We start from the raw sequence: 71655 nt of genomic DNA, 5'->3' as shown, positions 1-71655 counted from the left end.
TTTCTGGCAATGTTCTCCCAAAGTTCCAGTGTATGCCAAGCTTGATAACTTGTCAATGTACAGAAAACTCTTGTATCTCTTTCACAGTACAAATTTCTTTAAAAAAGAAATTTATTTTCTTTTAAAAGTCCCAAGATCATTAGATCTGGATCTCTCTCTTTTGATAAGTGAAGCATGTGTACTGTCATTTTAAATAGTAATAAAATGCTATAGTGTTGTGGATAGGTAAAACTTTATAAAAGGAAGGCCTTGTAAAATCATGGCTCACTCCTGTTACTTTAGCAGAGTAGAAAAGGATGCTGGGAGCGACTTAGCTGAATTAGAGGTAGAAAAACAAGTTATGTAACCATTGTGTGTTCACATTGTGGTGCATGACGGTTGGTTGCATGATATTTTAAAAACATATAACTGATAAAACGCTAACTGCTTTAAAAGGCCTGTTTTTTGCAGTAAAGGCAGTTCTCTTTTGCACCTGCCTGGGGACTCTGCATCGCTCTGCTTTGTAACACTATAGGGCTACATTCGAAGAAAATTTCTTTAGTTCTTTTTTTACTGAACATAAGTAAGCAGTCTGCATTATGATCTGATCTGAAAGAAAAAAAAAAAAAAAAAGACATGATTATAGTACATTATGCAGTATGCATTGCAATCTATAAGGATGTACACCAGGACAAACAATAGATAAAAATGCTGCATGAGCAGAGCTGAAGATTTCTATTCCATAGCAGATAGAAATACACTTTCATAGGGACAGATACTGTGCTATGATGGAAGGAGTCTCAGTTCACGTCTACATTTCACAGAAAAGTTCCTATCTTCCATATTTTCAAAGCTATACAATTCTGTCTTATGTGCTGCTATACTAGATGTGAAGCAACTGCTGCAATTCTTCAGCAATCTAAAATGACAGAAATATCAAACCCATCCTCAGATTTTCAACAGCTTTCCACATAAATGTGAGTGAAAAGCACAATCTTAATGTTAAGACATGCTCCAACATAGGTACAGTTATACAGAAATACACTTTGATACAGATCATGATCAGTATCGAGATTACATTTCGAGATTTTTCTACACAGAAAAATCCATAATGGATTACTAAATGCAGAGACAACGCCCCTTTTCCTGGAAGTCTCTGATTTGCATGTTAGTGAAGGTTTTTAGAATACTTTGCAATAGTGTCATTTATAGTTCTTTAATCTTATCTTCTTCCCTAGGTATTGGCTGCCACTGACAGGATACTAGGTTAGGTAGACTAACCCAGTACAGTCTTTTTTTGTTCTCCTCCTTTAATGTAGGCAGAGAGAAAGGGATATTATTTTGAAAACCATAAATACACAGTGAGTCCTGCATAATAAAACAAGAATTCCTTGCATATTTTCAGCGGTGTTCACAGAATATTGAAATAGTTTTCTGATAGTTGGTGATTTTTTAATAGCTCATAAAAGCAGTTCCTCTCATCATATACGAGTGTAAGGTTAAAGAACCATCACAAGAAACCTCACTGGAAGGGTGTGAAGAACAAGAGACATCCTAGCTATACTAGTTCACTGGTTATATTTTATGTCTTGCTTTTAAAGAATTTAAGAAGAAACACTCTGAAATGAGTTGCTTCCCCTTACAGGCTTAACCAACTCTTTTCCACCAACAAGGAATGAATACGACTAGACATAAGTGAAAAAATAAGAATTTATTAAGAATTGCAACAGCAACAGGCAAAGAATAACAGTAAGCAACTGCTAGATACAATATTGCTACATCTCACAGTGTGCCCCCCCGCCAAGCTTCCCCCAGCCGAGCGTGTCTCATGGGCAAGGGAAAAAAGACTGCCAGTCCTCCCTCTGCTCACTGCTCTGCTTATCCCCCTGACGGCTGGAGCTCCAGCTGGTGTTCTCCGGATCACAGGGCTAGAACTCGTGGCGGGACTTCGCTTTTCTCTCGCAGGACATGGCAGGGCAGGCAAGGCAGGGCGGCTGGGCTGGGGTGGTTCGTGGTCTTCTCTCCTCGGCCAGGCGCTGCTGGTGGAATTTGCCCTGAGGCAGACCAAGACCACTAATTGCAGCTTCTCTGAGATGAGAAAAAAACAACCCCAAAAGAGAACCCAAACCGAAAAGCCTCTATCCACACTGCCTCGGCTCTATAGCAAAAAGCCAAGAGCCAAATCAAGCAGCCAGAGTGAGAGCTCTGCCTCAGCAAAAATGAAGACCTCAGCAGTTTGTCATCTGAATCTCCACGTACCCATTCTCCCATATTTCCAGCTTTTGGTTGTATAAGTGTTAATATTAACAACTTTTCAACAGAAATGCAAATTGTATTTTGGTTTTACTTATAGCAATTAAGTTAATTTGTTTTATGTCTAAGCCATCTGAAAATTAGTTAGAAACTCTAGTGATAACCAGTAAAATCCTTAACATATGAATGTACAATTGAATGTATAATTTTAAGATTAAAGAAAGAATAATCCAAACAATTACCAAAAATAACACTGATTAATATATAACTTATTGTCATAATGAATTGCCATGAGCTGGTTGACAATTAAAGTTCCTTCTAAAAGAGTTAAGAAACAGATTCAGGTAAAATACATACACTAATGTTACTCTTTATCTTTAAAGAGGATCTGAAGAAGCAGATGGAGGTATTTTATATACCACATATGTATTTCATATACTACATTGAGAGTATGCCCTGAAAAATGCATTTTCTTTCTTTATTGTCTTTGCTAAAAGAACAACTTAAAAATCTATAGATGTATTTGGAAGACTGCAAGCAGCAGAACGGGATATAAAAAGTCAGAGTTGTTTACCACTGTGGTGGAAAACAAAAGATGATGTGAAGATAGAGTGAACTGTTAGCTAAGTCCGTTTCAACAATTGCTTCTGTTTGGTCAGTACTGTCTGGTTACCTTGTAGGATTTAAAACCCACCAGGACTATGTTCTAACCAAGCAATGGTATCTGCATACCTGCAGATATAATCAAGAAGCTTAATAATTCACTTGCTTACGACCTACACATTACCTTCATTACTTGACATTTACTGCAGCCTTTTTGTACAGAAAGTGTAACAAAATCCCATAAGCAGAAGGTTAGAGCTGGTAAACTCAGGAAAAAATCTGGAAAAAGAAATTATGAAGTTAACAGTAAATACAGCTAACTTGAAATAATTTATTCAAGGGGAATTCCCTCAGATAATCTTAAAACAGGCTAAGCCCTTTTCTGAAATACACTCATTATGTGAAAATGTAGTCTGATGAGAGCACACTGCTGAGATTACGGCCTACATCAAGCCTTGGGTAGGATAGGATGGGTGTTCCTGATGTTATTTCTAAGTGTAAGATAGCCTAAAATATTTGTCGACAAAGTCATAGCCATGATATCACAGCAAGAGATGAACTGAATTTCTTTAAACTTGGTGCAATACTTCATCAAAGTTATTTCAAGTTAGGAATAATAGATATGTTCTGTTGAAAATTTGCAGCAACTTTTAATGGCACTATTTTCTACATCCCTGGAATTATGGATTCCATTAGGCTGCATCATCTGACTCACTGTATATTTAACTGCATGCTTATATTGATCTAAATACCAAGCTTGACTGTATCCCATTCATTAATTCAATTACTTAAATGATGAAGCCAACAGCATTGTTTCACAGTGAGTCACTTGGTGTTAATGGTCCACATTTATAACCCTTCTGCCAAAAGCATGTCTCATCAAATCAACCATCAGTCAAATGGAAGGCTTAGCAAACATTAGCAACAACAAATCAGAATAGCTGAGTGGTTGTAGATTCAATTCTTACTTCTTATTCCATTTCAGTCCTGCATGAAAAGTTCTGGGAGATCTCTAATATATTCAGGAGGTGCATTACTACATAACACCATACTGAAGTTTTTAATCTATATTCTATGTAGGATGGGGAATGAAAAAGATAAATTATTATGCTGCTGTATCCTAAGAAGTACATTCAATGGTTAGTTGAGTTCATACTCTTGACACTTTAATATTTTTAATATTACATGCTTACTTACCTGCAATGTACCAATCAATGAACTTGAGCAGCAGCTTATTTGCAGCCAACTAGTAAAAATAACCTAAATGAAAAAAGACTGAAGTATTTAATACACTGAAATTCAATGAAAAGTGAAGAAACATGAAGTGTTTAGAAGACCAAGCTCTGACTATGTAACTACTTAGCACCAAAATGCTCCATGGTACACGATCTACTGTGGTGGTGCTCTTATCACAAAGATCTTTTTCACTCTGGTGGTAATTCTTTACAATTGGTGGAAGGGTGTGAAGCTAAGCAAATAATATTATGTGGTATCTCAAGAAAGTGTTCTTAGCACAGCATATATAAGAATACTTGTGCTCTTAATAAGCCAAAGACAGCTTTGAAGTATTACTATACCAACAGGAGAGCAACTGTTTGGGATAGAGTTCATGCAAGACAGTAAATGAAATAATGAAAGATATTGGTCTGGACAGGTATTTTAGCTTGCCCATGTAGGAAGTAAATGACATATTGTGAAAAAAAGTGAAATTACTTGGCTGTACAAATCCTTAATTAGGAACGAATATTAAAAATCAGAATGTAATTATGAACAGGATGGTCAGTGAATGGCTTGCATTTGGGTAAAAGTAAAGCTATGTGAAAATGTTTCTTACCTTTGTTTCTTAACATCCATGGATTGACATACTAATGTCTACTAATGGCAGCCACCAGCTTTAGCAAACACATGAACTTTATTGTTCTTGTCACTTCAATAAAAACTCTTAAAGCCCAATTCCTTCTGAAGAAGCACAGTAATGATTTGGAAGGCCTCTATCTGCTCACACAGAAGATATTTCAGGCTTATTTTTTCTTGTGTTGTTTTTCTATTTCGTTTCTTTCTGTGGGGTTTTTTGTATTTGTGTTTTAAAGGTACAAAAGTAGCCAAGATGCCTATGGGTCGTAATTAGAATTACTAAACTCTGAGTTATTACATCAGGCAATTGTCTGTGTTAAACACTGCCTTTTCATGGAATGAGAATCCACTCAGTGGATGAGAATGAGAATTCACTCGTTATCTCACTGAGTGAATGCTTGCAACACAATGAGAGCTATGGTCTAAGGCTCCAGCTGGTTTCCCTTTGGTTTTGGCCCAATGTTGACAACAGGTTTGGTATGAAAGGATAAGGAGGATGGAGATAAACAAAATTAAAATTGGCTACATATTCCTATGGCAGAGTACTACTAGAGAAAGTGATGCAACTGTTTTAGTGCCTTATGCTAAGATACGTAAAGAATTTTAAAAAACGAATTTTCAATTTGTCATGTGGTTAATCTGATCTCCCAAAGCTAGAAGGAAAAGGTGAAAATATTTACACACGATTCCAAAATGTTTATTTGAGCATGTACATTTCAGAATGAAAAACATTTATGCAAGACAATGACCATCAATACGTTAAAGAAAAAAAAGAATCTCCACCATGTAAAATGACTCAAAACCTCCATTTGAGACAATGATTTTTATTAAAAGAAGACACTGAAAGATGTGTTTCTAGGAAGAAAAAAACCCATTAAAATTTAGTTGTAAAACAATTTTTCACCTTTATGTGGTTTAGTTTGTAAGTAAAATCTTTTTTTTTTAATGGTATCCTTCCCTTTGGGTTTTCAAACTACAGAACCCTTTCGTTTCCACACCTGTAAGTCACAGAAACTTCTCGATAAGTCAACATAAATGTAAAGCTAAAAGATAGCTTGCGAAAACTGTAAATTAAATATACACTACCCTGTAAAGACACTACTTAAGAATAATAGGGTAAAAGGGCAGGTAAAGAAATCTCACTTCCCTTTGGGTACTTTATCACAGAAATAAAATTCTAGTTAGCATTTCTATTAAGTGCAGAGGGTGCCGAGAGAAATAATGGAAAATTTAAAAATATTGGCATAAGTTACACTAACCAGCAGATACGCATCCAAATTAACATGTACACTTTAAACAGAGGAAGACTTTGAGTTGCCCTGTATATTTAATACAGGAAATCTATGACCATTCACTTTGCTGAGGGGCACTAAAAAAAGTAAAAAAAGTAGGTAAAATTGTCAGTATAACAACACTTTATTTCAATTTTTAATATATTTTGAAGTATGGAAATATATATTTCCATATATTTCAACATTATAAATTAAGATTTGAAAAGGAATATTTATACCTGAAGACACCTATCTATACCTATTCTTAAAGATAAATAAATAAATAAATAAATAAATAAATATGTGTGTATATATATATATATATACCACCATTTTAATTTTCACAATTCACATTGAAGTCTGGTAGACAAAGAGTTGATGTCACCAAAAAAAATCCTGAAAAACAGTGACTCAAAAATAATTCCTTATACGCCTTTATTTATACATCTATGTATTAGTACATGCACGGCATAATTACATCTGGTTTTCGTAAACTGGATGGATTATAGGAAACTACTTAAGTCTGTCATTATTCAGATTAACATTTTGATACCTTTTGAGAGGTTTTAATAGTCTACACTGCTCATTTTATGCATAACAAGAGTAAATGTTTGTGAAAGATCAGCTCTTTATAATGCAGTATGTTTCATCGTGAATCATTCTGGGATAACAAAAGGTACCAACAACTACACTGTGGGCACTTAAAATACACAAATTATTTTTTATACTATTGAAATGATTCTTCACTCAAGTGCAACTTTAAATACATTTAAAAAAAATAAATACCATGATGTACCATTAAAGTTCAATCCTTTGCATCATTCCACAAGCTTTGCAACATTAATTTCCCTTATTCAAAATGTACTTCACTCTTTTAACATTTTTAAATACAGACAGTAATTAACCTGACCCAAAATTAGAGGCCACAGCTTAAATTGGGCTTTGAGCTGATAGTGGAAGACTTGAACAAACTACTGACAGCAGTATGCTGTCAGAACATAAGGTGAGTGGGAATGTCTCTTTGAAAGAAAGCTAAACTCCAATCCCCTCCCACACAGCCACTGATGTGTTCAGCCACTGGGAACCGGTATATCTGCTAAGCAGCTTGGTCTCTACACTGGGGTTCCATGGCCTTCTCTTGTTCCCGGAAATAGAAGTCCTTCATTAAGCAGAGTATCAGCCAAGTATGAAGCAATTAGTTTCTACTATAAATTTCATTATAGTATTTATATCTATGCATTTTATTGCTATATTAGTCAGTCAATAGCATATAGACAACTTAGACCTCGACGTATGTCTAGCAGAGATTGCTTATATAGTGTAAAGACTAAGTTCATAAAAATGTTCGATAAGCAATTTGTGCTATACATACATCATAGTCTAAGCTGTCTGCCAACTGTTAAATATCGGAAGTGAATACAAAATGTTCAACTCCACATGACTGAATTGAAAGAAACTGTTGTTTCATATTGTAGAGACTGCTAAATTATAGAACTTTCTGAAGTTCTGTAAGGACAGCTCTTTAAATAGTTTGTATAACCACAATTCCATGAAAGCTAGATAAAATTAGACTAAGACCACTGCAAATTTTGGTTCAAAGTCTTGAATAATTTTAATTTATTTCTAGTTTACTCGTTGTTTAATCGTTCACATTATTGATAGCCCAGGAAATAAGTACAAAATTTTTCTCCCTTTACCCATTTGGTCTGACTTAGCAAGTATCAACTGTTTCAAGAAACATAGTTAATGTAACATTTCTCAGTAGTAACTTAGTTACCAGTTATCACCCAACAGGTTATTTCAATCAATTCCATTGACCTGCCCTCAAGCAGCATGAAGTATCTAAACTAAACTAACAATAAACTAGCCAAACACCATTCTCTTTTAGACAAAATAAAAATCCTTATTTCAGAGATTCTAGTATCTACACGTGTGAATCAGAAGAGTGGACTACGGGGTAAGGCAAAACATAAATTGAACAATAATTTTTAATCATTCATCAAAAATTGGAATGCAACAGCTATATTTCAACAACTTTATTAACATAGTCAAGCAGTGATTAACATTCACATCTATTATGTCACATCATACAAATGTAAATACAAAATTACTACAGTACAATATATATATTCTCTGCATGATCCAAAATATTTGGTGGCCCCAAAAACTCTTTTAAAATTCAGCAGCTTATCAAAAATTAAAACCATATTCTATTTAAAATGAAGTTCTGTTAGCACATAGGCAGACTTCAAGAAATATCACTCAATTTAGTACAGTTTGAGAGGATGCAGGAGGATATGTTTTGAAGGAAACATTCCAACATTGTGGCAGATACAGAAACATAAGATTTAAAGCTTTCAAGCAAAACTTATACAACCTAAGTTGTCAGCAGAAAGATCTGGTCACCTGTCATTTAAAACTATTTTGTGTACTTCATCCAATTAAAAATTTTAGAAGTCTCTAGTATCACCAAGTCAGACAACGTACAACGTAACTATCTATCTCTTTCCACAAAAAAAAGATATTACACTGAAGATTTCAATAGCCAAATAAACCTCCTTATACCAATCTTTTTATTCTCATTGCCGTCCTCACAAAAAACACTCAAATCTTCTTAATTTTGTTGCTCACCTGAAATAAGGAAATAGAGACCTAAAGTAAAAGTAGCACAACAGAACAAGTTTATAGAAAAATGATACTATAATGTAAGTGCTGAATTCTTTGAGATGTGGATTTGGCTTACTTAAAGCATACTGTAACACCACACAGGGATTCATTCTATAGAGCCATTTCAAACTTCCCTCATTTACGTACATTCAAGTGAGTATCACTATTTTAGCAGAATATACAAGGCAAGCAAGAAGATTACTTGCCTCAGTTCCCCATTTAAAACGGGCTTGCTCCAACCGTTAAGTGCAAAGAGCAAGCACCAGTGGCAGACAAAATGCAGTTTCTACTGGAGAATACATAGAAGACTGATGGATATAAATCATCCTGGAGAATGCATAGGTGAGTGAAATACATAGCTACTGAACAAGCTTTATTTATTTAAGGTGAGATTATGTAATACTATAACAAATACATGTGCAAACTACATCAGCATCTATCTGAGATAAACTGCAGGATGTTTTGCCATTTCACTGTAGAGCTTAACTTTTATCTAAGATAAAAAGTCACACTTTAGACCCTTTATAAAAGCTTTATGCATCTATCATCCTCATGAGAGTATGGAAGCAGTTAGTGTTAAGTTACAACTTCTTTCCTTGAAAAAATCTGAAACAAAAGATTTCCAATTTAATGCTGCATTTAAAGCATTTAAAAAGAAATACCTCAGTTGTTTGAATATGGATGCATTCTCCTTAAGGGAAGAACGTTTTTGCACCTTATCTGTTAATACATTCAATATGAATAATATAGATGAAGCAAAAGTCATTATTGTCCCACAGTAGAAGGTTAATTTAGAGTAAGTTTAAGACAAGAGGAGCTGCCTAAATGAAATAGGTAAACTGACAAAATTACAACACATTTTTATTAGCATGTGTTCTGAACAAAAAGGGTACAAGAGTATTCACCTGAGATAAAGCTAGTATTTGAATATTTCTAAGTAGCAATGAGTTTTGCTTGAGGAAAGCCACTTGAAGTTTTAAAATATACATTTCACTATTATACAATATATGCAGTTTAAGTAATTAAGACTGATGCTAACATACAAGTCCTAAAAAAAAAAAAATCACAGTGTGTATCAATATTATTAGTTACAAAATTTATGCTACTTCATAACATTTAAAAAGTATAATGATTACAAATTTTAACCTATTCTTCTAAAAGTGATCTTCTGAGTACAAGTTTCAAGGAGCAATGAACTAGAGCATAAGAATTAGCTTCTTACAATTTAAATATATACATATTTATTGATTTAGAAAATAATCAAGCTTTGGAAAAAAAAAATACAAAACTGATTACTTTTGCTTGCACTGGTTAAAATAATGAACTAGTCTAATCTTTCCAAAATGAAATGAGCAGTTTCCTGACTGTGTTACGAAAAAAATTCAAGAATGAACTTCACTTAAGACTAATTTAACAGCAATTTTGAACTGCCAAAAAGATGCATTTATAAGGATTTTAAATACACTTTCTGTTACCAACTTAGGTTGATCAGCAGCTTTATTTCACTCTCAGAATCCTTCAAAAAGGGAAACTCAAAACAGGAAAAAGGCATATATAAAAACAGTAAACACTGACCTCCTGAGGTTCCTACAACAAAATTATTCAAGTAGAAAATCTACACCATTACATAGCAGCGGCTATCTCTGTAGTTTAGCACACTAACAGCACTTTTTCAGTGTGTAAGGAGCAAATGAAGTAAGCCGTGCTTTTAGCATGCCAAGAGGCAGAAACACTGGAATGTAACAAAGACAAACTCACAATTCTACCAGTATAAACATTCAGTCAACATTCAAGAACTGTCAAGACTACACAAGAATTAAGATGCTTTTTATATATCCCATGATGCATTAATTCAGTTTTAAATATGAATGCTGTTTCAGAACTTCTCTTACCTCACATTACACCCTAAAAGGCTTCTGCAAATCTCTGCGCTATATTATGCATTAGGAATATGGTTTATTTGCTTTAAAATATACCATGAGAGAACTTACTGATACAAAAGACTATTTTGTTTATTCCTGTACTGGTTATTCCTGCCCTTTAAAATTACTTTTCTTGCTGTCATACCAGATCAGTTCAAAATATGTATTAAAACAAATATGTACAAAAGTGGCATCCTAAGCTAATCCAAGGTGAGGTGGAGTGGCTTTATTTGGTTAAAGGGGCTTTCTGAAATTTAAGAGGTTTAGTTAAACCCAGATTTAACTGTTACACTACTATATCATTTGGGTAGGTTTTCTATTCTATAAACTTTCTAATGTCATTTCTCTGAAACTCCTCCTTAATGTTCAAACACACTTAAAATTAAAGCAAGTTTGGGTCTAAAATAATATCCCACATTGCTAAATGTTGGGCAGGGATGTTCCCTTTCAAAATAAAAGTTTTAAAATTGAATTTTACTAGTTTGTATCAGTTATTAGTTGAGAAGGTATTTTTGGTTTGCTATGGAAGTAAGTAACTTGAAAGCAGTTATCACATGCAATTTTGTTCAAATTGAATAAATACTATGTACTGGCATTATCAAACATATTTCACACAGTACATGTCCAAACTACGCTTCAGGCATAATCCACTAAAATTTGCAAAGCCAAAAAAAGGGGAAGGGGAACAGAAAACATGCATGTGATCATGCATTGAAAAAAAAAGGTCTAAACTCTTTAAACAGCATTTATAAGTTCACACTCACACAGCTCAAACTTCAGTGCAATGGCTAAATCATTCAACAGTCAAAAAACAGAACCATGCAAAGAAGAACAAGTTCTTAAAAAAGCCCCAACCAAAAAACCCAAAACAAACCAAAAGCAACAAAAAAATCCCCCCAAAACCCAAACCAACCAACCAACCAACCAAAAAAAAAAAAAAAAAAAAAAAACACAAAAAAAACCAAACCGAACCAACCAACCAAACAAAACAAACAAACAAAAGAAAAAAATATATCCCCACAGCCTCCTCCAAGACCCCCCAAAATACCCAAACCAAAAAGCTAAAAACCAACCAACCAACCAAAGGAAAGAAAGAAAACAAACAAAAAAACAAACCAGAAAACACCAACTAAACCAAAAACTGTTATCCAGTATCCATTCTGCAATGCAAAGGTGAGAAACTAAATCTACAAAAAGGCTGTTATGGCTTAATTATGTTTTGCAGATTAATAATGCAGCACTTGAAAAATGGAAAGGTGTGGCTTCACCTCTGACCAGCAGAGTTAAAAATCTCTCCATTTTCCTTTATCATCATGGGATACTCTTTAGGCAATCTAAATTAATAAAGACTTGCCACTTTCAGATGGACACAAGATCAAGTGTACCAGTTAGGATTTCACATTCACAGTACATAAGAAAATACACATGGAAGGAAAAGTAAAGCGTTAACTTAACAAGGATTTATTCACAGGAATACATGTAAGTAGAGAAAAAAAAAAACACAACAGAAAAGCTAAACAAATGAAATGAAGAGGATCCAACTTTCACTCTGTAGCTTTAAACTTGCACCCTTGTGCATTTAACTACATCACAAAGGGCCACCAACATGCGCCAATACAGTGTAGATACCCTGCATTACATCCATTAACTTAAACATCTCTTTAAGATCATGCTTTGAACAAAAAGAAAGCATAGAAGGTAATACGTTGAGTGGGAATAAACACAAATATAGCAATCTTGTCATTAACTTCTACAATTGTCTTTACGTGCCAACTAACATTTATGCAGCCTTTAACGGGTCTTACCATGTAACTCATTTTAGAGATTCTGATAAAATCACTAGTATATAACCATGCAGAAAGCACATCACACTGACAGCACAGAGGCAAATATTTTGCACAGCTATATCAGCTTTCCACATTGTGCAGGTTACACACAATACAATATCAATCTTATTCTTAACAGATCCTAAAAAGGTATTTCAAGGCCTAATTGTTAACTACAGTACTTTATACCTATATTCTTAAGAAAAATAAATTCCATTGAATCTTAAAAAGGAATTTTAAATGCAGGGCTATATTGAATTGGTAAACTGCAACACAAAACTGGCGCAACATAGGTAAATGTATACCAATTTCACTCTATGTGATGCAAGCATGCTACTTTCCCACTAATTAAAATTACTTCTGATCACTATGAGTCAGAACGCATGCCTGAACCTTAAACTGCAAGTTAAGAATAATGCCTTACTCTAGAAATCAAAACTAACAAAGTACAATAGTAAATCATATCCACTACCTTGGTTGTTTTTCTTAATGTAAAAATTAAGATGTCAATCTTTACTTTGCAGTGGCCCTCTCCTTACCCCAGAAATGAAAGGAGTGACTTATTTGGCAGCTTGAAGGTTGCTTCACTTTGTCCAAGTTAAAATTTATTATTTTATGATGGGGTTTCTGTACTGCACACTGCAAGTGCCTGCTCCTAATACAGACACAAACTGCATTTTAACTGTACTAACTTTGTTTGTGTAGTTCTTCATTAACATGCAAATACCTAGGAATCCCACCAAGCAGGATGAAATAATGTAGAAAACCCTTACTTAAAAAAACAGAAAACAAAAAAGAAAGCCTTTACTGTTTGTGACCCCCATTCTTAGGTTTCCTTTATTGTGCGCAAAATATTTTTCCTCTTTACGTATCCCTATGGTTCAATTATATGGTTTCTTATTTTGGTATAAATCCCCACAATATTCCAGAATGTGCTGTTTTGTGACTAGATTCTTTTTTTTTTCTTCTTCACATCCAGTGCAGAGGTGTAATAGGAGACAGATTTCCACCCACAAAGGCTCCAGATGTTAAAACATTTCCCAACATCGACTTAATACAGTGACGGCAACACCTCCCTCCCGCCCCTCCCAGTAGGGTTGGGATTGTACTGTATTCCCTACTGGTTTACCCTTCCCCCCAGTAAAGGGTAGCATTTTCCCTGGGTGCAGAGGCTCCCTCATAGTCTCCCAGACTGAAGGACCTGTAAAAGGAAAAGATAATGGTATAATTAAATCTTACCTTGAACCTCTAGCAGATAGGTACATAAACAGAGTCTTTTTCAAGCACTAAGTACCAACTTCTAACTTAAAAATGGATTTATGCCTAATGTTTCCTTTTAAGTCTGTTAAGAAACCAGACCATTTTTAAAAAACAATATATACTTTGAAGCTACACTAACAGTTCCTGTATTGTGCTAAACTTAGAATTAAGATATAAGCACCCTATATATTCTAATCAGTTTTTCAATTTTTAGCACAAAATTACGAGGCAGTCATGACATTGAGAAAGAATATTAAACATATCTAAAACTGACCTAGCAGCTTCCCTTTCGAGTGGATTAAACAATACTGCCATAGTTTCTCTGCAGTTCAGACTGAGAATAATGGATTTTATCACTTTGGTTTCCTTTTCATCAGGAGAAAACAGCCTTTTGTCAGAACTAAAATGCCCTCATTGATAAGCATGTAGTTGTTTTATTTTTAATCCATCGTTCTGATGCAAATAGGATTTTTTAAATGACATTGACTTTGAAAAAATCTTAGGCTGACTTTTAAATAGTTGTCCATTTCAACACTAAACAGAACTGCATGACTCACTCTCATAATTGCAGTACAAAAATCCCGCTAGAGTATCAAATTTGTAAAAAGACTAAAAGAATAAACTTAATTCACTCTCTTTTTTGGATACTACAATAATCTCTTCTTACAGTATCACACATGGGAAATTTGCCCTCTACAGCTTATACAGGCAGCATACAAAGCAAGATGGTATAATAATAGAGCTACTCCGGAATGCACTTTCAATGCTCTTTGTCAAAGCTGAATCATTCTCCACATGGAAGTATCTAATAATTCTGAGTTGACACTCAAAATGGAATATGGCGACAATAAACACATCAGCCTCCCCCAAACATAAAGCTTTACAGTTACTGCAGATAGTAGCATAGCATTCTTTATTCAGTGGAAAGATACCTTAGTGTGTAGTTAGGAGGCCATTAGACTTCTCATAGCTATTGTGTTAACAAACCTGCTTTCTTATCCTAGAAGAGTATTCCCACTTAGACCACATCTGCCATCTATTAATTCATAACATATAAGGTAGCCTGTGTCTTTCGTATGATGACCTGAGGATCATATTCATCCCTTTGCTTATTAAACTTGAACCAGCACTTCACTATACCTACACTTTCAACTTTCTTGATAAATTAATGTGTATCATAGACTCAGTTTTTCTTTCTTTCTCTCTCTGTAATAGTAAAAAAAATTAGACAAATGCTTTTGCTACCATCACCATCACTTAGGTATACTATCAGCCCTTATTTCTTTCCTTCTTATAGGAAGGAAAGATACCTCTTCCAGTGTAGCTCAGCAATTCTACACTGATGAATTAATTATGTTTCGTATGATGCAAACAGGGAGGAAGTCCCAGCTCTCTTTGGCAAGCAAGACTCATGCGCTTACCTCTAATTATGGGACTGCAGCTACAGTGCATGAGGTTAAACTCCATAGTAAGCTGCAAGGCGCTCTTTTAAGGGAAGAGGAAACTGGTCAGAGAAACGCCTCCAATTCTCATCCCCAACTTGATTTTTAAATCCATGAAGAATCTACAAATGAGAAAGGGGAAGTCAAAATAAGCAAAAAACAGAGGGTACATTATTTACTAGCCTCATATGCAGTAAGCCACAAACTGCTGTGTTGTACATCTGGCAATCTGAATTCTTCAATATCACACTGAAATGCTACAAGAAGCAAAGGAAGTAGAGCAAGGTCTTTCTTAATGTGTTTCTTTAAAAGTGACATAAAGAATACAGCTACCCAAAGAAACTAGTATATGTATTTATATATTTTTTCAACAGGCAACTTAAAACCTAGGGTTAAGCCATTTCAGTTTACTTATAATTTTTTTCAATTTATTTTTCATCCATCCATCCATCCATGCATCCATCCATCCATCCATCCATCCATCCATCCATCCATCCATCCATCCATTTTATCAATTGACAGAGTTAATGTATTTTAACACTACTGTCTTCACACTTACTTTTTAATAAATGTGAAGCATATTGTGGGAAGTTAAATGGCAGCCAGCTTTTGCATGAATGAATGCCTGTCAATTTTTAGCACAAATATAAAATCTTTGAGAACTCTGTTTTCTGCATGGAACCTGTAAGACAACTTCACTAAAAATAAAACTCTTAAAACCTTCTTTGTTTTGAAAGGGATCCACAGTCAATGGCAATTAAAAGCCAGTGAAAGAGGAAAACAAATAATCCACAGGTTTCAGTCTGGGCCTTCTGATGTAATAAACTAACTGAAAATGAAATGACAGTATCAGAAAAAATCTTAGTATGCTATCTCTTGAAACAACAAGTAAAAGCCAACCATTAGAAAGGACAAAAGCAGACAAAACTACCATTCCTCATAGGAAATTATACCAAGAAAATCTAAATTGTTTTCCCTTTTTACACTCTAGAGTAACTGAATTGTGGAACAGTCTGTCATGAACACGTCCCCAAATAAAAGGCAATGTCAAAATTCAAGATCATGGTAGCAAGTTCATGCTCAACACAAGACTGTCAAGCAGAACTGTTTTTAAACAGATGTAGTGTTAATGACATTACATGAAACCAGTTAACTTACTGCTTTTCTCCCTCCCACAAGCAGGCTCTTTCCTAAACTCTGAGCCACATCTCTTGAAGATATTTTCCCCTACAGTTCTAGTACTAAAAAATAAATAAATAAAAAGACCTCAAAATCTGGACAAGTCTTGTGTCTTCCCTTTTTCCTTTAAGTCATAATTACTGTTGGAAAAACATCTAGTTGGACTACAGCAATTGCACATTCATGTAAAGTAGTCTAAAAACACCGCATGCGATCACTGAAGAAAGCTTTGTCTCCTTCACTGCAAGGCAAAACCCACTAAATGACTTTAAAATAGCTTTGCTTTAAAAATCAAGAATGCCTTTATGCCAAGTGACCAAGAACCACTCTGTTTAGTTTGAATGCATTGAATCCTAAACGGATAACTTGGAAAGAATCTGAAAAAGAAGAGTTTACCCTGCTGAAGGACTAGTGCAAAAACATGCAGTGAGACTGCTTTGGGCAACCATCAAAGACTCCATCCAGGACCTCCTTTTAAGTTGTAATTGCTGTTTCATTCTGCTGATGTTAGATTACTCATGGAATACTCATAGATGTATGATCTTTTCTAGATCTAATGATCCTTGGAAGGAGGCCAGTTATCTGAGAGACTAACTAGGACACCTAGATTTCTGTCTTTATGCATAAAGATGAGATAGAAAAGTTCTAGCTTCTGACTTGATGCTCACATGTCACTAACTGAAGAAAAAGTGCCAATACCAACCCATGATCCTAGTAAGTACTTAAGAATATGCTGCATTTTTACTTTAAGGATATAATGAACCTTACTTTTGACATAGAACTTCTAAAAATGGGGACTTCAGTTTAGAACTTGTGAGGTAAATTACTTCTCTCTCTCTTTTTTAAAAATTTAAGACACTAGTGCTAAAATACAATATATCGAATCTGTGTGGGACTTTTTTTTTTTTTTTTTACTTACTTAAAACAAAGCAAACAGTCCTTTTGTTTAAATTCTACCGACCCTTTGCCTAGGGATGTATTCTTACATATAACTGTATGTTAGTCTCTTGAAACTTACTCAACCAAGAGAGATTCTGAGCAGGATTAAACAATCTATTATTTTCAGCAGGAGTTAGGAGAAACAAAAAAGATATCACTGGGATATTTTTAATTTGAAACTTTTGTATGTCCCCAAAATAAAGTAGCCACCTTTATGGCAAAAAATAGTCTTGAACCATATAAATCTCATTTTCTGAAAAAAAGTCTTACATGTAGTATAAACTCCCCTGTTCTTTCAAATGTAGGAAATACATAGTAGGCTGGACACGAAAAGCTATTTGAGGATCATTATCACTTCAAAAAACACTTCACGTAAACTTTACAACTATTTCAAAAAGTTTGGAATAATCCAAATGCATATAAGAAGATTTAGATTAAAAAAATAAGTCAGGATTTTCATGATGCTTTGTCTGACAATTTATGACCTTGCATGAACCACAGAGGGCAGAGAAACCTCCATAACCACAAACGTAGTAAGAGCTAGCAGTAAAATGGAAAGAAAGAAACCAGAGTATGTAAAACAACCACAAGTAGAATATACTGTTACCTTAGCAACCTTACCTTACAGAACATGTCTCGAAGATCATCTTTTGGGCTAATCCATGATGCAACAGCATCACAAAAAAATATAAAGTCCTACAAGATTAAACAATCGTATAGGTTAGAAACCTCGGTCTATACATCTGAAAACAATGCTTGATGTTCATTCTGTGAATCGCAGATGGTCTTTAATCCTAATTTACAACTGCTTTTGCTTTTATGTACTAATTTTCCACTTAATTCAGACAATGGTAAATTATTGTATGCCTAAATGTTCAGCAACAGAAATTGCTGAGTGTCTTAAATTAAAACCACAGTGAAAACAACCCCAGCTCTCCTCTCCGCATCACACTAGCATAATTTTAATTCTTTCAGTACACATACAAATGCAAGATCTACTTACTTTAGCCACAAGCAACAAATGCATCTCTCACACATTTCCAGCTAGGGAAAAAAACCTGTTTTATTTCTTTAAGTAGTTTTTTTTCTGGGACACAGAGAACATTCGTCATACAGGTTCAAAACTAAAGCCACCTCAGAATCCTTATACTCCATTCATCTGCTGTCATGCATTACCTCCTCCTATACCAACAGAACACCAGTCTTAAAAAATAATTTTGCTAAGGCACATAATAGGAACTGAAGATCATGATTAGAGAGGAGAGATGAATTAATGAAATAGGCCCTTATTTAACCCCTTTCTGTAAACTACATGAATGAACAGATAGTAGAAGACTGAAATGTAAAGTATAGAATAAGGCCTAAATGAAATCAACTGAAAATTTCAAAACAAGGTAAACTGAATTCTTGTGTTTCAGGAAGAATTCCAGGCAGAGAAAAGAAAAAAGTCAGTTTGTTTTCCTCTTAGAAAATATTACATGGGTACAGCTTTACTTCAGAGGTGTGAAGACTAAAGATAAAGTCATATTCTATTTTTGAATCGCACCATTTATTTTAAAGAGATGCATGTTCATTGTCACATTGACTATTTGAAAATTTATCCAAAGTTGAAATAGAATCTTCCCTACCCAAGTGTTAAGAACAAAGGGGTGGTTACTGTTTTTGTTCTGTTTCTTGTTTTAAAAACCTAGGTTACATCTGGAAAATGGGTTTAAGAATGTCAACTTTTACCTTGTATTTGCATACAGATACTGACCACAACCTGACAGTAGTATGAAAATATAGTTATTTTAATCTAAGTTCATTATTTATATATTCATTGCCAGTAAAAGACAAAAACTGACTTTAACAATACTTCTCCCCTTTCCTTTTTAGATCACAATTACTGAAGCATCATGACACAGATCATTCACAATATAAAAATTTTTGGATCCTTGACGTCATAATAAAGCTACATTATGTACTGCAAGGAATCTCTTCAAGGTAAACTTTTTCATAATCAACATACAGCTTTCCCTAAATTTCACATGAGTAAAGAAAAGCTAGCATCTATTAACGTATCTTACTTGGACTACTCCACTGGGGTTGACCGTAATCATGGTACATATCCCACGGAACGCTGAATCCTTTTCCTCATTGTCTCTTATGTTTCGCAGAGAGGTGCACCTAACGAATTAGAAAGCAAAACTTAGATAACTCTATTACTTTTATTCAATCAAGTGAAAACTAGATGACAGTATCTGATGGAATAAGTCACACTGATAAAATAAAATTATCTGGAACACAATTTTGAACACTTAGAAAAACACTTTTATTGCACACATTTTTTACTAGCATTATCCCATTAGGCATCACCTCCAGAATCTGGCTTTTTTGTTATATTGTAGTCAGAAAGTGTGACCTCTATTCCATTAAATACAAAAGAAACATGTATCTGAAGTTCTTATAGAAACTATCATTATTAGAAGCGGAACATAAAATACTGTCACAGTATGAATTATGTCAGATACCACTTACAGAACAGTTATTGAACTTTAACAGCAGCAAACAAGCTATTTTATATGTAACAAATCTATAAACATATATTCCTTACAGCATTTCAAGCCTCAGACTGAATTTTAGGTAATGCACAGTTTAAATTTTACAATATTTGCATGCATTGTATTATCATTCTGGTGGATTTTAAAATGCTCTTTCATAGTCAAGCTTTAACACAGCAAGCATGTGACAATCTTATCCCATGCATAAATTAGTCGTTAGCCACAACATAAAGAATACATGACGGTGCTACTAAAAACTCACAAACCTGATAGGACAAGATTAGTCACATGGTTGGCAATGATTAAGGATTGAGATTTTGTAACCAACTGAAAATATATCTAAAAGTGAGATAGAGAGAAGAAAGAAAGAAAGAAAGAAAGAGAGTGAAGAAAAATGAATTAAAAAAAAAAAGATTGAATAATACACACCAGGGTCTTATAAACTGCTGTAGCATGGGGGCCACCTCTTGAGGACAAACGTAACCAAGACGACCAATTGTTATTGCTAAGGTAACGCAATCACGGTTATACACCACCAAACGCCAACCAAGACATGAGCAAATGAGGGGGGAGGAGAAAAAATAAAGAAAAAACAACAAATAACTCAGAAACAGAAACCAACAGAATCTGTGTATGATAATAAACATAAGATTTCACCAGTGCTGTTTATTACCACCCCCTAAATAAGAGGCAGCAACATATATGGTATACTCTCCAAGGTAAAAGAAAAAATTGAGGAAGTATGAGAGAACACCAAAAACACAACTTTAAATCCAAAGGCTTTCTGATGTAAGCAGTCATTCTGTCCTTCTTTAGAGTAATCATTTATAGTAAATTTACCTCTACACATTCAAAGTTTTTATTGAAATGTACTATAATGGATATATTTTTAGAAAGGAAATTAATAATTTTCAGTTTTAGTATGAAGAATTTTAAACATTTTATTTTATCCATAGAAGTCAAGGTTTTCATAGACCTAATTTATCAGTAAAAATACATTTCCAAACACTTTTACATGCAATATATTGTGGCCTGTCTGAAAATCCTAAATAGCTGGAACACTTTGCAAAGATTAACAAATGTTTGCCTTCTTCATAATCTCACAGAGAATTTAATTTAAAATGCTTGCTAACTCAAAGCAATTGACTGAAGAACATTAATTCTTTAATCCTAGTATTTCTCTTGCTCACAAAAGTTTTCCTTATAAGATGTACAAGCGTCTCACTTCCGATACCAAAACATGAGGACATATGAAAAGCAAAATTGCTTCACCACGAATAGGTAGTTTGGTTCTTTGTTCCGAGAGACAGATCAAAGAAAGTACCGTTATGCAAATGTGTTTTAATGGTGTTTGCTCAACTCACGAAAGATTAATCTTTAGAAAAAGGAGAGGGTGGGGAATAATGTATCAGAATTACTCGAAGCAAAATACATGAATAATACTAAAATCCAGCAGATTTGTATGAAGCAGAAAAAGGAAACCTATGTTCAAGGGACATACTATGCAACACTCTAATTAACAGGCATTTGTGAACAGTCTCATGAAACATGCAATAAAGCAGATGATGCTTTCTCAAATAAAAGTTTGGTGTAGGATATACTAGCAGTCTGAAACATATTAATTCCATGTGATGCAGCTCACTGTTAATGTACTGGTGTTACTCAATTTCCACAACTAGTGTTTAAAATTTTTTAGTATCTGACAAAACTTTACTGAAGTTAGAATGAAAATACAATTTTAAGTTTCATCTGTAAATTCTTACAGCTACAGCCTGAACAAGGAACAGATATCTCTGTCAAAGTGTGTTTTCACAACTGTTTTCCTAATTAATTACACAGCAAGCTACAGCAAAACCATAATATTCGCGCACATACTAGTCGCACACAACAAAATATCCCACAACAAACTTATAATAAGTACACCACACTCAACATTTATTTGCAGTTATCCATCCACATTTAAAATAACTATTAAGAGAATTTAAAAAAAAATCCGTGTTCAGATGCTTCCAAAAATTCTCTTAACAACGATGGAAGCATACAATTAACTATTGGATGCCTCTCAGTTACAGGTATTACACATCTATCAGTGCACAGGAAGGGAGTCAGGGCAGGGGTAAGGAAAACTTTTATTGTTATACTATTATAGTATTATACTGTCACACTATTCCATGGTATATTTCACAATTAGGTATCTGATTCAAAATTTTCTTTTCAAAAAGTAGTACCTATAATATGACATAAAACTAGGTAAATTTTCCTTCAAGTTCACCTTCCATACTAAATGAGATAGATTTGCAGAGAAAGTGTAGCTTTTAAGTTTAGAGAATACTGAAGGAAAAATATGCTTTGAAAACCCCTCTAATTATCTCTTGCTTTGCTCAAGAAGTATAACTGTACCATTGTATTTGCATCATATTCAATCATGTCAGATATAGCAACTAAACTGTTGTAATTATAAATTGTTGTGATTGTACTTTTCTTACAAGACGGTTTTCAAACAGAAGAAAAAAAAATCCTCAATTAGTAAAACAATAAACAATAAACCCATCACATTATCTATAATTTTATGCTCAAGTATGGAAGGTGCTTTTCATACCAGAACATGCTTTCTACAAATGCAAAAGAAACAAGCCTCAGAAACTCCAAATCAGTAAGGCATTTGGGAATTACTCCCAATTTGGAATGCAAAGCCAGAACATAAATATGCATGCCATTATTAGAATTATTTTCAGGAATTTGTTATTAAGTGACCAGGTAACAGAAATTAAACATAATTTCAGTTGTGTCATGGTAAAACTGCCATCACAGATCTAGATTTTTGTGCATGATGATGTAAGTGTATCTTTAAAAAAAAAGTACGTTTTTGTAAATTCGAAGAGTTCGTTGTTTTCTATATGCCAATTACATCTTTTCCAACACTAGACATATATATACAGTACACATTTAAGGACATGCACACATCAAAATCAGTGAGAAATTAAGTCTTAAGTGTTACTGCATACATTTGTCATATTTATTACACAAATAAAACCAGAAGAATGATAAAATAGATAATTAATATATATAATAAATGTTTTAAAAGGAGAAAGCAATTAGAATCTAGATATATGATTTGCTGCAAGACTGAGACTTGTAAGAGCTTGTGCAAAGCAGAGCTGCTTTTGCTTATGAAGGCCAAGTATATAACAAAATCAGTTCTGGTGTAGTTCCCCTATGTAATTTCAAAAACCAATTTTTAAAAAAAATCTTCTAATTCTCTTCACCATGTACAGGTTATTTTTTGGGTACCTGTGTTCTCTAACAACGTCTTTGGTGTGTTGGGTCTGTTAATTATTTCTACAAGCTGGTGCAAGACCATTGGAATATAAGGCTGCATTTCTATACCTGAAACAACAATTGAAAAAAAAAATCAGAAGAAAATGACCATTAATTCTGTAAACAGAACATGTACACTTAACTTACTAACAAGGACAAGGATCACAAATGTAATTTAAATATTAACATAAAGGTATCACTTAAAAAAAATTCACCCAAAACACCCAGACAAATAATTCTAAATGTACAGAGATTTAAAGAAAAAATTCTATCTTACCCATCTGGATAGAGATTTCTCCAATTGCCCAGGTGGCATTGTTACACACAGAAATGAATTCAGGATTTAGGTTGGTTCCCAAAATTGGCATGAAATCGGCTAGAAAGAACAACATTTTAAAAACTCATCACACAATACAATCATCTTGTCCCATTACTTTAGGATTATGAGGAGAAGAAAAAAGGGATGTCTAAGAAAAAGATAATGTAAGCCTATTTAAATACTTGGAAAGTGCTACATTCAAATTAACAAGATCTATATTCCAACTTTATATCAGATTAACCTGGAATTTAGAACTGAAGCAGATAAATGCAAATATTTTCGAACTATACTTTTAAAAGCTTATCTTCATGTAACTTTGATGTAGAAATCTTCTTCTCTCCCTCCTCTTGCTCAGAGAGGAAGAGAAGAAATAAACCACAGCTACAAACACTAGCAGTTTTATCATATGGCTTAACATCCCCAAAATCACCTGGATAACCATTTAGCTAACCTTGAAAACATAACAAAGACTAGAAGGCAATCAGATCTTTGATTGAATTTAATCTTCGATTAAATTTTAAGAAAAGTGAGTCAAAAAGGTCATTATAACATCTGCTAAATTAATTTTAAATTCCAAGCCTATCCAAGCATTCATTTGGCAAGTGCATCTCAACAGTATTTGTGGGAAGAAAGAGCAAATATTGTAGAAGTGTATCACTGATGTTACTTCCCATAGAAATAAAAAACAAAGCAGAAAAACAAAGTAAGACCTATCTTCTAGCCCGTTTTTTGATTTATGTATTATATATATTATTACTTTTAAAACAGGAATATGTTTTCTTAACATACAGTTCAAGGGACAAAAGACTACAGACTCTTATTGATAAAGGAAAATTACTATGCAGAACACCACAAAAAGGCAACCCACAGAATAGGGAGCATAAAAAGGGCTAATATAACCTCTTAGACATTCGTAAAACGAGTTATTGAACATGTAAAAGAAACATACCGATGCAAGGCTTAACATGCTGAAAACATGCCTTTGTCAGATCACCTAACAATGCAAAAGAACTCTGCCGTACCTCAGGCATTTTGTCCTAAAGGGAGGAAGAAAATAATTACAAATTTAGAAGAGTTTCTGATTCTCTGAATAAAGAAAATGTGTGGATCAAATACCTTACTCACCTGCATGCACTGATACATTAGTGTCAGGATATTGCTGCGAGCCACTAGCTGTTCAATGTTGCCTCCAAGTCCTTCAGCTAAACCACTGAGTAAATCAAGAGCCACAATCATGAAATCTTTATCTGGAGCCTCATATTGGTCTGGCTGAGCATTATGCAACTGCAACAAATAAGTACACATTTTCAAAATTATACTAGATTTTCTCAGGAGTATGCATAAAAAAGTTGCAGAACTGCACTTTCATTTAGATATTCAATTTCCCTGCACACCTCTAATTTTACATAGTTAACACTTTGGTTTAGCACAGTAACATTGGAATAGTTATAGCAAAATACCATGGCTTGTGCAAGTGTCTTCTGCACCAGATTTACACAACGCTGGTACACAGGTTCACAGTATGGAAGAAAGCCAGATTGCAAGGCAGTAGCAACTGACGACAGGCACTGGAATTAAAAAAGAAAGAGGTGAGTCAGAAAGCAGTCACTACTTTTCTTCACATCCCTGAAGAGTCTTTCACTTGGCAGGGGCACTTTGGAAGGTATGAGGATTTTAAGTACACCAACTGTACATGTAACTGATTAAGTAAACATTACCTAGAAAGGCAGTACTGATTTAGCCGAGCCAAGGCAACTATCAGCAAATTGTTATTCACTCCTGCATACACCAGTTGAGAAAATCTCAGCAGCAGCATCATCTTAGAGGTAGCCAAGAAAATGCATACAAAACCAGTTACGATAATTCAGACAGCACTTACACTAAGCTGCAGTATCTTGACCATGAACAAGCCCTAATATAACCTAGGAGTCACAAAACTAATTTTTCTAGAGGTGTTTTCCTCTAGAGGTGCTTCACACTCAGCAAGTACAGAGCATTAGACTACATGGCCTGGTTCATACCTTCAGCTTGTCTGACAACAGATTTAATGGAGAGATGAAGAGAGAGCAAGGAGAGAGAAGACAAGAATAAAAGGAGGATAGAATCCGTTTTTTTCTAAAAGAATCCTATCAAAGAAAACAATCCAAAATGTCAGAAAAAAATCTAAAGGATTTCTGCTAAACCTAAGGACATTCATTCAGTCACAGAATTTTCTTACCACAGTCAGAAATTTTTTCTCCTAATGGAAAATAGTTAAAAATGTCATCTTTTATAGTCATATTTACTAGGAGGAACACCTTCAGTAAAAGACATAATTTCTAAAATAATTGATAAAAAATATTCACATTTTAATATTTACCTCTAGTAAAGGGAAGAGATCTTTATCTTCGTCCTTCAGCATGTTCCACTTCTGGATTAATGGAGGCATTAGCATCTGAATATATTCCTGTTTAGGATGAAAATGCATCAACTGTTAAAACACTTTACTGCATACCACTTTATTTCAAAGTTAAAAAAGAACTGAGATGTATTCTACTTTTTCAAAAAAAGGAACAAACAGGTATACCGTAATTCTATCACTGTTACAATTCATAGAAATATTTTAATACTAGAATTTACAATTTGTGTTTGATATCTTTTCTTAAAGCACATAAGTACCTTTACAGAGGGAATCTCTTCCTCCAGGTTTAGTTTCAGCATAGCTGTCTGGGTTATCATCTGACTGTCATAAGGTGTACAGAAAACATTTTTACATTTACGTTGTGGCTCTACATCTGCCACCTGCTTTTCTCAACCATCTTTGACTGCCCTGATGCTACAACCCTATCTCCATGACCATAAGTTCTGAAACTTCTTCCTCAAACTAGCCATCCACGAGGAAAGTAATTTCTTATCCCTCCAGAAGGAGGCACTTAGCCCTTCTATATGAAGCTGGCTTCCTTGCCACTGCACAGCCACAGCCACAGTCACAAGGACATTAAGCAAGGCACCTCTAAAGTGCTGTTGCTTGCAGAAGGTGTCCAAGGAGCCAACAGATTTTGCTACATCCAAAGGTACAAAATTCTAACCGACTAAAGAAAGTCCCACCCTATCAGGAGCTGCCATTTAGCTTCCTCCTGGTACTGTCAAATATCAAGGTGGCCAGGCTCAGAGAGAGACTGAAAGACAGGTCCGTTGATGGTGCGGGGTCCAGATGGCAAGTAAAATACCATGGAAACAACTAAAAATGTTTTGTTTTTTTTTTTTTTTCTAGGGCATCTGTGTCATTTGAAGCACTCTAGAGAAATAAGTTTCCATAACCATCATAAGATGCAAACATACGACATGAATATGTACTAATTAATACATGTACTCTGAAAAAAACCCCACCACATTTGCCTGTGTGTTATCTGTGCTTTCTCCAAAGGAGTATCTAACTGATATCTCCTCTGAGCTAAAGAATTTGAAGCACGAAGGAAAAAAAAAACATGATGAGCAGCACATTTCACAACACACCACACACTTTTGCTTGTTTACTCAAGATGGCAAATATTTGTGTAGTGGGAAAATTACATATTTTATCTGTAAGCATGTAGCACTAATAAAAGGTACACAGAAATACCAGCACTTCTAGTTTATAACATGTAAAGCACACTACAAAAAACACTGAATATGCTTTTCAAATATGCTAAGTCCTTCTACAGAACATAAGGTATACTCACTGGTTTATTTAGATGATGTCCTACAGAATCTGCTAGGGTTCCTATGGCATCATAAAGTATGAGCAGGTTTTTATGCTGGTATTTACTAAATGCGAAGACCAAAGTGTCAAGTATATATGCAAGATAAGGAACAAGCTCTGTACAAGCCTCCTCTTCTAGAGTAGCAAAGGCACTGAAGGACAATAAAACAGGTTAGTACCTTGGAAATAATGAGACAAGACAATCCCAAAATGCCCTACTTAACCGATTTCTGTTTCAAGGTAGACCTGTATTTAAGTCCTCAAATTCATGTAAGATAGGCTTCCGACAAGGTAATACTTAAATAACTTTGATCTTTTTTGACTGAACACAGAATCACCCATAAGAATCCAGCTCTTATATTGTCAAGAACAGAATTTTAAAATATTGCCATAAAACTCATTAAGGATACATGGAAGCCCCCACTAAAAAAAAAAAGACATTAGCAGAAAAGTTACAATACACTAACTAAAATAGAAGGAACCACAACAAAAGCTGATTATTTAAGTTAAAAATGGACCACTATTTTTAATGTACACAGTAGCTGCACCTAGAGATTTTGGTGCTGCTGTGCCAGTAAAATGCAAACATCACACCTCTTAGCTGTTCACTACATAGAAAAACATATAGAAAGATATGGAAAACTAAAAGGAATTCCAGAAGATGAACAGTTCTAGCTGCTCTTGGACAAAGCACACATCATGACATCATGGAAACTTTTCAGCTTGTCTATCTAGTGTTTCAATGGCAGCATTAAGAAAACCCATCCAAAATGAAACAAAACCTAAAAAGTCTCCCCACACCAGAGTCACTGTTTCAGAGAAACATTAAGGAAAGGGAAAAAATTATGGAGCTATTGAAGATTTACTGGCCTAGCTTTGTCAACAAGATTATTATTAGCTTGTCTCTGCACTAAAATGCATGCATCACTGCATGAGGTGAACAATCCACTATGTGCTACCAAATACAGAAACGCAGTTTTTCTAACACAAGAGAACTGTGAACTCCAAATGGCTAGCATTCTTACTTAATTTGTTTAACTATTTATATTTTATTTTATTATGAAGTATTCTTTCAGACAGGCATACAACTTGAGCAGGAAAATGTATTTAAGTAAAATATCATTCTGTCTGTCACCAGCTAAAGGAGCAGTTTCTTTAAAGTACAGAAGTGAATGTTAGACACCTGCTACCATACAGAAGTTAGGAACAAAACATACAACATCCTGTGACCAATCTTCAATTTGGTAGACATAAGCAATGCATGCAACTATTCAGTGCTGGGATGAAGATCTTTGTTGTTGTCCAAGAAGGTTCATTGCATTTCCTTACAATTTAAAAAGCTAGTAAATAGGTTTTGATTTGTAACAACTATATTTTCCTCACAGTGAACTTTTCCAGTTTATTTTTAGCTGCAACAGTAATTCTAGTGAATCCCTGCTCCAAAGAAAGTATCTCAAAACATGCTCTAGGTCTGATACTGGACTTATAATTAAACAAAAAAAAAATCAGGTGTACTGCAATTTTTAATATTTCCATTCTAGATTTCCTGGTTTCCATGGCCCATTGAACATCTGTCACAAGCACCAGGTGAGGCTATTTGACTAGACCACAACACACCTGTCTGTGTTCAACTAAATGCAATTTTCAGCCATATTTTGGAAAAGGCAGGCTTGAAGAGAAGTGGAAGATTTTCCTTTGGGGATGTTTTTGGGTGTTCTTTGTTTTGTTTGTTTTTTTGGGCTTTGCATTTAGTTTGGTTGGTTGTGGGGGTTTTTTTTGTTTTGTTTTTTAAATAGAATAAATAGAGAAGACATTAAAGCTATCCAAACTTGCTGCAAGGATATATATTCCTTTTGAACAAAGCTTAGCCCAGGAACTTTGAACTCATCACTGTCCTTAGGCACTACTGATCTTTGGGGGTGGCTATTATTATTATTATTATTATTATTATTATTATTATTATTATTACATGTTTCAGGTGTTCAGAGGCATACGTAACTGTTTCTTGAAGAAACATTGAAAGCTTGCTGTGTACACTTCAGTCTGACAAAAACTGATATGTAAATTCTTTTTGATACACAAGGGGATGCATATATTCCCATTCCATTAATGTTGTGTCCACTAATTAAGCAATTAATTTTTATTTTTTTAAAAGAAGCAGACAAGGGGAAGAAGGGAATCTTACCTCCCAACACCTCGTTTCAAGAGAAAGATAATATCCCTAGAAATAATCATAACTAAAATGTTTTGGTAATACTGAGCTAAGTATAAACAGTTTCAGTAATCCAATGACAGGACAGCTTTCCACTGTAATCAGTTCTGAACGTGTTAATCTTTTAAAAATTCCAAACTTCTGGTCAATGAAACAGCATATATTGAAAATAAGTGTTGCAAACAGCTAATTTAATACAATAAATTATTTAGGCTGGTGTTTTACATACTCTGAAAACAAAGTGCACAAGAGAAATAGGTGTTAACTCTTTTAGTGCTATTATAATTTGCGACAAAATTGCATCTACTTCAATTTAAGGGAAAGAATTCATTAACAGCTAGAAATGGCATCACACATTCACTGGTAAGGGCATGAAAATAGCTTTCCATGGGAATAAAAAAGGTGTGTCATGGATAGTGATGTTTGGTTAAGCTTTGGCTTACCTGCAGGCAGCTTCTTGTACTCTCTTGTTGCTATCCAAGATACGCTTTAGCAACTCAGTCATTAATGGCTTCAAGTATGTGTCTGGGGGTTGACTAACTACCCAGTGTGCATAGCGACTAAGAGTCCAGCATGTAATGGAGCGCACAAGAGCCTTTTTGTCAGAGAGGCACTGAATAAGGTGAGGGATTAGCTCTGGAAGATATGGAATCATACCCTGCATGCAGCCTGGAATGAAAAATATAGCTATTGAGGTACCAAAATTAATGAAAAATTCCATTGTTTTCTGTTTCCTATGAGAGATATATTTTCCTTCTCTATCACACAGGAACACAACATGCAAAGTTTAAAATTTTATAAATAATTTAACAAGTATTTTAACAAAGCAAGTGTACATAATTTATATAAAGTTCTAAAAATATCCCTTACGTACTGTATAATAATTAAATTTAAATTATTAAATAATAATTGTCTTCAATTAAAATTACATTATTTTCAATTACATTTCTACTTCAGTGCTTCCCCCGTCTCCAGAAACTCTGCTTTATTGAATGTAGTATAGCAAGTACATCCAAATAAATTTTCTAAAGTTTGAAGTTCCTATTTCAGTCTACTCAAAGTAAGCAAGAAAATATCAAGCAAAGAAAGATGGTCTTGACAACAAATCATCACATGAAAAAGGATTCCTTAAGAGATTAAAATGTCTTTGTTTTTCCTAAAATCATACAAGTGTTGACCACAAATAAAAGCTGTACCCTTCAAGTCAGCAAAGAGAGTAAGACATTGAGATTTGCCAGAAGTACTAACTTCCATCTTGATGGACTTCAAATCAGAACCAACTAAAACTTTTCCAGCAACAGTACAAAAAAGTATGTTCATTAGACAGTGAGGGGAAAAAAAGCTAATCCAGGCATGAACCTGAATCTACTTCTTCAGCCTGAAAAAGGGATAGAGATGCTGGAACTTCAGGCAAAAAGCCAAGCAAGACTGTGAGTAAGTAAGAAAGAATGGAAGTAAGCCTATTTTAATCAGAGAACCATCTACAAAAGGTATGTATCTTAGTGTATTGAAATCACAGGATTGGTCTTCTCCATTTCTGAAAACACTTAAAATCTAAGGCTAAAATTTATTAAATATTTATCTTCTAAGAAATCAAGGTAGTATTTTGAGAGACATCAATACCTCTATACTGTGAAGTTTAGAAAATGAGAAATAAAAACAATCATGTAATCGTTTAGCCTCCCAAAAGTGCATAAATTTGAAAATGAAAAATAAAGTAACTGCAGTCACCTATCAGTAGATGAAGAGCTTAATCACCAAAAGCAAACCAGCTAAGGACATATACTTGTTTGCATTAGTAAATTCACCCAAGCTACTTTAGAACCAATTTAAAAATCGGCAACCTGGTATGAACTGTTGCCTTACCTTCAGCAATTGCACCAAGAACAAGGATACCAGATTCTTTAACTACCCACTCAGGGTGGAAGAGCAATTCCTTCAACAGTGGCAAGATGTGTGGCAGAAGTTCATCACGAAATACATTAGCTAGGACATCCAAAGCAGCAGCGGAACACTTCCCTGAAGGGAATTAACAGTGTTAATCTCTGCCTATTAAACAAACAGTTGTAGTTAGGCAATATAATCCCATTTTTAACTCTGATCTGCCAGTGGATTCTCAGTGCACTAAGAGGGAACATACTTCCACTCCATTATACTACAGAGGGATCCACTGTGCTCCTGTGCAAAGCCACAGCTCTTAGAAAGCCATTTTTATTGTAATATCAGTTCCTTCTTAATCTGTCATGAAGAATTGCACTGGTCTCATTAGTAAGCAAGGCTGCTAATTGTCAAGCTATGCTGGTGCTTCCCCTCTGTTCAAATTGGAAGTCAAATATAGAACACACAAAATAGGGCACAAAATTCTGATTTTCAGATAGCACAAATTTTCTCAAATCTAGATAATGTATGTCATTACACATTTCTGAATTGTTCTACTCTTTCTCTTTTAGATCACCATTCCTGAACAACTTCAGCTTTCTTACCCTTTTAATCAAAACCCTGCATCACAGGGTATCTTAGGTCATTTGAGCTCCTTCTCAAAAAATGCGCATTTAATTCTGCAATCTCTACACAGAGCAGTGACAAAAAGAGTATTAACAACATAAAGCTACACTTTTTTACCAAGATGCAACTTTACAGAAATAAGTGTATTTGCACTCATATTTTCAACAACAGAAATTCTTGAGATATGTCTCAAAATTGTTTAACCATAAGCCTGAATTTACGTTCACCTGTTATGAAAACTTGTGGCCTTGGGGAAAAGACCCTATGAGGCTATGTCCACATCTCAAAGCATTATTCCACAATGAGTCTGTTTGCAATTCAAATCAGATTTTTCAGAATTTCACTAAACATTTCCTGTCACTGAACTTAAAAAACAGTTTGTGGTGTTTTCTTTCCTTATAACATAGTCTATTAGCCTAAAGGTCCTACGACCCCCACAACAAACCATTCTAACTCTGGTTTCCTCACTAAAGTACTGTACTGAGAAGCAAATGTCTCACTGAGAAAAGAAATACCTGTAATGGCCAGAAGTAATAGAACGTTCACATGGAAATAAAAAACAACCCAACCAAACACAACCCCATTTTAGAGGGAAGACTGAAATTAAAGAAAATATTATAAAGCTTGCTTCAATTATCAATGTGCAAAGCTTTTTTTCCCCCTCTTTTTAAACAGAATTTAAACAAGTGATACAGCATTTTTATTACTTCAAAGAATTAAAATTTTAATAGCTCCATTTTAATAGCTCATAGAACCATTGAATTGTATCAAATATTTGCAACTCGATCTACCATGGTCAAAATAAGCTCACAGATGGGTAGATTTTGTCAATACAGTTACAAAGTTAAAACGTCATCTCAAAGGCTCCCCCTGCAACGTATGCACCAACTATGTCAGCAGATGCAAGCAGCTGTGGTTCAAAGCATTTCACACATTACTTTGACCTACTTAAATTCCAGTCAGAAATAGTATCATCATCATCAAGTTCATCATCATCATCGTCATCATCTTCAATACCATCTTCTTCATGTTGCTGAGCCACCGTCTTTGAACGATGAAAGCGAGGCCTTATATCCTGCTCACTATCTGGAATAGCTTCATCTTCTTCAACATCCCCCTGTCATCAAATTGTTTTATTAGATAAACTAGTCCAACTGTATTGCTTAAGGAAGTTAATAATGTAGTTTTAGTTCAAGATTTTTAAGTGTATAAAAGATTCACATCCCCCTTGAGCTGTTCAATTAAAAAAATGCAACTGTTTCTGTGTTCTACCACTGCATTTACCAGAAAAGCAATAGGAAGATACAAGCAAGAGAGGTAAGCTCACCCCCGAAGTAACATTCTTGTTAAGAAATTACTAAATGGGAATGAAATAGAAAGAAAAGATTGAGAAATTTTGAAACACAGACATATGCAGTGTTCGAAAAAGCCATGTGCTCAACCTAGAAGGCATTAGAATTTGTTCTGAACATTTTTTTAATGCTGCTTTCTTGCAGTAGTTCATGGTAATAGTATCCCAGCTCTGCCTAAATTGTGTGGGAGGGGACTGGGGCAAAGCAGGAGAGCCACACATCATTTTCCAACAAACATGGCATCAGTTGCATTTAGTATTTGGAACTGCATACCTTGCCCCAGAAAGCTAATTCTCCATGGCAGAGAAGGTAGGCTAGATCTGTCCAATCTGATCTGAGTCATTCTGATTTAAGATCAGAACCTAACCAACTATTCCAACAGAGTAAAAGAAACTGATGCTCACCTTCAACAGAATAATATCAATCTCTGAATATTTCATACCATTTACCAGTACAGGTATCAGCCTACAAAGAAATATTTATACATATTAAAGTAACACATAAAAAAGCAAACCAGTTTTAAATTATACAGGCCATAATTTTGGCTGTAACCCTCACCTCCCAACTCAAAAGAGAAATAACTTAGCCTGATAAAAAGAGCTATTACCTAAACCAAGTTCCAGTCATAAGATTTATCAATACTTTCTAATGAGAAAAAAGTGTTACTTCAAATAATAAACTTTTAAATAGAAGTAGCCTAGTGGCACAACTGATTAACTTATTCGGAAGCACCTTTCAGAAATTACATCTATAGGTTTTCAGTAAGAATTCAAACTCCCATCATATGCATGGTAAGTTGACTCTTGCCAATAGTACTTGTCATTTTATTTACTTGTTGATGAAGACTCTACCTCATTACTGTTAAAGATGGCAGCCTAACTACATTAAGCTCTCCTATTACCTTGCGATTACTTGAGTAAGACAAGCCTTCAACATTGCAGAAATCTTGACTAATCCATATTAGGATTTACTTAATTATTAAACAGGTCATAGTTATGGGGCTCCAACTGTAAAATGTATAGCTAAAAAAGTCAAATACTTCCCATTAAAACACGTTCACCACAACAAAAAAAATGCGTAAGAATATACAAGCCAAATGAAACTAATAATAACCATGGATGATGCAGCAACAGTGAAAGACTCAATTTTGATATATTCTACAGATGAGTATTGTTTTTGAAGGTATCAGGCTTGCTCTAATATTCACATACTGCAATGCCCCATTATGTTCTGAGAATAGTAAGTATGAATATTATCACCAATTCACTGGCATTTCTGCAGCATACTTTGTGAAGCACACATGAGAAAGCTTACAGGCATAAAATGGAACAGATGTTAGAAACCACATGAGTAAGTTTTAAGATCTTGTCCCACTTTTAATTTAACATACAAAATGTTATGATTATCAAGTACTAACAAGCTTATATAGCATCCCAGTTCAAACAGAATTCACCAACAAGTAAGCTGCCTTAAACACACGACATTGAAAGATCATGGGGAAAATGTGATGTGACTCTTACTAATTTATTTGTCTAGAAATCTAACAGCTTTTTTTTAAAAAAATAGTATGATGCTGTTGCAGTGTCAAGGTTTATGTTGGCCAAAAGAGATTTAATACTAGTAGTTACTAACTATGTGGTGTGTGTTGGGAACTGGTACTATGTACTATCATTCTTTTTCTTTTTGAACCACAAAAGGAATTAAATCAGACCATTTTGAAATTAAAAAAAAAATTCTCATAAGACCTATTCTCCTAGTTTTAACTCCTAGTCTTTCTCTGCAACAGTACACGTTTTAATCAACTTTTTAATTGGTTAGGAAAACCAAAATTTTGCTTTCTTTTTTTAATTACTTCGCATCTACAATGCCTATTTTTGCTGAGAAGGATATGTCTCTTCTGTCACTCTGTTCTTCCACTCAAAATCTTGAGAGAACTCCTTCCTTATTTAAAAAAATCTTCAATGCATATATGAAAAGAAAGAGTACTCATTTGCTGGCCACATCGAAAAACTAATTTGCTATTGTAAAAGACTTCAAATTAGTCTGGAGGAAGTTGCAAGCACTATTGCAAACAAAAAGATATTTACATTACACATATGGATATTTACTCCCATTCAATTAAAGATCTATCTCTTGAGGCATTGGAACACTTTTTAAAACTATGAAAAAGTAGGTTTTGAAACTTAAAGTACTATCAGGCTGCATTAAGTATGAAGGAACAAATTGTAAGAGCTTTCTTCACGTTTAACTTGTAACAGTAATTGATACAAAATTGATTTCTAAATCCAAGTCGGGTAATTTTGTTCTATGCTCTCTTTAAAATGAAGAACCCTTTGCATGACTATGCACATTGAAGCACGGCACAGAGATGCCTACGTAAGGAGAAGTCAAGACAACATGTTCATGGTGCACCAGATATTATGGGTAATGTCACATGGAGTCGTTCACCTAAACGCATTTTATTGTATCTTTGCACTCATATGAAGAGTAACAGCTTGTTAAATTCGAGGTAACACTACAGTGACACAGTTAAATCGTTTCTGGAGTTCACTGGGTATGAAACCCTCAGCAGTCTTTCCAATTTTACTATGCACAAGACCTAATTATGGAATTCTTCTCAGCATACTGCAAGCCATATACACTGTTTCTTGAACAAGTCAACTGAAATTTTAAGAGGACTGTCTCAAAATAAATATGAGTTGATACTTATTACTTCTCGATTAATAATGAGCAATTAAGTACTACTAAGTAATTCTTGACACTTACTTAGTAAGATGCCGACATAATACCTCTTTACAAATCGGCTGTTCAGCCAAAGTCAGCCAAAATTCACATGCCTCCAAAGCCACATTTTCATCCTGGTCCTGGGTCCTTTGAAGCATGTACTACACAATATAAAAATAAATTACTTGTATAAAATAGAACATTTTATACAGAACATTTTATACAAAATATTTATATTAGAACTTTTTCATTAGTAGCTCGAAGTGCATCTCAGCAATGTCAAATAACATGCTTTATCCTGGTATGGTCAACACACCCGAAAAAGTGATAATTTGTGTAAACTGGAGCAGTTTCAGCACTGGTGCTAGATTTTTAACATAATCTCCACACTTAAGGTCAAGCAATGCCTGGCTGTGATCCCAGCCATTTTGGGATAATTGATTTAATAAAGAATAAACAACTGCAATATGCACTGCCTGTCAAACCAAGTTGCAATTAAAGAATAATGTTTTGCAATCTCAGTCTTAAAGGGAAGCAAAGAGCCAGCAAGTGTTAAGAGCAACATACCTGTTCTGAGGAATGCTTTTTATTTATTACTTCTGTAATATCAAACAGGGGAATCTGCAGAACACCTAAGAAATGAGACTCACCTCAACTATACTAATCATATGAGGAAGCAGGCGATCCATTCGAACTTCCAGCAACATTACCAGAGCACGGCAAACATTTTTGCGTACTTCAGGCTCCTCATCACCAGCCAGTGCAAAAAGATTCTGTTGGAAAGTAGTCACAGTTGAAAAACCTCAATTCATCAAGTTCTACTTGTATTAGAATTGACATTACTGGCTGACTGCATGAGACGTGCTTCTGCACTTGCCCAATGCACACCTCAGAATTCTATTTTAATACTATTCCAAAGACATATGGGTTAGCAAATTAACTCTTCGGTCTCCCAATGTAAATTTTATACATAAATATGACACTGTGTATTAACAAGAGCAATTAAGCTGTAGCACAAGAACAGTACTTCTGGATCATTTTTTCCTCCTAAACATAAATTGTGCCAGTATGTAAAAGGAGCAAATTAAATGCTCTACACAACCCAGAACCTTCTCATCCAAGTACCATAACAGTATTCAGACAGGCAGACAGGCCCAGTGCCATACACTTCTCAGGACAGGTAACAGACAGACTGCTGCCATTACTTTTGCACCTTTACTCAATAAGAGCTTTCCTTACTTAGGAAAAGGAAACATCTTTAAAATACACCTACTTCTTTCGCTTACAGAGTGGTTAGCTCTGAGCACAAGCATACAGAGTGAATTTCAATCCACAGGGGCTGAAGCTAAGAATGGGCAACAAGAAATGGGGAGTTAGGAGTTATTTATCTTGATAAATCAGATAGGTAATTTGACTTAAATTCCAGCCAAGAATACAAACCCACCTCAATAAAAGAATCTATGTGCAACATAAGAGCTTGAGTTCTGCTGATGATAAATTGATTGACACATGCCACTGCATGAGACCTAAAACAAAAACAGTTAAAATACATATACTTCATGAGTTAAAAACATTTTTAAAGTGTATTCAGGCATCAAAAGCATAACCTAAACATCTTCACAGGCAAGAGAGAACAAATCTGTGCATCTGTAGCATTACCAAGCAAAAGTATTAAACAACATTTTAAGTACAGCTTTATACTCTGATATATCTAATACTTGAAAACAAAGTATTCAGTAAAGAGGCTAAGATGACTACAGCTGACATACTTGTTCTGAACGGCATGTATGTTCTTTTTGAGCATATTATGACTGTGATCTTCTCAGATAGTAATACTTCCATACAAGTCCACATGATGATATTTTAGCCTGACCTTCTTCATTGTGAAGTATGCAATCGTTTTTGCAATATATTTAGAATTCATTGAGACCAGAATATGTTCACTATATAGATGTAGATTAGAGCAAAAACACACTTGTAGTTGGATACATACTAAAACACTTGTGACGGAAACATTCTAAGAAATTAAGCACTGCTCTTCTATTCCATTTCATGCAAAGCCATTACTTACAGGACCTTCTCATTCTGTCATTCTGAAGGCAGAAGCACAAGGCAAAATTACCTGCAGAACCCTTTGAATATTCATTACAGTATTTTTACTACTGTACCTTCAAATTTCTATTCTGTTTTGACATTTTTTGGAAGACTCTGTCAAAAAACATTGTTCGAAAGTTGTCCTTTGATAGATTTAAAGTATTGCACTACTAGGCCTTTTCACACCTCAGTATTATTATTTCAGTACTGAAACTAGGTTGTGGGTAGGCAGGTAGCCTGCTTTAAACTTGAAACTGGTTTAAGTGACAAAGCCATGTACATAGCAGCACAGAAAAGAAGCAAAAGACTGGACAGTGTGGTAAGGAAAAAAGCATGTTTTACTGCCTCTCTCTCAACTCCAGAGAATTATTAAGTTTATCTTTTCAAAAGACCAAGTTCACCCTTCGTTTCATAATTTTCTTAGTGAGCATCTTTTATAGATAACTTTCTAAACTGTATTAGAATATTTTCATTAGTTTTCACTATATACTACTTCTGGCAATAAAGAAATGCAGTCTTAAAGCTGTAAAAATATAATTTTCAGTGAAGATAAAACACATTTCACAAAATCACAAAGAAGCATAGAATGGTTGAGGTTGGAAAGCACCTCTGAAAGTCATCTGGTCGATGCCTGTGCTCAAGCAGGGCCACCTACAGCCAGCTGCCCACTGAGTATCTCCCAGGATGGAGACTCCATAACCTCTCTGGGTAACCTGTGCCAGTGATTGGTCATCCTCCCAGTAAAAAAAGCTGTTTTCTGATATTCAGAAGGAGCATTCTGAATTTCTGTTTGTGGCCAGTGCCTCTGGATCTGTCACTGGGCACTACTGGAAAAAGCCTGGGCATTTTTTTTTCTTCCTTCTCTTCAAGTTTTTACATATGTTGACAAGCTCCAACTTTCTTGGCCTTTCCTGATACAGCCCTTTGCTGGAGTTTTTCCATGCCTCTCTTGCACTGAACAGTCCAGAACTGGGCACAGTACTTCAGGTGTGATCTCACCTGGAAGATGAAGGGAACGACTACCTCCTTTAAACCAGCTGGCAATACTCAAGCCCAAGATACCATTAGCCTTCTTTGTGGCAGGGGCACTCTGTTGGCTCAATTCAGGCTAAAAGCTTTATTCTTTGCAATGAGTACTAGTAATAACAATTTAATTCCGGAATTTTTCTTTTATGCTATTATTTTGGAGAGATTAATACAGTTTTACAGTGAAGGGATGATGAATCCATTTAATTCCAGCTGGAAGTTTAGTTAAATGCAGAATTTTTTCTTCTGTCAGAACTCAGAAACTTTTGTCAGCAAAAGAATTTTCACACTTCCATTGCTGAAGCCATCATGAAAGGAATGCAAAATTGTTATTTCTAATCAGAATATTAGAGCTCTAAGCACAGAACTGAATTTTTTGTAATAATATGCAAAAACTTTAAGAAGCTATTTGATTTTCAGAATCATTATATTTTATATATACCCGATTATATAAAGAGGTGAGATTCCTGTATTATGAAGACAAATATGAAAATTACAGATAAGTGGAATCTCTGTGGGTCTCTACAGAACCATTTTAAAAAGCTAAGCAGGTTTTAAAAAGATGTACAAAATAGCAACCTTGCTGCTAATGTAAGTAAAATTTTAGCAGGTAAGTACAACTAAGTACAACTCATAAACCTACCGTATTTTTGGACTGCTGTGTTTGAAGAACTGCAAGAATTTAGGTATCATGATATTGAGTGGCCGGTCCAACACATCACTATCTAAAATTTCAGCAGAATCTTCACATATCTTCTGAAGAGCGCCAAAAGCACCCTGTTTAAAAAGGAATAAACAGATAAGTATCTTCTTTTGCATTCTGAAGAAAACAAAATTCAAGAGTTGATATAGCATGGGTAATTCCATCACAACAAAGTAAATGTAGCTACTTAATACTGTAAATCCAGCTACCTAATTAAGGAATAAATTAAAATATTTTTGAAGACATTTTATTTAAACCAGCATCTGAGCATCTGTCAGCTCTCAAGCTGGGAGAGTCAGCCGTGACTAACTGATAATTTTAGTTTGATTTGCTCATCTATCCAAATATATTTCAAAGAATGCTTAAAAGCTAATTTTTATTTGAGATGTAAGTAGAATGAGACAGAAGTATCCAAATTAATTGCATATATGATTGTATTTGCTTTCATAATTCACGATGGGGCAAAACAGAGATGATGGCCAATTTGAGTTTCAAATGTGGGTTTTTTTTCCTGAGAGAAAGTACCAAAACACTACACAACAACGTGGCATCTTGGATCATTAGTCATCTCTGAGGTTCATTTTATACAAAATGTTTCACACTTTCATGGGGACATTATCAAGTAATTAAAATGGTGTAATCACAATCTTTATTTTTTTACATCAGACATAGCTTTATATATTTTCTCATAGTTTAAAACTGTTACTTAGTTATTTCCCTTCATACAGACTAAACAAAACAGTTCATTTCACCTTGATATAGCAATTGATCACTTTTTAAACTTCCAGTTTAAGTTACAAGAACAATGAGTACTACTTTTATGTAAGACAAATGGTGCCTTTGTACGGAGCAGTAATTACAGAGCAGTAATTTCAGGAGATTTCTCAGCTGAGATACTGTGATTATCCATCTGCAATCTTATTCCACTTTCATGCAAAGAAAATAAATTTGTTTGAATGAACAGTAAGAATATGGACCATAGGTAGAAGAAAAAGTATCAAATCTGAGCCACTGTTCTGCAAGGAGAACACGTGGGGCGTGTATAAATACATAGAGACGCACACAATACTATACGTACACATAGTGTCTGTGAAGAGAGATAAAAAAAATGAAATTCAGATTATCATCTTCTATTTTCTGTAAATCTCCTTACCTCACAGGTATTGTAATCTTCAGAATCTAACAGGCTGCAAAGCTTTGGCAAGAGTTCAGGCCAATTCTGTAACTCCCCTTTTGAGGCAATGGTTGTTATCAGAATGCCTAAAAGAAACAGAAGAATGGAGAAAATGAGATCTCATATGCTTTCATTTGTTTCATATCAATTTTTTTCTTCTCAAATATCTAAAGAGCTAAGAAAGTTATGGTTTTGTAGAGGACTGGTATGAATAAAAAGAGGAAGTATATTTAGTTGCAAATGTTACTTAAAGGGCTTTGAACAGCAAAGGTGGGTTGCTCCTTCCTGCTGCCATGAAGAGCTCAAACATTAGAAATCAAGCACCAATTAACTTCACTTAAGGAAATCATAATTTATAACATTTATATATCTGTATAATTAATAACACAGCAGAGCAGCCTTGGTTTTAAATTTACTAAACACTTTACAAATCTGGACTGTTAATAAATGCAGAATATCCGCCCCAAGTCACCTCTTTTTTACTATACAAAAAGCATGCATGTAGGAGTCTGTCATTGAAGAAACTTACAACCTAGTGATAAAGAACATGTTCACAACTTTACTGTATTTACACAAAATATTAAGGACACATTCTAAGACCAAAATACCCACTAAGAGCTTAAACACTACGGTAGGTCATCCAGTTAGAAGCTGTGAGAGCCAGCAAACAGACAGGTCAACCCAAAGAGTCACTAATTCCGTTTCCAGCATATATAGAAATACTGGGAAAACTAATTAGACCACAGGGACAGAAGGCTACTTAGAAACTAGGACTGAATTTGTATGAGTCCCTTTTGCCTCAATGCAAATTGTAACAGCTAGCCCAATCCTTTATGCTGCCAGCAGTTACTTCTAACGAATATGAACAATACTACAGCTAGTAATCTCCCAAGCAAAAAGTGATGGAAAAAGCTTCCCAAGCTTTTTCCTTAAGCCACTCATATAATTTTTCTTTGGAATAAATGCTAAAATTCTTGTTAAATACACAAGAATAGAGGACAACATTACAGAGCAAAGGACATTCTGGACAGGACACATAGTAACTAACAGATATTTTGCATTATTCTTTTGATGCAATATGCTGGATCTTTTCAAGGTCCTAGAACTAATTTCAGAGGATGAAATGATGTGGCATGAAATTCAGACCATACACGTCATTATAAAGTTTCTGTACGAATAGTGCTTTTCCTCTGTAACTCCTGAAGCTGATTTCTGAACTCCTTAAACTTTTAAAATCTGAACCTCATAACGAAATTCCCCCTCATAGAGCAATCGTTAGCTTTCAATCTTCTCCTGCAGCGAAGCTCTCCAGTTCCTGCACTGCTTTCAAATATTTAAAACTATTTTCCCTGCTTGCTTTCAATCAGGAGCTACACTAAGGTCCTGCCTGGACTAGAGTTCCTAGAAAGTTTTAAGAACAGTTGCAGACACTTTCTAAAGAGATGTATTTATATCCTGGTAGATTTGTGGGCCCCTAACACATGCAGTCTGAATCTATATTTCAAAATTAGCACATGGGGTTTTAAAACCTGTACCACAGGTTAACAGCACAGAGAAGATACACTTCATTACTCATTTGGGGATTAGAATAATAAGGAGTAAGGATAAGTAAGGATAAAAAATGTTATCATTCGGTCCAAAGTCACACGCTCATTCTCCTCAGCAGGTGACTTCTGAAGATGGGATTAATCAGGTTGCCTACGTCTGGGCCAAAAGGCATCACCTTTTGTCTGATTAGCACTAGATGCTAGAGGCCACAATACTGCATTAATTCTTCTCTGATGCCATTTCGATGTAGTTGCTCATCTTGCTCTCAGAAGTCCTGAGATGTTATTTGCAATTGACTCATTAAATTGATAGTGCTTGACCCGCAAAAACACGTACTCGTCAAAAAGAGCAGCTCTAATCTCCACCTGCCAAGCCATGCTATGAAGGCAGTCTAGGTAGGTAGTAACATCTTTACACCTCCCTAGTATCAAGAATCCAGTGGGTACCAGACCAAGGTCAGACATCTACAAGGACCCAACAATTCAAACAGAAGGGTGCCAAACACATGCAAAACAGCAATACTCATGCAAGCATGCAGTTCATCAGCTGCTACTCATCTCCAGAGTTCATAATAATCCTAACAATCCCTGCAAGGATCACTTAAAGTGAATAAATAATTGAGCTACTAATCCACAAGCATTTCCTATGAGGAAAAATTAAAGAATAACTGCTTGAAAACAAATAACCCCTACCTCCCTCAAAAACACACTCCACAGACCATCACCAAACAACCCTAAGACAGCAAACAAAATGGAGCTGGAATATGTTCCTTAGCTAGCTAGCTCCATTGTACTCCACTGAAAACTATGAACAAAGAAGCAAGCATGATTCTACAACCTGAAATTCAAAGAGCACTTGCCACTCAAAGACTTGTTTCTACACTCATTAGGAACATTGGTGATTAATAGAATTCATAGTAAAGCAGCTTCACAATGGACAAGACAGCAGGAAAAAACTAAGAAATGAGTAATTTCCTCTAGTCTTTAGTCCATAACCTGAATGACTAGAGAAGGAATCCTATAGAAAATGCAAATTATTCTAAACAGTAATTGGTAGATTATTTTTCAATATTCAAATATATATTTTACGTTTTTCTACATTTTGAGCAGACTAGGAAAATTACTGCAACATTGGAGGAAATCATATTATCAAAGAACAGACAGAAAAGCAACTTTACCTTGAACTATGTAAAAAAAATACAGATATACATATTTTATGCAAGATACGTATCAAAACAAACTATTTACAAAATCAAAAATTTATGTAAAAAATAAAACTTCTCACTGGAACTAGATCATCTTTAAGGTCTTTTCTAAGACCATTTCATGATTTTATGATACTATGAAGTTCTATACACCACACTTTATCTACTGTTTCTGACAGAAGGTCTTTACATGAATGCCTTATGCATGGTATGATGATTCCTTGAAGGGATGTGCATATGTCTGCATATAGGGGGTGGGGTGCAGAAAATCAACTGACAGAAGCATTTCATTGATGCAATCAGAGTACTGCAATAGTTCTTAAGTCAGATTTCACCTTGTTCCTGTTTTAAGGTTCAGAAGCTGGCAGCAAGATGAATTTAAAGCAGATTCAAATAAACTTATATTCAGTTACATTTCAAGAAATACGAACTGAATTGCTATATCACTTCTAAGATAACAGGAATCTAAAGTATGACATCTTTATACTCACAATAAAAAAAAATTAATTGAAACATGGTGAAGTTATGACAATTAAGAGAAACAAAAAATTTTACTAATTTAGCAACTCACCCATATCAGAAACATTTTCAGTATACAGAGGACAGCATTAAGAACAAACTTACCTACAGTAGCTCTAATTAAAGGGGAGGAATCACCAATGTTGTTCAGACATTCACTTTTAATGAAGTCAGTTACCCCATTTGGAAAGTTGTGAAAATGTGCTTTTACATTATTCTTCAAGATAAGACCACTCAAAGAACGTGTTGGCTCATCTGCAACAGAAAGCAATTATATTCAATCTTCAATCAGCTCACAGAAATAAAGCAGATTTCCAGAACAAAGCCACAAGATCAAAGCTTAATATATATAGATATTAATCTTCATTTCCTTATCTCTCCTTACAGCTACACTCATCAATTCACCTAGCAAACCTTTTCAGGTTCGGAGTACACAAATTAGTCACCAACCATATAAAGTTCAAAAAGGATAGTGTCAGATTCTGCACTGGGATGGGGCAACCTTGGATGTGCCATGTGGATGTGTGGATGGGTAATGAGATGTGCCATTGGGAAACTGGGAAAGCAGTGCCACAGAAAGGGACCTAGAGGTCCTGGTCTGTGGCAAGTTCAACATAACTCAGCAGTGCCCTGGCAGCCAGGAGGGCCACCTGTGTCCTGGGGGACACCAGGCACAGCATCACCAGCCAGGCAAGGGAAGGGATTGTCCCGCTCTGCTCTGCACTGGGGCAGCCTCACCTCGAGTGCTGGGGACAGTTCTGGCTGCCACAATAGCCTAAGGTAAGGCTACAGAGGGTCCAGAGGAGAGCAATGAGGATGCTGAAGGGCTTTGAGGGGAAGCTGTATGAGGAGTGACTGAGGTCTCTTGGTCTGTTCAGCCTGGAGGAGACTGAGAGGAGACCTCACTGCAGACTACATCCTCTCCTTGTGAGGAGGAGGGGCAGACACTGATTCTTCTCTGTGGTGACAGTGACAAAACCTGAGGGAAGGGACTGAATTTGTGTCAGGGGAGGTTTAGGTTGGACATCAGGAAAAGGTTCTTCACCCAGAGGGCGGCTGAGCACTGGAAGAGACTCCGCCGGGAAGCAGTGACAGCACCAAGCCTGACAGAGTTCAAGATGCATTTGGACAATGCTCTCAGGCACATGGTGTGATTCTTGCAGTGTCCTGTGCAGGGCCAGAAGCCGGACTTGATGATCCCTTCCAACTCAACATATTGTGTGATTCTGTGATACACTATTTCTGTTTATTCAAAACTAGAGTATTGGATTACAAGCTTGACATTTTAAGAGAAAGTTTGGAATAGACATATAGACAAGGAATAAATCTGAAGTCACATGACACAGAAAGCCCATTAAAGATGTTTGTCAGCCAAAGACATTCAGACATTCTGAATATACTGACAGGCTTTCTGCAATACTGTAAGGAACTAGTGACAAACCCGGTTTCATCACAGTAGGATATGGAAATGATGTAAGGACTGAGCAGTAAAACCTCTACTCCTACTCCCACACAAATACAGTGTTTGATTTTTCTACGAAGTCATTTAATCCCTTTAAAAATTCAAAATGCAGATCTATGAAATTAATAATTAGAGGAAGCAGAAAAAAAAATCTTTAGACAATATTAACAGGAAAGCATTACACAGTATGAGCTATAAAATTAATACGACTAGAACTGACCTGAATTGAATAAGAATTTAAGTTCAGGCAACAGTTTCAGTTCTGTTCACCAAGTTTTCTCTAAGTTATTGGGCCAAGTAGAGAAATGGAAAAAGAACAATCTAGATTTTTCATTCTTAGTGGGGTAGATTAACATTTTGTTCTTAACGAACCAGACTAGTAACTTGGTATTACAACTAAGATACGCTGAAAGATCTGAATGTTCTATATAGAAAGACTTAGTTTACAGTATAAACAAATTTAGATTTACAGTTTGCAGCAACCCTAATAGCACTGGAAGTTAATTTTAATCAACATTTTAGCCACTTGTTAAACTTTTCCTATGAAGTGCTGATTTGGGCAAAATAAGGAATTCCTTTGTACAAATAATTAGTCTACACGTGGATCTATTCCAGCCCTTCAAAATTATTACTAACCCAACAAAAATAAAGATAAACAAAGTAAGAGATACAGCTTTCAAATATAAAGTACTTTCAAACTAAAGCTACTGCACCACAACACCAAGAATCTCACAACACTACAGTGTCTGACTGATGGCTGACTGATGGCCATCGGACACTTTATACCAGTTAGAAGAGAAACAGAGTTTTTCAGAAGAAACGGGATTGTTTGGCTGATCAGAAATTAAAATTCATTTTAATAAACTGATTTTTAGTGCCAAAACCAGAATGCCTTCATACACTTTTAAATCTTGTATTCTATGTTCATATTTCAGTTCTTCTAAAGAAGCATTAGTTAGAATGCTCTGGAGCTACAAAGGTATTGATATAGAAACAAACACATCCTTTGGAATTCAGAAAGGCACCCAACGAATACATATTTGAGACCATTCTACAACTTCACCTACACTATATGATTTAAATACGAACTTTTAATCAACCTGAAAAGTAAAACTAATTTCACTTGCACAGCACTACATTTGCCAATATGGGAGAAGGTGGGGAAAAAAGGGTTTATTATTTTAAAGAAAAAACCAAACATTGTACGCGTGGACAAACTTCTCTCAATCTCACAATTTAGTTGTGAGCTGTCACAAGTATTACTATAGTTATTTGGCAAGTCAAATCAAGTAATTTTGAGATCGTTTCTGAATGAAAAGTAAAATCTTCACATCAATTCTTGCACCCATAAAGTACGCCAAACTCTGTTTTACATAATTGTCATCCATTTATCAGTACACACACCTTCAAGAAATTCAGTCATTGGTAAATTATTATGATGATTTAAAATTGTGCCTGGGGAGAAAAGTAGCCAAAGGAGTCCTCCTTTAATTTCCATTTAAAACTTTTGCAAACCATAAAAAACATTATCTTTAGTAGCACAGACACCAAATACAATAGTGACTGTAATTCTTTATCATCTACCACTACCTTCTTGGTGTGAAAGAAATCAGTAACAACCAAAGTCTGATTAGAATATAGTAGGCTCATCACTATTAGGATAAACTCTAGAATGAAAATATTAAACACCGTATTAAGGAAAAACATTCATCCATTAGAATGTCTGGCTACAGCTACAAAAGGGACAAGGCAACAGCTTCAATTAAATCAAGCAGAGATACACACATTAATAACTTAATTTTGTCAAAACAAGACAGATTAGTCAACCAGTTATAAATAAATAAATATATATATAAATAAAGGTCACACGAAGGTGAAACTTCATGACCATTTTTTTTTCTTCTTCACTAACTATTCTATGGCATGCAGGAGTATGAACCATCTTTAATCCATTATTTTAACCACTATAACAGAAAAATTATTCTTCATAGAAAGTGATTATCCCATGTATCTGCAACAAAGATTCCACAGGATTCATAAAGGAAGCGCATCTCTGACAAATGAAAAAGAAGCTACAAAATGAGAAAAAGAAGAAAAAAATTTTTAAAAAGCAAAATCAATTATCAACAGATTGAGAGGTGACAAGCAGAAATCACGAAGGACTTTGTGCTAAACAAACACCAATCACTGGAGACAGAGAAGCAGCCCAGAATCTGATATCCAAGCATTAAAAAAAATTAAGAAATAACATTGCATCTTATAATCTTAATTTGAGAAAAAAATTTCAGATATGACTGGACAAGGCTATTTATAGAATCCAGGGTGTTCAACAACTTAACAGCTACACCATCAGAAGATAGTAATATATGTCTGGATGGAATTCTTGCTGTAACACCAAAATTACAGGCAGATGGCTTAAGAGCTGAGTAAGACACTCCTCTGTCTTCATAGGTTTTGTGATTAGTTCTGTCAGCCATATGCTTCTCCTATCAGAAAAGCTCACAGTCTTGTCTCCTTTTGTCTCAGTCTACTTGGAAGCATAGAGTTGACAAGAACATATAGTACAAGAAAAAAAAGGAATGTGAAGCAGACCTCTGGAATTTGGTATCATCTTTGGTGCCAAATCAGTTCATCAGTTGAAGACTTCTCTCTCACATTGCCTCACTTTAAAATAAAACCATATAACAATTATTGTTTGTCTCTCAGTAAATTTTCAATTATGTTTTAAGATTTTCATACTAGTTCAAAATTTTAATAACAGACAGAGCGAATGGATGCATAGCCACATTACACAAATTATTTTAGGGTTTCTGCAGTGCTTTTAAGAACCAAAGTGTATCCTCAAACAGCCACATTTCCTCTTCTGAGGGTTTGTATGACAAAGGTTGCATATGTGAAAGCAACAAGGTTTTTGTAGACCACCTGCAAGTCCAAGTAAGTGTACGTTTCATCATGCCTTTTACAATCATAGAATAATTTGGGTTGGAAGGCACCTGAAAAGGTTATCTCATCCAACATTCTCACCATGGGCAAGAACATCTTCAATTTAATCAGGTTGCTCAGAGGCCAATCCAATCTCATTCAGAATGTTTAAAGGCATGAGGCACTCACTACTTTCTGGACAACTTGTGCCAGTGTTCTATCATCCGCATTGTAAAAAACTTATTCCATACATCTAATCTAATCTAATCTAATCTAATCTAATCTAATCTAATCTAATCTAATCTAATCTAATCTAATCTAATCTATTTTAAATCTAATTTATTCTTGTTTATCTAATTTATCATATTAATCTAATTTATTTTTAAAAAATCATTACACCTTGTCCTATCACAACAAGCCTGGCTAAGAAGTTTGTCCTTGTCTTTCCTATAGGCCGTCTTTCAGATTCTGAAAGGCTGCAATAAGATCTTCTCAAATTCTTATTTTTTCCATGCTGGATCACACCAGCTGTTTCAGCCTTTCCTGTGTTCCAACCCTCTGATGGTCTTTGTGGCCCTCCTCTAGACCTGTTCCATATCTTTCCTGTGCTGTGCCCCTGCTTCCACTGTCTGTGCATTTCCTTGTTTGCTAATATTTCTTGCAAACTCTTTAGTTTGAAGACTAGGTCAAACATAACTTACTAGATTGCTAAAAGAACTGAGTGACTGGGATGAGAACATTTGTTCATTCATAAGCTGTGATACAATGATTTATGAGCACAGCTATATTTTGCTGTGATATCTTGTGATATTGGCAACAATAGATATGAGGATGGGACTTATTTTAATGGAAAAACTGCTTGTCAATCTCCATCTTAAAGCTGAAAAGTATTTTTCAGAAATAAGCTGTCATTCTGTGTTAGCTATTGATATGGATTCACTATATACAAACATAAAATGTGTATTGACAATGACTAGTGTCACTGTTGCACATGAAAATTTCTGGTATGTTAGTAAGACTGACAGAAGAGATAAAACCAAAAAAATAAGAATCCCGCCAGAACTGTGTAATATGGGAAGCAGAAAATGAACAATTTCTTCTGTCCTAATATGTAATAATATAGCACAAAGACAGCTTTACAAGCTTCCTAGCAGAAAAAAAAATCCTGCTGCTTTTTTTGATATTGGATATGCCTTAAGTGTAAAACTTTTGACTTAAATTAATATGGTTACTATCACGTCAGGAGTGGAGTGATGGTATTTCAAAACATTCAGTGTATGTCAACACATAAATGACCTTGAAATGTAGTGACTAGATTGAAGTTAATCAGTGCTCTCCATTGACTTATGTGAGTCATGGAAAATAATTTAACTCAATTGCCTAAGCTTAGGAATGTTTGTAAGAGACCAAAACAAAGCTAGAAATGTTCTGCTGATACTGAGTTTTGCATATTTATTGAATAGTAAGTTATGTTTCTTAAGATGATGCTGTAAATAAAATTGAACTGTGGAGCAGTATTGAACTGCTGACCAAAAAGAAACTTGTTGGTTAGTACATTTGAGTCTATGTGGCAAGATTTTGGTAGCAGAGAGGGACTTGCAGAGATGACTCTGAGAAGCTTCATAAAGTGTCCCTCAGGTTCAATAGAACTAGTGCCAAATGGCTCCAAGATGGATCTGTTGCTGGCCAAGGCTGAGTGCATCAGCAACGGTGGGAAAACAGCAGGGCAGGAGGTGCCCACTTCTTCACCCTCAAAACAGGACTTTAGAAAATGGCATGAAGCTGAGTCAGGCAAGGTTTAGGCTGGATATCAGGAAAAGGTCCTTCACCCAGAGGGTGGCTGAGCGCTGGAAGAGGTCCCCAGGGAAGTGGTCCCAGCATGAAGCCTGACAGAGTTCAAGAAGCATTTGGGTTACAGCTTCAGGCACATGGTGTGATTCTTGGGGTGTCCTGTGCAGGGCTAGTTAGACTCAATGATCCTGATGGCTCCATTCCAACTCAGCATATTCTATGATTCTCTGATTTAAGAAAGGGAAAAAAATTACTGTACAAGAACAATTGTTTCCAGAGTAGAGAAGAGTGAGAATATGCAAGAGAAACAGCCCTGCAGACATTAAGGTAACTGAAAGAGAGGCAGGACATGCTCTAACTGCTGGAGCAGAGATTCCCCTGCAGTCTGTAGTGAAGATCACGATAAGGCAGGCTGCCCATGCAGGTTCATGGGGGAGGACACCTGCAGCCCATGCAGGATCCCACACTAGAGCAGACAGATGCCCAAAGGAAGCTATGATCCTACGCGAAGCCTGCACTGGAGCAGTCTGCTCCTAGAGGACTGCACTCTATGGAAGGGATCCACACCAGAGCAGTTGTGAAGAACTGCAGCCTGTGGAAAGGACTCATGTTGCAAAAGCTTGTGGAGGATTGTCTTCTGTGGGAGAGAAGCTCTCACTTGAGCAGGGAGAAAGTGTGAGTGCTCCCCTGAGGAGGAACAAGTGGCAGAGAGAATATGTGGTGAACTAACAATAGACCCCGTTTCCTGTCCCCCGGCATCACTAGGGGAGAGGAGGTAGAGAAAAGTGGGAGTAAAGTTAGGTCCTGGTGGAAGGGAGGTGTCTTTAATATTTGGCTTTATTTGTCATAACCCTGATCTGATTTGATTGGCCACTGAGTTCCCCAAGCCTGTGACAGTAATTGGTGAACGATCTCTCCCTGTCCTTATCTCAATCCAGGGACTTTTGTTGTATTTTGTCTCCAATGTCCAGATGAAGAAGGGAATTACAGAGAAGCACTGGCAGGGATCTGGCACCCAGCCAGGTCAACCCACTACAATTTGTTTTGGAAGGTTTTGTATTCTAATAATTACCACATGTCAATCAGAATGCCAAATTCTGTGTATCTCTACAGACTTGCAAAACCAAGAAAAGGTTAAAGAGCTAATCTTCTGGTTTCACTTCTACTTTCAGCTTCTCTATCAAATCTCCATAACCTGGTTGTCCGGCACTTCTCTCTCATGGTGTCTTGTGTGTTGTCTCCTGATTCAGCAGCTAAACCAGGCCTAGAATTCTATCAAGAGCAGAATAATCTTTAATAAGAAATAGGGATTTAGCATGATAAAAACATGATTCACTGCAAGGTCCCAAACTATACAACAAATGCAGGACAGTGCTGTAGTTTGAGAACATTTTTAAAATAATGTCATATCTCTGGCATTTACTTTTTGAGGGCAGGGGTGACAATGACAACATGGACTTTTGCTCTTAGTCAAGTGCATAGGAAAAGGAAATTATGACGTTCCCAATGGAACTTGCTTACACAGCATCTGGCAGTGAATGAATATGGATTTAGAGTCATTAATCTATCGGAAGAAATTGCCTCGTCAGATGAGTAGAGGTTCTGTCACTCTCTGAATATATCAAAGGTGAATCTTGTATATTAAAATATGTGATAATCTGTCATTTGAATAACTGTTGGTACACAAGGATTACTTGAATCAGTAAACTAAGGCTGCGTTATCAAAATGAGTAATTTAGAATCCTATTCAAACTGGTGAGTATGGGGAAACACAGGATACAACACTGGTGTCATACAAGGTGCTGCACAGTGGAAATTTTGATTAGTTTTTTTTCTGTCTATACCTTATAGGTATAGCTTAACTAAGTTGTGTGGCAGTATACAAGTGTAAATTTGTTGTTTTAAGGATGGATTGCTTTGTTTCTCTAATACCCTTACCAGCTAGTAAAGCTTCTTCTCCTACAATGACCACTTTATGAAAGGAAAACCTTCTCCTTTTTATTTCCTAAGTCTGTAGGCAGTGTGCTTCCTTTTTTTGTTTTTTTATTCCCTTAATTCTAGCTGACTTTTCTGAACAATATCATCAGACTTTTAATTAGCAATATTAGGTTGCACTGTGGTAAACATCAGAACATAGTTTTGGCACTACTGGAGGTTCTCTTCCTAAGCAGCTGTGTATCTAGCTAAAATAGGAAAATAAAGAGCACAGACACACTTTTAATTCAATACACTTTCAGGCATTTAATATTTTATTATTGTTATTAGCTTAGGATCTTAAGATTTTTCTTTTTTTTTTTTTTTTTTTGCTACACAACAGTTCTTACCAGGAAGGTTAAGACTACCAGTGAAAACTAGACTTATCTGAGATGCTTTGCTGGGCCACCATGCTGCTCTTCTGAGTAACTCTAAATCCATCTTTGGTCTCTTTAGTTTTCAGTTTCTACCTATGACTTCATCAGTCTTCTTTCATTATAGGGGAACGAATACGAGGAAAACTGTGAGGTCTTATCATTTTGCAATGTTCAAAGCTCCTGAGATTTACAGCTTGCCAGTCAGATTTTTTTCTGATCAATAGTATATCTACTGATTCAGAGAAAAACATCCATCACTCGAAGTTATGTGAATGCTTTTTCCTTGGAGATATCAAACTAAGAATTTGTCCTGTTGAATCTACATTTGCTTGAACTGCTAGTGTGTGACACTTTAGATGAAGCAGACAACTGCTGTAGGGCAAAGTGGTTATAAACTCCCTACACAGTCTGAGTGTAGACTGCAGTCATTGTCACCTGGGATTGAGTGCTCCCCTAGCAGATTTGCAGACGACACAATTGTGAGCCATGAAGTTGACACAACAGAAGGAAGGGATGACATCCAGAGGGACCTGGACAAGCTTGAGAAATGAGTCCAAGAGAATCTCATGAGGTTCAAGAAGTGGAGGTGCTGCCCCTGGGTCAGGGCAGTCCCAGATATGAGTACAGACTGGGAGAAGAAGCCAGTGAGAGCAGCCCTGTGGAGAAGGACTAGAGGATGAAAAGTTGGACATGAGCCCACAATGTGTGCTTACAGCCCATAAAGCCAAGATCCTGGGCCGCATCTAAAGCAGCATGGCCAGCAGGGTGAGGGAGGGGATTCTCTCCCTCTGCCTTGTGTTTGTGAGACCCCATCTGCAGTGCTGCATCCAGCTCTGTTGTCTCCAGCACAGGAAGGACAATAACCTGTTGGAACAAGTCCAGAGGAGGGCCACAAAGATGATCAGAGGGCTGGAACACCTCTCCTGTGAAGACAGCCTGATACCTGGGATTGTAAATGGTGGAAAAGACAACACTTTGGGGAGACCTTAATTGCTGCTTCTCGGTACTTGAAAGAGGGAGAGTGACTTTTTTCACTCTTTAGTCAGAGGGTGGTGAGGCATAAGAGCAAGTTGCCCAGAGAAGTAGTGGATGCCTCATCCCTAAAATTGTTCTAGGGTTAGATAGGGCCCTGAGTAATCTGATATAGTGAGTGGCATCCCTGCCCATGGCAAGGGAGTTAGAACTAATCTCTACTGTCCCTTTCAACCCAAACCACTCTATCATTCTTTGATGATTATGTAACTCTGTCATGGCACAGTTGCTCCTGAGTGTCTGTTGAAAGCAAAAGGTCTGAGCTTCGTGGTGATACTGAAGAGCGCGTATTATGTTATTATAGAAGAAGAAGGAGCTTAAAGCGCTTTGCAATAGTAGTAATGTTTATCCTTTTACTGGTATTAGCATGAAACTGTGGAGTCAAGATGTGCCTTTTCTATGGACAGTAGAGATACTCAATTCTGGAGCTGGTAAAACATACCGTGGATATTACTATTTTTAGTATTAAAAGTATTTGGTTTTTTTCCCTTCTAGGTTCCACTCTCTTCTACTCATCTTTTTAGAGGAAAGATGTTTTAACTTGTACATGAGCAGTGGTAATGGGCATTCCTTTATTAAAGAGATTTGGCTTTATAAAACTGGCTGGCCATCCAATTGCATCTGGCCTAGCACTGCAAGATAAAATACATGCCGAAAAGCTTTATCATCCCAACGGCTCACAGTAAGTATGCTTTCTGAAAATCTAGAAAGAGGTGGTGATATTGCTTCTTAGGAGCCTAAATCAGATACCAGCATACAGCCTTCCAAATAGGAGGCACCTCTGAACTGCATTGGATCAAATTCTGCTTGGTGAACAGAATCCATTTAGAAACACCAGGAACACTTTTGCTTTCCGTAGGGAAACACCCCATAGAATGCCAGTATCAAGCATTCCTAAGTACACTTAAGTTTGATGTAAAAAACAACCAAACATCAACCAAGCATAAGTATGAGAGTTTGCTGTTTAAAAAAGCATACAAGGAAATACCCATTGCAGCAGACTATTCAGCTTGTAAAGAAATGTTAAGGAAGAGCTTAAACAGCTGATTAAATAACTCCACCTTACACATAAAGATTTAATTTAAGGCCAAACACATCTTATCCAAGACTACTTGAACTTCAGACAATGACATAGCAATTCTTTCCTTGTATGAGCCTCAGGGGCAATGAAATAACAATGAATATTTCATACTCTTGATTCTGGATGTTCATAATAAGGAGCTCCAGGAAAGTGTTCCTGAAGCATTGAATCACATAAGAAATCCACAATCCAATTCAGTTTCTTTCGAGACTCTAAATTAAGAAACAATCTGTTGGAGAAGACTTTCCTTAAACCTGCACTATAAAATCCCTAAAGAAGCACAGAAAGGAATAATTAGCAAGCATATTGGGGAAAGCCATGGAACTTTTACTAACCCTACAAAATTAATTACCTCATAGTACGGATAGTAAGTAAGTCTGATGATGATACTAAATTGGGAGGAGCTGCTGACTTCTTCAAAGGCAGAGGCGCTGCAGAAGGACCTCAGTAAATTGGAGGGCTGGACAGTCACCAACTGTATGAAGTTCTAATGAGTGTCAGATTCTGCACTGGGATGGGGCAACCTTGGATGTGCCAGACAGACTGGGTAATGAGATGTGCCATTGGGAAACTGGGAAAGCAGTGCCACAGAAAGGGACCTAGAGGTCCTGGTCTGTGGCAAGTTCAACATAACTCAGCAGTGCCCTGGCAGCCAGGAGGGCCACCTGTGTCCTGGGGGACACCAGGCACAGCATCACCAGCCAGGCAAGGGAAGGGATTGTCCCGCTCTGCTCTGCACTGGGGCAGCCTCACCTCGAGTGCTGGGGACAGTTCTGGCTGCCACAATAGCCTAAGGTAAGGCTACAGAGGGTCCAGAGGAGAGCAATGAGGATGCTGAAGGGCTTTGAGGGGAAGCTGTATGAGGAGTGACTGAGGTCACTTGGTCTGTTCAGCCTGGAGGAGACTGAGAGGAGACCTCACTGCAGACTACATCCTCTCCTTGTGAGGGGAAGAGGAGGGGCAGGCACTGATCTCTGCTCTGTGGTGACAGTGACAGAACCTGAGGGAAGGGACTGAATTTGTGTCAGGGGAGGTTTAGGCTGGACATCAGGAAAAGGTTCTTCACCCAGAGGGCGGCTGAGCACTGGAAGAGGCTCCCCCGGCAAGCAGTGACAGCACCAAGCCTGACAGAGTTCAAGATGCATTTGGACAATGCTCTCAGGCACATGGTGTGATTTTTGGGAGTATCCTGTGCAGAGCCAGGAGCTGGACTCAAACTTTGTGAATAAGTCCCTTCAGAATACTCCATTATTGTACTCCTTCCTTTAAGATATTTAGGAAACTCAACTATTAGATTTATGCACTGATTAGTAAAATAGAGTCTTTTTGTAATTCTTCATGCATCTGAACTTCTGAGAAAATGCTTTGCTGTTGTTAAGTATGACACTGTGTAGGATATGCAGCATTTCAAACTGCTAGGCACATTAATCTCACTTGATTTCTGAATGGTAATGCAATCAGCTTCACTGGTTGGCAATTATTTTTGTATATTTAATAATGATATGGAAGGCAACTACACTGGGGGGAAGTGGTAGGAGAGCCTTTGTTTTAACAATTACAGCTCCTGAATCACTTTTCTGAATTAATCCTTATCATCAAAGATGCCTTCTTGCAATGGGTAGCTGGCACATTGACATGTAATCTCATATCATGATCTTTTTCTTGCTCAGCTTCAATTATCTTTCAACACTGACATGCCAAGAAAGATCCTAATGGAATGCTCTCTGCTCTCTGGATCAAGTTGAAATTTCAAGACTCATCAGAAAACACTCATATCAAACCCACATGACCATTGTGGATTCCAGTAATACTTCATAAAAAGCTGTTTCAAATTATATGTGCAAAACTAGATTAATTATTGGTGTCATGATTACCAGAACAGAAATTACTAGCTGTGAAAAGCTCTCTTGAAACAAAACCTTGGAAGAGGAGGGAGAGGGTAGGAGGTAGGGTGGGGACAGGACCTGTCTCCATGGTAATGTTCCAGATCAAAGTAAAGTACTCTGAATGATTAGATCATCACATGAACAAGACCAAGAACTGCAGAGACCATGTTCTTCTATCTTCAACTGGTTTATAAAAAATCCAAAGTATTTTGGAAATAAGCTCAAAAGACCATCCTTAAAGCCTGTGATAAAAGCAGTACTAAAACAGTGTACTCAGTTTCAGCTCATTCACCTTCCAAGTAAAACATCATTTTAAGGACTCTGATCCTTGACTGAAATAGCCTTACACCACTGACTGTAACCAATCAATCCACTGAGATAACATTCTGTGGAGAATAAATACTAGAGCTGGTATGGGGTGAAGAGTCAGTCACTAAAGCACCTTCACAAGATCACAATTGTGTAACTGCAACGGAACAGACAACTGCAGTTATATAAGCCAGAAGAAAGAATCAGGACCATTATGCACTTCTCTCAATATCTTCCCATCAACATAAGGACCTGCTGAGAGCCCAGAAAACAAGGTGGGAAGAGGAACACAGAACTTTAAAGAAATGATGCAAAACTAACTATGTCCTCTTGAATAACAGTGGACATCATCTTTTGATAATTTAGTGCAAGCCACATCCATCTCCCATTCACAGAGTTCAGGATTCTGTTTGAAATAAAGTGTAGTGTAATTCTGGACTGAAACTAAGCAGAAAACACCAGGAAATTGATTAAATTGTCCTACAACAGGACAATGCAAATTAAGAAGTGTGCTATTTCTGTCTATTTTAGAGTAGAGGGAGAAAGAAATATCTTACAAACATTGATTTATAGAAGGCATAAATGAAGCAAGTTTTCGTACAGGCAACTTTGGAAATTTCATCATTACAGTCAACAAGGTCTGAAACAAACTCAGTACTTCTGCTTGCAGTATGAACTGTCCATGTTATGAAATCTAGACGTTCTGACCTGCCTCAGGCTTCATACATCTTGGAGAACTGCCTCAATAGACCTTAAGCAGAGATTAGAATGGGTCCTAGCAAGACAGCAAAGAGGCTGAAATTAGGAAAATACATTCTCATACTTTCCTTCAAAGAAACATACTTGGACTAAGGATGCAATAATGCAAACAAGGAAAGGGGGATTTTGATGCATGGCTTGGATCAAAGAAGTGAAGCTGCAGTTAAATGAAAAAAAACCCAACAGAAGCAGAACTGATGTTTCTGTGTAGCACTAGACTGTTTCAGTCAATCACACAAAATCCAGAAAATTATCTGAGAAGCAGAAGCAACATGCATACAAGACTCCAGAAAACAAATTGAAACAGAATACAGAAAACTACAGGATTCTGAGCTCACCTCAGGGGACACTGGAAGAACAAAACCACAAACCCAACACGAAGGATAGGGCAGTGTCACTACATTATCTGCGATTCTTTTACTTCCCAATCCAAGAAGGAACAACTACACTACCAGTGCCTACAAGTAATATTTTCATTTACAGACAAATTAGCAAAACAACTCTTTTTTCATTCAGACTACTTTTCAGTTAATCTGGACTCCATCTGACCTATCTAAGGAAGATACCTAAGCACTGTATTTGTGGGAAGTACACTCACTCTAGAGCTCTATATCTTAAACTTTAATGGCTTGGGATCTTATTTTATTTCATCAAGCTGCCTACTGTCTAACTGAATTCTGTTTCCTTAGCAAGTTTTATGTTGTAATATTTTTAACACTGCAGTTCATCCAGATTCCCAACCCTATCTTTAGAAATGCACATTAATTTTAAATTAATCAAAACAAACAAACAAGCCCTCAACAAACAAAACTAAAACCCCAAACAAACAACAAAATCCCAAACAAACAAAAAACAAACAAAAATCCCATAAAGAAACAAAAACAAATCGAGTAAGAACAAAAACCAACAATCAAACCCCAAAAAACCAAACCCAAAAAACTAAGAAGAAAGAAATGAAATATTTAAACGTTGGATATACATGCTGTAGCAGCAAAGTAGGCCATATATTTTCACTGATGAAACGGCAGCAGGGCATTCTTACTTCCAGGAAGACCCAAGTTTAACAAGCTTTGACAGGGCCCAGAAAAATTGAAAAACAAAACCAAGAAAACCCCTATTTACATGTAGGATTATCACAATAGGTCTTAAACCAGTAAGTCACAAGCATTTAGAATCAGAAGCCTGATGGAACTAAGACTAGAGGAAAACAATATAGGAGTTTTTTCAACCGAATAGTAATGGTGCTAGAACAAAGCACATAAGGTTTACCTGAGTGTCTTAAAGGCAGGGCTCAGTGACAGCCAGTTTTGTAAATGAAGGGTTGCTGTTACAAAAGTTTTCTTGAAAAGTTAATTGTCTACAGAAGTCAAAGACTCAGATCAAAGATAAATTGGTGCAATCTTCACTGCAGTAGAATCATACTATTTAACACACATTTTAACCTAAATGTATCCTTAAGCGCCATTTTCTCAGCAAAAGTTTCAACAGTAGCAAAACCTGAATCAAAGCTTAGTTCTATCTGCTACCGCCCCAAGATCTTTTTCTCCTGGACCACGAAAACACCTTAATTTTTATTGAATAAGCTATCAGAGTTGTTTTAAGCCTATTTTCATTGTTCCTTCTGCTGGAATATGGACACGATGAAAATATGAACTTCTAACAGTATGAATATCTATGCTTTGGTCTGTGGCAAGGCTGTAAAGACAGCCAGCCAACAGAACCTGCTTCAGGAGGGAAAAAACAGAATGCTTTCTCAGTAGTACTGAAGACAGGTATGAGTCCATCCAAGTATTGTAACTGCTGACCAGCAGTTCCAAGAGTCTCATTACCTTGGCTTGAGCATGAGGGAAGTAAAGGGCTGTTGATTGGATTCAAAGCAAATCCAAACAACAACCTTCTGCCATTTTTCATCAGTCCTACCTAAGCAAGGCAATAGAATTTGAATATTTAGAATTTAGAATTTGGCAAATGCTTTGAAAAATACCAACACCAGACTTGGTTACGGTACCTTCAATATTTGCAAATTTCCAGAAAGAGAAATACAAAGTTATAAAATAGTTGCTTTGGACAAAAGGTTATTACTCTAAAAATGTCATGATGCAGGACAAGAGCATCACCAAAGCAACAGATGCTTTTCAACAGTCTCACAAAACACCTGATGTATTTGCGAGACTTATCAGTGCAATCTGATCCAAAACATCTCTCCCTGGAAGTTGACTTGCTACTTCTTCCCAACTTACTTGCCCCCTCAACCTGCTGGAACTATCTTTTTTCCCCCCTCAGATAAAACTGCTTTACACAAATATTTTGTAACAGCTATCATCTCCTACTCTTTATCCAATTCTACAGAGGTCGATGGGATTAAACATAGGAAGGGAAAAGATGACCACTGAATAACTGAAATAGTTCTGTTAAGAAGATAGATCTTGACACACCACTAAACACCAAACATCTATGACAATCTGGAACCTCAGGCTCAAATGGTGAATGAAGAAAGAGAAATTAGGAAGTTGTGTAAGTGCCAGAAAACAAATTCATGGACAAAAATTAAAAGTGAAACATCCTTCTTGTCACATTTTTTGTACAGATTCCATATCCCACTACTGGAATTGCTTCGCTTTCAATTTTACTGGTAAAGGTATAAAAGACATGGTATCTACACTGCCACCTTATCCAAAGATTCAGTATCCTGGCTGACTCAAGTCTTTAAAATGCTCTCAGACTTAAAGTACTCCCCCAAGACTCTACAGATTATTAGGTGACTTCCTACACAGAACACACAAAAGCATTTAGATATACTCTAGCCTTCATACTGGAAAATATACTTGCATACTCCTCTCTGTTTCCCTCCTCCTGAAGTAAGCTGATACAAGCAAAACAGTACTTAAAATGTAGACAAATGTCCTTGACAATTCTTTGAACATTACATGGCCACACATAAGTAAAATATTATTCAAAGGGGAAAAGCAAGCATTGACAAACAGAAATGTGAAACATCAAATGGCAGAAAAAGCACTAGCAGCAGAACACTAAAGGAAAATACCTAGAAAACGACTCAAACAACCAAACAGATTACAAACAAATGTAAAGAAACAGATATGTTAAAGCAGATCTTCAAGTAAATGTCCTTTCTCTATCAAAGTCACCTCAAAACAATAGCTGTAGTACACTGAGAAGACAGTCTTTCACACGCCCTGGTCACAAAGGAATTGGATAAATTTACCAACTGGTAGAGGATATACACTATGTTAAATACAGTCTGCACTGTAATGTCCATAATAATAAAACAATATGATTGCTTTCTAGCTGTATTTTACTACAATTAAATCTTCAGAATGAAGATTATGGCAGACATCTTTGGACAACTCTAAATATGTAGTCTTCAAAATATTTAGCAGTCTTATTACTACGGACATAATTATCATAACTGAACTTAGGAGTATGTTTTATAACGTATATAGTCATGATTCATCACAGTTATTCCACAACTTCACTGCAATCCAACAGAGGTATGAGGCTCTAACATTTCTCAAAAGATTTCATAGGCCATTTAGAATGGATTCCATCCTAAGGCTAATACTGCAAACATCAGTAAGTTATCAGATTCTTTTTCCCACAAAGACCACCGAGTGCATAAGTGAATTCTACATGACTATGGACAGCTCAACCAACCAGCAAACTGACTAGAGTCAGCTTTCTATTTCTTTGAAGTGAAATAATACATTTTTAAGGAAAAAAAAAGTAAGATAGAACTGTCATTATCTCAAGAACTTACCTTCAGACTTCAACTTTGTAAGAACAAAAATCAGGTAATTGTTGAAATCTGGATACTGATTAAGTTGTTCTAGTTTCTGAAGAGAGAAACTGTTAAGGAAAGTTGAATCTTTACATACAACATTTATAGCTCTCTGAACACACAGATTGTTTTGTTATGTACAAACAACACTTCAGTCAGCTGTGACTATAAACTCATGATATACAGAGTATGAACAACCTAAAAACAATTTCTATAATTTTCTTACCAAAGCAATAGCTTTTAGTTATGGGGAAGTCTAAAAAATAATCCATGGACAGACATAAAAATTAACAGATCCTTAAAAATATCTGTTAAACCATATCAGAGGAACAGGCAGCTGAATATTACCAACAACTGTGTAATCAACTGGATCAAAAAGCACCAAAAATAAGAACAGAAAGAGCAATATTTAACAGAAACTGAATGGGAAAACACTTAATTGGTCTAAGAAATGAAGACTAGCTCTTAGACCACTTTTCTTAACAACTTCTTCACCCACTTAACTCTTCCTTTTTTATTCCATGAACTATACAAGAAATTAATTTGAAAAATATCTGAAACCATACCAATTTTTAAGTTTGCTAACAAAGGGTTTTAACTAACCTGTACTTCCCACTTCATTATATTTGATATCTAGACACCCAAGCGTGCTAAAACACCATCATAAAGAAACAGCATTACAGAATAAACACACAGCTTTTTTGATTTTTCTGCAAAACATTATGGACTAAGTACTTTAAATTTGAAACCATTAATCACAACCCTGCTTGGACATGCTATTAAACAGCATTCTAGAATACAACAGACATCACAATTTGTGTGTGTGTGTGTGGAAACAGTCTCAAAGGACATGCATAATTTTTTTTTTTAAACTGTAGGGCATGGCCTGTCAAGTTGTATTTGATAATTTTCCCAAACCGATGTATAATACACTGCTAAAACTATCCCACTTCTCTAACCTTTATGAGCTGACATATGAGGACCTAATGAAAAGCACTGGTATCGACATGGCAGAGAGTTTTCACGAAAAAGAATTTCAAGCATCATTTGAAAGGACTTTTGTTCAAGTTCTATACATCATCAAGACAGACAGCATGCATATATAATGCTACAGCTCAATAAACAAACCAGATGAAATAAAATTATTTGAAGTAAAGCTTTAAAATGTAATTTTACACTAAAGCTACACTATAAACACGTTGCTATTTTATACATGGAAGAGCACCAGTTTAAGCTTGAGGCATCATCAGAACACTACTTCTTTAGACTCCTCTGTGTAGGATTTTTCAAAGAAAGCAGTCATATTTTTAAAATTTAGAACACAGCTGAAAGAACAAGATGCTCAAGACGAAATCAACCTTCACCTCTCAGATAGGAGCAGAAGCCTTCCTGATATTCACTGCATTTGCTACAGAAGTGGAGCAAATTTGGCTTAAAGCTAAACTCTTAATATAAATATATACAGACACACATATGTTCTTACCTACTTAAATGAATTCTGTTGCCATCTATGGAGACCTTAAAGAAAATGCCTTACATAAAAAGGGATTCAGATAACAAACTCATATCCTTCATAGAATTTCATCACTTCTATAAATTTCAAAGCACTTATGGCTAGCTCAAGGAGCAGGAAACAATAGATGAGGCCTTTATATTTTAAGGCCTAGACTTCTATTGGTCTTAACTTAAAGTTTTGCTTTCTCAATCCTTACTCCTCAAAATCTTGCTATTCATTCTACAATGAAGAGTGACTGGAGGGGGGGGATGCGGGAGAAAGGGGAAGAGGAGGGGCGAGGGTGAAAAAGCCATCAATCCGTAACACCAACACCAAATGTACTGCAAAGCAGTACAAGAAGCCACATACTGTAGTGCTCCCCTTTTTCCTGAATTTTAACGAGTTTCAGGATCAGGCTTCCAGGAAAATAAAAGCATCCTCACCACGTACCAAAATGCGCAGTGTCAGAGCCAGCAGGCCCACGAGGTCGCGCCGGCAGCGGCTCTGCCAGCGGCACTACCCCCACCAGCTACGGCTTTCACCTCGAATCTCGGCGCCAGATTACTCTGAGAGGCCCTGGTCGCCCCCTCTCTGCCGCGGGAACGGCGGGCACACCGCGCAGGGCATCCCGGCCCCCTCGGCGGGACCCGCCGGGCCGAGGGCCCCGTTCCCGCTCGGCCGCCCTGGGGGCTGGGCGGGGGAACCCGAAAGAGCGGCGGATATCGGCGGAGATGCGCCAGAGCACAGCTTTGAAAATAAATAAATAAATTTTAAAATAAAAAATGCCCCCTACGGCCAAACCCAACGCGGCCCTTGTCTAAGGGACCGCAACAGGTGTCCAGTGCCCGCCGGGTGAAGGTGGCCCCGCGGCCCACAGGCCATCTCGGCGGTTCAAACGCCGCGCCACGGCTGCCAGCTCCGGCCAGGGCTCGGCCCCCGCGTTGCGGCGGCTCCGCGGCCGGGCCGTGCTGGGCAGGCCCGGCTGCCGCAGCGCCGGCCCCGCTGCCGCGCAGGCCACGCTACCCCCGCCCTCCCTCGGCCGCCCCCGGCCCATTCTCGGGGCCCCGCAAGCCTTGGCCAAGGATACTTGTTGCACGGCTCTCTGCGTGGTGGTGTCCGGGGACTGGGACTCCTTGAGCAGCTGCAGGATCTGCTGGAGCCCCTGCTCGTCAGGCTTCCACTCGTACTCCATCTTGGCTGTCTGGAAAACAGCAGACAACAGGCGGCCGCGGTTGGCGGTACGGCAGGGCCCGGGCGGGGGCGGGCGGAGATGAAGGAAGGCCGGGCCAGGGAAGTGGCGCGACAGAGACCGGCTCCGCTCGGCTCTCGTGCCCCCACGCACCCCAGTAGTCGCCGGATAGACGCAGGACACCGACCTGCTCCCGCTGCCTCCGCGCCGAGCAGAGACTGAGTCACGACGAATTTGTGATCCGGCCCGAAGAGCCGCCTCGCGTCCTGCTGGGTCCTAGCGCCGGGCACGGCTCCGCCCGCCCGGGCCGCCTCGGGGCCGCCGGCGCCGCCGTCCGCCTTTCCCCAGTGCGTCCCACACCACCAGGAGCCTGCGGGCGACAGAACGCGAGCACCTCAGTCCTGGCCGACGGGAAACGGGGAACCCACGCCGCCCACCCGAGAACAGACAGAAATCTCCAGCGAATTCGACAGTCGAGGGGCGAAGAGGCGGCCCAGGCCCGGCCCAGCCCCCTGGGATAGCGCCCGGCAGCGAGTGCTGAGGCTCCCGCCTCGCCACGGAAGAGAAGTGCGGGCGCGAAACCAGAGCCCGGTGTCAGGAACGTGGTACCTGCTGCACTTCTACGTTATTTGGCTGAGTGCTGAGCAGATCTTAGAAGTTCCAAATTCCACGTGTAAAGAGGCAACAGGACGAAGTACGCAGGGAAGTACGGGGAGGCTGGGGCATGCAAACTCCAAACAAATTGCTTTGAATACCTATTCTATCTTAAACTTAGCCCCAAAATATATCACGGGAGATCTCGGGTTAAAATTGACTAGATAGATGTAAAATATGCATTACACATGTATGCATGTATGTATATAGTTACTTTTATGTATTATACTAACAGAAGAAAAAATACATGCTGTCAAAAACGTGAAAATGAGAGCCAGTAATTCCCTGGTTTTTTATAGTCTTATTTTTAGTCACTGTGTAAGCACCTTACTTGACATGAAAACTAGTTTCTGCTGCTTCTGCTGCAGTACCGAACTCAGTTGAAACATTGCACATCTCGCCGTAACAACTGTTTAGAGATACTGAGGACAGGGAACAATACTGATTCCTACGGGTGCATCCCAGATAATTTGCTATATGGCTCTTTGTCTCACCTCCCCAACACTGATTTTCTAGTCCAAGGTGCTAAGAAGTGTCCTTAGTGTTTTAGTAACTTTTCTTCAATTACTATGTGATGCTCTTCTGGAAGGACACAAATCAGTATTGCATCGTCTCCAACAAAAACAGCAAAAGGAGCCTTCATAGTCAAGAAGTAAGACGGGTAGTGTACTTACACTACATATGTGGATGAGTACAGTGAAAGAGACTTTTTCATGAACCAGGAAAGAATGCACATTAGAATAACCAGTAGAGAAATATGCAGAGAAGTATGCTGTGTAGCATACAAGATAAAAATCAACGGAGAGAACAAAAACTGCTTATATAAAAACAAAACCAAAAACCAAATCCAGAAATGAGATATATTTATTAAGGTCTCCTATTTTAGAAACTGCTGTAGTTATCACAGGACTTTTGTGAGACTACAAAAGCTGAGCACCTCTTGAGAGTTTACAGCACCTAACAAGATTAAGTCAGCAAGGTAGGTACATAAACACATGCTTACTTACGTACTTACTAGGAAAGAATAGGCACAAGATTCACAAGAGATTTTTTTTCTAATCAGGGTGAACTTCCACTCATTTTTTCCCTCTAGTACAGGAACATGTCAAAATAAAAGGATTTTGATCCAGACCATTAAAACTGGATGTTAATGACTGACACTGTATGGGCAGGAGAGATATTTCTGGGATGCATGCATAGCTGGAACAGACGAAAGCTGAAGTCCAACATATCAGGGAAGAGCTAATGTGGGCCTCATTCACCTAACTGTGCCTTAGCAGTAACGTTGTAGAAACTTGATTTTTCCTTGAGACTTCTGTCCCACATCTGTCAAGTTTGTTTGAACTTGATTAGAGCTTCAAAAGTTACTATTCAGAAATTATGACACAAGGATTATATCTGGAAACCAAGTGTGCTAAAGAAGAACAAGATTGAAGATGAGAAACAAGAGAAGAGATCAGAAAGAAAGACAGAGACACAACAGGAACGAGCAGGTAGAGAAGCACACCATGGATCCATAACTAAGAAGAATGTAGGTATCCATTCCAAGAATGTAAATAGAATTTAATCCTGCTAAGAATTTCCACTTCTGCAATGAAAAGGACAGAAAAAAGCCTACAAATTGAAGTATGAATTGGAGCCTCTATAGAAGACCACTAGAGGAGATGTCTAAGTGCTTTACATGATCATCCTCCAAGACAGGTAAGAATAATTTACGAGATTATCAAGATGAGAAGGTATTCTGCAAGATGAGGCGTCTCCTTCAGCTTTTATATATGAAACCTGTATGAAACCTGAGGAGGAGCCTATCTCTAGTCCTCCAAATTATGTAAGGAAGCAGAAGTCAAAATAATTCAACTGAGACAAAAAAACCCTTCAGGTTGAAAGCATTACAGAAAAAAAGGGAGAAAATAGCTCATTTCTGTATGCCTTGCATTTATATATCTGAATGCTTTGCCTTTTTTTGTTTTCTGCTACCTATTTTCTCCAAGGAAAAATTTTCTTGTATAGAAAGGAAATCAGAATCAATGTTAAACAAAGTACCCAAGGCATGAATGCTACCCTCCAAAACACAGCCTGGTTCATCCCACTTGATCAGCAAAATGCAGCAGAACTAAATTTGACACACTTCATCTATATATGTGAAGATTACAGACGTTCTCTAAGAGAGAAGCCTTGGACAAATGCTGAGGAATATTTGATTTCTCTGTTATCCAGACTTCAGATGTCATGCACTAGACATAATCCACTGCTATCACAATGTGTAATATTGAAAACAAACAAACAAATCAATTACACGCCCAAACATTAACCTATATCTTTAAAATATTTCTCTCTTCACAGACCTTGCACTTTTCTACTAAAGTGTTGACAAAAAGGCTATAAAAATCCCCTTTTTTCATGACCTCTTCCATTTCCCTCCCAGAATTCTCCATTAATTCAGGCTGAAATGACACATACCTAGCATACAAGAAAATAAAAGAAATGGCTACAGTATCTACTGCTGCTAAATGGTTCAAAATCCATTTTTTAGAGTAGTAGCTGAATGTATTAGAGAGGCTTTGATTCTTGCTTCTTCTCAAGGTGATTAACCCAACTTCTTTTCTGCAAAGTGTCCTTACCATCAGATTAAAGTGAATTTGGCACTAGGCCTTTTAATCTCTCCTGTTGCTTTTCATTATGTTATAAACAGATACTAACAGGAACTTGGACTAGAATGGTTTTTGATCAGTAACATGTATTAATTGATAGTTGATACTCAAAACACATACAGACAGAACAAACAGGAGATTCATAATAGAATACTCATCCTGTCCCTTCAGAGTCTCAGTGCACTTACAGAAACACAAAACTGGTGCAAATCCACCCCAACAATCAGCCAGAAAAGAGACTGAGATCTGCACTGCTAGGAAGATGTTCCATCCCTCAAATGCCTTAGACTCCAAGTTGTACATTTGGAAACCACAACTTGTAACTGCCAGTGGTTTTGCAACTAGTTTCAAATAATTACTCTCCAATAAAAATTAATTCTCAAAATAGTCCTAATTTCAGAACTGTTAGACAGCTTCAGCCACTTTACCCTTCAGAAATTTTTCCCATTCTTTCATGTTATTTCATTGGCAATATTGGATTTTTTTTTTTTTAAATTTTGAGAGAATTCTAATAGTAATTCTAATACCCTCTTGTCATAAAATCCCAGCATTTTCACATGTAATATTGGTATTTAATAATGGTAACCAATCATTCAAGCAATTGCTAAAATCCAACCTTCTGAATTTCCACACAAACTGCTTACAGTGTCTCTCTGCATAGGATTGTATGGACAGAGGAAATAACACATATTCCATAATAGCTTTCTGTGTAAACCCTTTTATGTCAAGCTAAGAGTGATATAGATTAAGCAAAGCAGAAAAAAAAAGCTCTTGTAACACAGAATAAATGAATTAATGTGAAGGAGATCATGCAGAATAGCTACTGCTATACTCTTTTGCAATGCCTTGTGCCTGGAGACATGCCCTAAACTTTCACTTCAAAAAAATACTGGTAGTACTCACATCCCGCCTATCAAATGAGCATCCATACTAAAACATTTGGTGCAGACTGAGTTCAGCCACAGGATACAAGATTACACGATTTATTACACAGTAATTTGAATAGTCTTGTTTGTTTCTAGTTTGACCCTGTGAAGCACCAGAGAGGTTACTAAGGAGATCATATGAAGACAGTTTGACAGGATTTTGTGTTCCTGACTGAAATGTCTATGAAATCAATTTTCCACCGTTCCAGAGCTGATTGGTTATGATTGTTTTAAACAGAAGCCCAAGCAAACTTCAGAACATATTTTTAAGAGGGAGTCTCAACATTACTTTGTATTTGAGTTGCATAAAAATAGGAGACAGAAGAGGCTTACTGTTTTCTAATGCAACACTAACCAATTCCACTTTTGCAAGTGTAATTCTGTTGAAGGTAGAACTTTGTGGTTAAGACTGGCATAAAAGATATTAAGTTGCCAAATGGAGTGGAATCTCTTCCTCGTAACTACGGTTGCAAAAAACCAATCATTTTTTAGGAGTTCTTCAATGTCACACTGGATGACAAAAGGCCAAGACAAAAACCACCAAGCAGAAGATAAACCAAATGCAACATGATCCATCATATAATCATAAGCCTTGGACTAAAGAAAAAAGTTTTGTGGAATGTACCGAACTAAGAATGTGCTTCATTGGTAGGGTTAAGCCTATCTAAATAACTTTCCTGTCTGTAGACAGAATTTATTCTACCTCCAAGGAGCAATTTGACAACAACACTCAAAGCAGCAAATGTATGGGCTTTCAGGTAATATAACTTCAGATTTGTGTACTATTAACTGAGCTTTGTTTTCTACTGTAATTCATTCTCTCTGGTCAGTAAGTCTAGGAACAGAATAAGAAGCTGAAGAAACTGAGAGAAATGTTAGCTTTCTACCCTCCTGAGACAATTCTAGCTAGAATTTCTTTTGTTTTATGTTGTGTATGGAACTAGAAATTGTGTATGTGTACAAATGTTCCCAAAGTACAACACCTCGTAATGAAGCTGAAATCAAATTTCCCAGAACACTGGCATTTCAAATATTCGAGGCAAATAAATCTAATGTGATTTGCTGTCCATGGAACTCCATCAATTTGATGATAGACTTTTCTAGAGCATATCTAAAGTTACAATAACATATCTGCTCATGCAATCTGTTACACTGTTGCCCGTCTGAAAAGGAGAGCTGTTCTGGCTCATTATTGTTGCAGCCACCATCCATGATTTCATGGCTTCTTCTCTCAGAGGTGAGAAGTAGTATTTCTTTTTGCAGATAATGTCTGTAAAAGCCTACACTGTGGAATCCCATTGAACAGATGAAATAGTATTCAGGAAAACTGACAGCCTGTAATTCCACTCTACTGACAGAAGTATATTCCCTCTTTATTTAATGAATACCTCTGTTTCTCATGCATCAAATGAGCATAGAGGAAAAAGCACAGCAATACAGTTTCCATATATATGAAAGTACAAAACCATGACACCATTGGAGATAAAATGGATGACCGGCCTCAGCATACACTAATATTCCTTGTTTTGTAGAACAATTAAGACTTAATTCAAATGAGGATAGCAAACACCAACATATAGCACAGGTTTATGTACAGAACTGAAACCCACATCTCTTGCTATTCATGGGTTAAATTAGACACATAACATTTTCAGCTGAAGGGACAAAAATCTGCCTAGCCTTCATCAAGTAGAACATCATCACAAGCATTTTGACTTCAAATTTTGCTTTATTGGGATGGAACACCATTCTTATAATTCATGAAATGTCCAGCTGAAGGAAGTAGTAGACAGTGCAAAAACTGCAAAGATCTCTAGCTTTAAAATTCCTTTGATCAACTAATCTAGACAAGGACGCATCATCTCTTCAAATGTACCAGTATGAGAGGACAAGAGGAAATGATCTTAAGCTGAGACAGGCGAGATTCTGATACCAGAATAAGCCTTTCACTGTTAGAGAGGTCAAGCCCAAGGAGGTGGTAAAGTTGCCACCCCTGGAGGTCTTCAACAGGCATTTGGACCTGGCACTGAGTGAAGTAGTTTAGTGGTTTAGGGGTGACAGTGGTAGTGCTGGATGTATGGTTGGACTGGACGATCTTTTAGATCCCTTCCAGTCTTAATGATTCTAAGATTCTATGATCATTTCAGTTCCATATTTAGAGATACTAAGTGATAAAATAGTGTGTGGCTAATGATTTGCCCCACTGTAATTGCACGTTGGATACTAAAATGGCAGTACATACTTTGTTTTCTGACTGCCAGCATTAAATCTAAAACTCAATGGAGAGCTCTTTGAGAAAAACATCACCTCAGGAATTTATGTCAGAAAGTACAAAAGATGAAAGGTATAATTCTTGAGAGTCCAGTCTTATTTAACCTCTACTGTCAAATTTTTTGTCTGAAATCCAGCATGTGCTTTTTTGCCTGCTTAAAATTTTTTAAAGCATGATTAGTGTCAAGTGCATATGAACCCTATTCTGCTCCTTACTTAAAGTATACAGTAAGACTTCTTTCTCTGAGCTGAAGGAGGCAAAGCAACTGGTATCTGCTGGAGGATTTTTGTTGAACTTCAGTTTTTTTACTTGGTAATTCAGGCTTCCCCAAAATGCAGATAAAAATCAAAATGATACACAGCTTTTGAACTTGCTCCTCATGATAGGTCAGAATGCAGACTTTTGAAGAGATCTGAGGAAAGTAGCAGATATAACTTAAAAATGAAGTTATGGCTGAAAAAACCCAGATACACAGATGGATATAAGGCTGTGAAAAAAAAAATATGCAGTCCCTGAAATTCTAGCATTGACTTTCAGTTATACATTCACTTCTATCAACCAACAGAGATTAATATAAACAAAGACTAACAGATGCATGATTCCTGTTTTGACTTATTACATGGTTGAAAAGGTTGTCCTAGCCCCTGCAAATCTTGGAAGGAAAATCATACTATGAGTTCCTGTTCCTATCACAATGGCTCAGCCAAGACAGACAGGGCCTTTGTGTGAGGCTTGATGGCATAGGCACGTGATAAACATCTGTTGCTCTTCTTTTACAATGTTTGCAGACAAAATCATCCCTGCAAATGTAAAGGAGATTGCACCTTATCATGAGACAGTGTCAAATTTGGGGAAGTTCTTGGTCCTGAAAAGAATGCATTGTTTATATAAAATGAAGTTATTCACCATTATTAAAAAAACTTAA

General features: G+C 36.6%; 1 protein-coding gene across 3 annotated transcripts; it reads right to left on the bottom strand.

Moving 5' to 3' along the window:
- Positions 1–11987: 11987 nt before the first annotated feature.
- TNPO1 (transportin 1) lies at positions 11988–64524 on the bottom strand. 3 transcript variants are annotated; one of them, XM_014883795.2, is made up of 25 exons: positions 64415–64524; positions 64126–64239; positions 61523–61598; positions 44260–44409; positions 40863–40969; positions 39650–39783; positions 37331–37412; positions 36537–36659; positions 35929–36047; positions 33567–33627; positions 32759–32927; positions 31172–31324; positions 29749–29974; positions 27074–27245; positions 25732–25818; positions 24833–24940; positions 24498–24656; positions 24322–24409; positions 23331–23429; positions 23027–23122; positions 20165–20240; positions 19262–19361; positions 17817–17891; positions 15057–15199; positions 11988–13576 (listed from the first exon to the last, which is right to left on the bottom strand). In XM_014883795.2, exons 2-24 carry the CDS (start codon positions 64228–64230, stop codon positions 15092–15094), a joined length of 2673 nt encoding a protein of 890 aa, XP_014739281.1. In that variant the 5' UTR covers positions 64231–64239; positions 64415–64524; the 3' UTR covers positions 11988–13576; positions 15057–15091. The 3 variants fall into 3 exon arrangements, 1 of the variants encoding a protein (XP_014739281.1); XR_015799643.1 differs by lacking the exons at positions 20165–20240; positions 64415–64524 and having other exon boundaries at positions 64126–64328; XR_015799642.1 differs by lacking the exons at positions 11988–13576; positions 15057–15199; positions 20165–20240; positions 64415–64524 and adding an exon at positions 20002–20074 and having other exon boundaries at positions 17854–17891; positions 64126–64328.
- Positions 64525–71655: the final 7131 nt, after the last annotated feature.

This window comes from Sturnus vulgaris, chromosome Z (genome assembly GCF_052056855.1).
Source record: "Sturnus vulgaris isolate bStuVul1 chromosome Z, bStuVul1.hap1, whole genome shotgun sequence".
Classification (NCBI taxonomy): Eukaryota; Metazoa; Chordata; class Aves; order Passeriformes; family Sturnidae; genus Sturnus; species Sturnus vulgaris.
Note: the sequence above shows the minus strand (reverse complement) of the source record. Positions and strands in the feature narration are given on the sequence as shown.

Coding starts and splice junctions, on each gene's coding strand:
- TNPO1 (XM_014883795.2), bottom strand. CDS start 64,230: ATGGAGTACGAGTGGAAGCCTGACGAGCAGGGGCTCCAGCAGATCCTG. Junction 44,410..61,522: donor TACAAAGTTGAAGTCTGAAG/GTAAGTTCTTGA, acceptor TTTCTGTTGCAG/ATGAGCCAACACGTTCTTTG. Junction 20,241..23,026: donor GACGTTGTTAGAGAACACAG/GTACCCAAAAAA, acceptor GCGTTACCTTAG/CAATAACAATTGGTCGTCTT.